This window comes from Phragmites australis, chromosome 8 (assembly GCF_958298935.1).
Source record: "Phragmites australis chromosome 8, lpPhrAust1.1, whole genome shotgun sequence".
Lineage (NCBI taxonomy): Eukaryota > Viridiplantae > Streptophyta > Magnoliopsida > Poales > Poaceae > Phragmites > Phragmites australis.
The window spans coordinates 28,094,113-28,166,000 of NC_084928.1; the positions used below are offsets into that span (position 1 = coordinate 28,094,113).

At 44.0% G+C, this 71,888-nt stretch overlaps 4 protein-coding genes and 1 pseudogene across 4 annotated transcripts; 3 read left to right on the forward strand and 2 right to left on the reverse strand.

The window, feature by feature from the left end:
* The first annotated feature begins 13,547 nt into the window (after positions 1–13,547).
* On the forward strand, positions 13,548–18,659 carry LOC133926906 (ARF guanine-nucleotide exchange factor GNOM-like). The gene is made up of 2 exons (XM_062373076.1): positions 13,548–14,418; positions 14,850–18,659. Exons 1-2 carry the CDS (start codon positions 13,696–13,698, stop codon positions 18,399–18,401), a joined length of 4,275 nt encoding a protein of 1,424 aa, XP_062229060.1. The 5' UTR covers positions 13,548–13,695; the 3' UTR covers positions 18,402–18,659.
* A 9,041-nt stretch (positions 18,660–27,700) lies between these two features.
* Positions 27,701–31,778, forward strand: LOC133926908 (putative pentatricopeptide repeat-containing protein At2g02150). Its single transcript, XM_062373078.1, has 5 exons — positions 27,701–29,340; positions 29,437–29,618; positions 29,699–29,940; positions 30,812–31,349; positions 31,575–31,778. Exon 1 carries the CDS (start codon positions 27,839–27,841, stop codon positions 29,321–29,323), a length of 1,485 nt encoding a protein of 494 aa, XP_062229062.1. The 5' UTR covers positions 27,701–27,838; the 3' UTR covers positions 29,324–29,340; positions 29,437–29,618; positions 29,699–29,940; positions 30,812–31,349; positions 31,575–31,778.
* A 188-nt stretch (positions 31,779–31,966) lies between these two features.
* On the reverse strand, positions 31,967–35,145 carry LOC133926907 (cytochrome P450 711A1-like). The gene is made up of 5 exons (XM_062373077.1): positions 34,714–35,145; positions 34,438–34,590; positions 33,513–34,287; positions 33,306–33,401; positions 31,967–33,197 (listed from the first exon to the last, which is right to left on the reverse strand). Exons 1-5 carry the CDS (start codon positions 34,935–34,937, stop codon positions 32,853–32,855), a joined length of 1,593 nt encoding a protein of 530 aa, XP_062229061.1. The 5' UTR covers positions 34,938–35,145; the 3' UTR covers positions 31,967–32,852.
* Positions 35,146–51,343: 16,198 nt separating this feature from the next.
* Positions 51,344–51,721, forward strand: LOC133927706 (putative heat stress transcription factor A-6a; annotated as a pseudogene).
* Positions 51,722–56,724: 5,003 nt separating this feature from the next.
* On the reverse strand, positions 56,725–58,620 carry LOC133926909 (uncharacterized). The gene is made up of 2 exons (XM_062373080.1): positions 58,036–58,620; positions 56,725–57,360 (listed from the first exon to the last, which is right to left on the reverse strand). Exons 1-2 carry the CDS (start codon positions 58,586–58,588, stop codon positions 56,876–56,878), a joined length of 1,038 nt encoding a protein of 345 aa, XP_062229064.1. The 5' UTR covers positions 58,589–58,620; the 3' UTR covers positions 56,725–56,875.
* Positions 58,621–71,888: the final 13,268 nt, after the last annotated feature.

Sequence of the window (71,888 nt, forward strand, 5' to 3'; positions counted from 1 at the left end):
TCTTGTTGCTTCGCCTTTTGCTGGTCAGAAATTCCAAATCAAAACTAGGTACCAATAAAATTAAGAAGAGATTCAACAAGCAGAGACCATGGAGGGGTAAACGTGGTTTTTGTGCTTGAGGTCCACTCCACTATCGTTAAGTTATCTTCTGGGCAGTTCTCTGTCCTCGATTCCCTAATTTTTCTATATTTATTACACTTGTATTTTCCCTTGACTCCGATACTAACATCAACAGGCCAAATGTAAGCAACACTGGTCTTATTATGTAATTCATGTTGTGATGAAAATGATGGTTTAAATAAATTGCATTCCTAATTAACCTGTCACGACAGAACCCTCTTCTCCAAATATACACCCACTCATACCCTAACTAAAACATTCCAAATTCACTCATCACCCCCTGAACCATCTCCCTGATCCACACTACCTCATTCGCTTCTCCAGCCATCACCTCACTCTGCCGCCCCTTAAGCAACCCAAACACAATTAGACCCAACACCTCCCTCCTCCTTCATCTCCGGCAGCTACGCTGTTGGATTTGCCGCTAATGCACACCACCCCCTGTTATTATACTTCCCTCCTCCACCAGCCAATGCTGCCCTGCTACCTCGCCCCCCTCCCCCCTTTCAACCTTTTAGTTGGGGATTGGTGAACCCCGAAACCATAATCTCCCCCCTCCCCTCCCGTCCGAGCACCAGCTTGACTGCACTCCCGCCCGTCTGCCGCACCAGGCTGCTCCGCCTCCGCGCCGGATCCAACAGTACACAAGGATGTAAAGATTTATGGTTATACAAATTGGTCGAAAGATATGGTTATATCAATTCTGGCAATTTTATTTAGCAAATATCTACTCGTGCAAATTTATGAGCTTTCATTGCACATGATCTATTAGTGATGTATTATCTTTGTTGCATTTCACATTTCAATTTGTTTATATTCTATTTGTGTATGAACTAGATTGGAAAAGGTGGTTGGTGTTGGTGTGATCTCGGCTAACCATCCTTGACTGAGTCCTTAGGGGGTGCCATGACCGAGTCCTTAGTTCAATCTCTGTTACTAAAACAAGTCAATGCATGTGTACAAGAGAAACTTGTTTTCCTGTTTCTTCAGGCTCCTTTCTTTCTTAATATGTAATACAATAGGCTATTCATAAATATTTTGTCCTGATCAAACAAAGAACAGTTTCTACTTGTTTTCATTCTCACGTTTAGAGTCCCAAGTTTAGATATGTCTCTAGACAACCCGAGTGCAGACTACTGAGAGTGGGCGCCAACATTTTGGCTTTGGGCACCAATATTTTTGACTCTGGGCGCCAAAAATTGGGCTCTGGCTTCTCACCCTCCCCAAATCACTCCCTTCACCCCTGGACTTCTCTCTGTCTGCTACCTCTCCCTCCCCACGCCTCCACAATGGTCGTCTCCTCCATCCCCAAAACACATCCTCTCCCTCCCAAAATCGCCCCTCGTTCAGCCAAATCGCCTTCCCCTCTCATCGTCTCCCCCTATCGTCATCTCCTACCTCACCACATTGCCTCCCAAACCTGGCCTAGTCCCAAACCCTAGGCCACCATGTGGCACACAGGCAGTGGCAGGCCGGTGTGCGGCACCGTTGGCCAGCTGCAGGCAAGAGTTGCAGCAGGCGGGCAAGAAGGAGGTGTAGCAGTAGCAGGCGAGCAAGAGATAGGCATAGCAGCGGCAAGCGAACCATCGGTAGTGTCGCATCGCAGATTGGTGAGTGCATCCCCTTTGTTGCTTTGTTATTCCCCTGCTAGTGAAATGAACAAGTAACTTATGCAATTGGGTGCTTCAAGATGGTTCCACAATATACATAAATTGGAATTTTTTTGTTACTTTTTAATGATCCTTGCTGCTGTAATTTTTAATTACAGAACTTTGTAGAAATGCCAATTAATGAATACAAGGAGAACATGCGTAAGCATATCACTGCGATCCAAGCAAAAATGGACTCACTAGGTGTGAGTCATGCATCATCTGAATTCAATCTATTGCCCATCTCAAAGAGCAAGAAAAATGACTACAGAATTGTTCCGAGAAAATAAAAATAACAGTGAAGAATCTGCATCGGACTATGACCCTGATGAGTCAGAAGAAAGTGACTCCAGTATAGGAGACAAAGGTGAATTGTCGGGGATGGTTAATATATCTTCTAGGTCCAAGGTTGAGCCCCTAATTCTTGTAAACTTTTGCATGGATGTTCACTTAATATCTAACTCATTAATATCTAATTCACAAATTCTTGTAGATAGGTGTGCTTCTTTTGCTTTTCCTACTGGAAATTGCTGATTGAAAAATAATATAATGGATCTATTTATTTGTGTTATGTAGGCCTCACATATTTCTCAAATGGCTTCGGGATTAAGGCACCCAAAGGCAACAAGAAAGTCCCCAAGCAATTCCCCACAGGCAACAAGAAAGTCCCCAAGAAAGTCCACACAAGCAACAAGACAGTCCCCAAGAAAGTCCACACTAGCATCTAGACAGTTCCCAAGAAAGTCCCCACAACCAACAAGAAAGTCTCCATATTTTGGATCATGTTCTCCATTAGCCAACACACCTCTTCCTGAAGAAAGCAGTCCAGCTAGAGTAGAAGAGCTCTCATCATCAGCAGCCAACATTGTTGTGCCTAAAGAAAGTAGTGCAAGAAGGGTGCTAGGTTTTCTACCATCAGCCAACACACATGCTACCGAAGAAAGTAGTGGAGCTAGGGTGCAAGGTCTTGAACCAACTTCTACATTTGAACCAACACATGAGGGAACTTATAGCATGGATGTTGACCAAGCTAGTGATAATGCTGGACAATTTCAAGAGGATGAAGGTACAAAATTGCAACTTATTTTGATTCAACTTGCAGACATGCTTTTGACATACTTTTGATACATTTACATATGTGACCTTAGTTGCACCACCAAGACCCAAGAAATCGTGGAACCCGACATGGGGGAGAGGGCTTAACAAACTTACCAAATGTATGGGTAGTAAATTGCATCTATCTAGCATAATGGTGTACGATAATATATCTATCTACCCACATTGGAAGGAGTACAAGAACAGTGATAAAGACCACTGAAAAATCACATGAGCTATCTAGCTGTGAGTCCTTCTATGATTTCACTTCAATAGGTACCCATTGTGGCATTTTAAGTATACTAACTTCGTGCTAAATTTCACTTCAACAAATATGCTTTGACATGGATGTTGATGATACCACAACAAAAAAAGTATGTTCTGACCTGCTAAGGGTGGGGTGCATCAAAAACGCTATAGGATAAAAAGGAAATATTTCAATGGTGTTCCGGAGAATGAAGTGCTCTCAAGGAAACCACCAGGTTTTACTGATGAATATTGGGAAAAGCTTGTGCACAAGTGGACTAATCCGAAACATAAGGTATGAAACAATGAAAGTTGATGAAATCTGTACATAACTATCTAGCTCCAATTTTGTCAGTGTTTGTTTCACAAGCGTCACAATTGGACATGCACATCACCTTTTTCACTTCCACTCTCCCATAAAACTTATAATTGTCCATAAAGAAAAACTAGAAAGTAGCAGGAAACATAACACTCACAATACCTGAGAAATTAGAAAAAAAAAACAGAAATAGCTTTTAAGAGAATACACTGAAATTTTAATTTTAACACAGCTGAAAACCTTTTCAATCTTTCTCAGATTATATGTAACATCCTCACAGTTTCCATAGCGTGGAATTCTCGTTAAGCTTTACAAAGTGTGTTAGGTCATGATCATTTATGGCTTTCTTCCTTCCACAGTATATTTATACAATATTTCTTGATCTTTTATGATTGTTTGATAGTTATCATGCTTCTAATGAATTTAAAAGATTTTCTGGCATCTTTCTTTCTAGTCAATTGTTTAGGCCTATTTAGTGTTCTTCTTTTCCACAGTGATATGAATGCCAGATAGTCACTTATAAATCACATGATAATCTATATCAATTAGCAAAAGCAAAAGGCATAATTCGGTGCTATGTTACATATTTTCATTTCACCTAGGAAAAGGGAAAACTGTTCTGCTCCCTTATTGAAGGATAAATCAATTTCAGCATGCTTGTGGGTTGCTGCATATTTCTCGACAAAGTTCACCTATATTGCCTTCAGACTATGCCTTTTGAACTTGCTTTTCTTGTAAGCAATGACCATGGTTGCCCCATTTGTATGAAAGAATGAAAGTTGATGAAATTTGTACATCATAGTTTGTTACATGGGCTTTCATCCTTTGTAGGAAACATCTGAAAAGAACAAAGAGAATTGAGAAAAAGTCAGGCTTCACCAAACCACAGGTTCTCAGAGTAATGTTGCCCAAAGGTTTTCCTTGGTAAGCTAATTGTGGAACATTGTATTACAATGTATATCTAGGATTAGAATTCTGAAATATTTTTTTATATATTGCAGAAGGAGCAAGAAAATGGGGAAGAAACCGATTCGATTGATCTTTTCAAGGCAACCCACTGTAGTAAGAAAAAGGGTTATAGTGATGCTGCACAGAAAGCAATTGTATCTATGTCCATTTTGTGCCTCGAACGGAAATCAAGTCACAAGCACTTGCTGACTTCATAGTCGAATGGATAGAACCAGAAAAAACCCAGGATGACCATAGAAATCTATTGAATGTATGGACTTTATTCTTCTACGGATCACTCACGCTTCAAGGCTTAGTGGTTGGGATTATACAGGTCTCTCCAATAGGAGAAAGCCTGCAATACACCTTACAGATCAATTTTTTGGCTACAAATAATGTAGCAGAATATGAGGTTCTGCTCGCCAGACTCCGAGTAGCTTCTGCTCTTGGCATCTGCCGCCTACTTATGAAAGAGGATTCACAGTTGGTGGTAAAGAAAGTTAGCAAGGAATATCAAACCTCGAATAGGACCATGACAAACTACCTCGCTGAGGTGAGGAAGCTGGAAAAGAAATTTGTCAAACTCGAGGTCAAGTATATCCCAAGAAAGGATAATTATCATGCCGATAGTCTTGCCCGCACGACATCCTCATGGCCTTCAGGATAACCTAGGATTTTCATAGAGAGACTCTAAACCATATGAGAAATCATCAGAGAATGCAACCGATGGAGTGGTGGTCTATGAGACCTATAACCAGATTGGGAGTTCACCAGGGATTGATGCCCCAAAAGGAGTCACGGGAGGGGGGGGGGACTTGTGGCTCAGCTCGAAAGTGAAGTTTTGTGGATGACCGCAATCTGCAAGTACCTTCAAGATCGAGTTGTGCCTGAGGATGATGCACTAACCGAGCAAATTTCCTGTCAATCCAAGATATATATCTTGGTGGATGACGTTCTTTATCGAAAAGGCGCTCACGGAGTACTCATAAAATATATCTCTCATAAGCAGGGTAGAGAACTACTCAAAGAAATCCATGAAGGTTGTGTGGAGCTCACACTTCTTTCCAAGCCCTGGTCGAAAAGGCTTTCAGACAAAGTTTATATTGGCCTGCGACTCTCCATGATGTGAGCTAATTGGTAAAAAGTGTACAAGTTGTTAATTTCACAGCAAAAGGGTACATTAATCCACGCAAGCCTTAAAGACAATCCCTTTGTTGTGGTCATTCGCGACTTAGGGGCTGTATATTCTGGGGCCCTTCCCGATAGCGCCCGGGAGCTTCATGTTCATATTCATTGCAATTAATAACTTTACTAAGTGGATTGAAGCTGAACTAGCCAGAAAAATCACGTCGGTGTCTGCTAAGAAATTCATCATGAAAAGCATCATGACAAAATTCAGTGTCCCAAGTAGGATCATCACCGATAACGGTGCTTAATTCTCTAGTGCAGCGTTTATCGATTACTGCGATGAACTAGGCACTAAAGTTTGCTTTGCGTCCATGGCACATCCACAAAGCAACGAATAGATCAAACGGGCAAAAGGCCTAGTACTTCAGGGAATTAAAACCCATGTCTTCAACCGCTTATCCGCCTACGCTAAAGCATGGGTTTTCAAATTGCCTAATGTACTCTGTGTACTTCAAACAACGTCCAGTAGGGCGATGGGCGAAATGTCTTTCTTCCTAGTCTATAGGGCTGAAACAATGTTGCATTGTGAACTAAAGATCAAATCTCCCCGAGTCAAGTTATATGCCGATAAGGGCAAAATCCTGAGAAGACAAGATGACCTCAATGCTCTCAAAGAAAAGATGACACAACTGTTGATAACATCAGCATAGTACCAACAAGCTCTCCGATGCTACCACAACCAGAGCATCCATAAAAGATCTTTCTAACCCGGAGATCTGGTTCTATGTCTCATACAAAGCCAGAAAAAGAGCAACAAGCTATCTCCAAAGTGGGAAAGACCCTATATGGTGGTCGAATCTAATCGACTAGGGGCGTATAGGATAGCTATGAAGAATGGTCAAGTCCTTAAAACTCTTAGAATATCGACCAACTTCGTAATTTTTATATGTAAGTACTTAGAATATATTTTGTAATATTAATAATCATATGGTTAATATACATCTTTTTGTTTATCTTCAAATGAATACAATTAAAAACTGAGATAAGTCATAATTCGGGAAGTTATACCCATTTGCGCACTCAGGTTTTTTTACTGCCCATCCAAAAATCCTTCCCTTGTAGCCAGTCGAGAATTCATACATATTAGAAGTACAAAACTTGTTGTGCGTATCTTTTTTCTATTGAGAAGGGAAGAATTTTTTTCTTTTAGGGATTGTAGAGGACCTTATCGAATCTCAGAGTGCTGAAAACTCAGACATTTTCCACTTGGAGTCAAGCTTAAGGTTGTTACGGCAAACATCTCGATAAGAAATTCCATAAATCTCAAAACTATCCGAAAGAGATGCCAGACACTTGCTAAAACTTCCTTGTATTCAAAAGAAGGATTACAATCATACACATGTATTCTAGTAGAAGTAGGAATCTTCCAATTAACAAGATTTTTTTGAGTTCTTTTACAAATAAGATAATGGAGAGATGATTACAAAAAGTCCTAAAAGAGCCACTCATTGAAGATGAAGGAGAGACTGCTTTAACCTGCCCAATGAGAGGTTAAGGTTAGTGGCGCCTTAAATCTTGGCTGAACTCATCGGTGTCGCAGCCTGAGATCATCGACATCTCTAACGATGATGATTTGGACTCCCACCGTGGGTTGCTGCTCTACAACCATGGTTTAGGTGAGGGATTGGCTCCTAACCACCATCGCTGGAGTCACCGCCTTGGCTACTCCTTCTGTTCATCCTCGTTGGAATAACATGAGAAAGAAGAGGATGAAGTGGCGGGCATCTTACCATCTTTAACGGAGACGCCATCGGATGCCTCCTTCTCTGCCTCAGCCATTGCTTCTTCCTCCTTTATTTTCACCTCCAAAAGATCCCAGTCAACCTCATCTTGGACCTAAGGCGCTGGGGGCTTACCGTCTTTAACAAGGACACTATGAGTCACAACCCTTTCTTAAACCTCCTCATCGGAGGAAACGTCGATGACCTCCACCACCGAACCAAACTTTGTGGGAGACGATTGAGGAGTGAGGGGTGTGTGCTCGGGGGGAATGAGGTGGGTAGTCGGGGGGAGGGTGTGTACTCAGGAGAAGGAGGAGAATCCATGATCGAACTTGAGTGTGGTGTAGCTGAGATCTGGCGCACAAAGGTTTATATAGACCAACGGGTCAGGAGGCGAGACGCCTCACCTACCAAGCTTTAACTCCAGGTGCGGATGCGTTATGAGTCATGAGCGCCCATGAAACACTTGGTCATCAAAGCTACATCTTTTCAGCTAACCAACACAGACAAAGAGGCAAACTCCGGTGCAGTTGTTTACTCTTTGGGTTTTTCCAAGGCATGGGAGGAGCCAATTGGATGGAGCAATGATTCCTTCGCATTGATGATGGAATCTTTTTCACCACCACACAAACTTTCCTCTGCCATGGTTTAACTTTTAAGCCTAGCCAGTGAGGAACTCTCTTGAGAACTTGGAGGCGTTCGAAATCCCGAGTAAGTGACCTTAAAGACCCAGGAAAACTAGTTAGATGTTTTATCCTAATCAGAAGATCGAGTTTACTTGATGATATAGTTGGATAAAAAGTTTATCTTTGCTGGCTATATATTTGAATCGTTGAAGCCTCATTTCACATACTGATGGAGGGTTTGACAATGAATAATGACTAATTACTATATTCGGGTATCTCAGGGTTTCCTGTAATTTTAAGGGCATATCTTTCTCTCTGGGAAGGTAATCCCTGAAAAAAGGAAACTATTCGCAGGTGCCCAAGGCATCCCGTATCCGGGATGGTCTATATCTAAGAATAGGAAAGAACCTGATGACATACGACACCCCATATATATACGGAACCAAGGGGCCCTGCGAAGGACAAGCCAGAACAAAGTCGTCACAAGCGATACAAGTTCCACAAGCCTATAGAAGCCAATAGAAGTTGAGGAAGAACTAACCAATTAGGTTTAGATCTATCTAGACTAGCTGCATCCCCTTATAACATGCTCAGGTCAATACAAGATAAACAAGATGTATGGTTATTATCCTTAGGGAGCCTCAGGCCTATTTAAAAATCCTATGTGTTTCCATTGTGATTCATCTATTCAAAGCATACCTTTGTTCTTCAACAAGTTTATTAGATCGGTGATTTACCAATCGTCCACATAGGCTTTTCAGAAGTAGGTTTTTTAAAAATAGTCTTTTCAGTTGATAGGACCACACCTTACTGCAGAAGATTCAATTGATTTCCCAAGGCTAATTTCCATGGACTTAGTCCAAGCACCAGCACGAATCTGCTGTATAAATAGATGATCTCCTGACGAAAATGGGATATGATTCTTTTCCCAATAAATACTTGTCGGATACTACGTTTGATGGGTTCGAAGTGCCCATGTACTTGTATGGAGACTTTTTGTCGGGTCATGAAATCCTCTAAGTTCTCCTACACCAATAAAAGGAGGTCCTTCATATGCCGCAACTACGAGTACGATCCACTATAGGAAAGCACTCATGTTGGCTCCCGCCGTCAGGTAATAACTTCTAGCTAAACTACTCTAAAAACAACTACCGCTTAATATTTTAGTCTTCATTTGCAATCACTGCCACCACTACATGACTTCTTACAGTGGTTGTATACTGAGCAGTCGGAAAAAGAAGATGTGTTCCTTCTTCACACTTAACACTGCGCCGCTTGGAGACTCTTTTATGAGATGGAAGCCGACCAGAGGAGGGATGCTATGCACAAGCGCATTCAAGAGGAGCAGCAGAAGATGATGGAGGATCATAACTGCATGATGACGGAGGCCTGTGAGGCGGAGAGGGAGAGGAAGCACGAGAGGGTACGCCGAGCGCGTCAGGAATATATTTAGAAGGAATTTTTTTTTTCAACGTGTGTGCAGCTGAGAGTGGGCCGTGCGGGATGATGTGGCCCGTTCGTGAGTTGAAGCCCAGGCGACGACAGATGGAGTTTTTTTTTTAATTTTTATATTTTCTAACTTAAAATATTAAATAAATAAACTCCTGGTAGAAAAATTTGTAAAAATAAACGCCTACCGCCTCTCATAGGACGGCTAGGCTCTTACCAACCCCTGAGAGGGTAGCAAGCAGTCCGACTCTGCCACCGTGGTAGCGTATGCCCTTACCACTCTCTGAAAGGGCGGTTAGCCCGTTGGATTAACAATAGTTATCAAAAATTACTGTTCATAACTCTAATTTCGTCTCCCATATGCTCTATTCAAAATAGTAGTCTTTTGTTACTCTAAAACTCTTATAACTTTTTTATATGTTTCATAATCTATATGCAAACTATTTTAATTAGATTCATCCAAAAAGACTTCGTAGAATTTAAACTAAAATTCTTCAAAAAAAAGACTACTATAAATTCTAACCATTGTTATGGTCTCAAATAAATTTTCAAAAATCTGAAAAAATCACTAATATTCTTTTTATATGATGAACTAATTTGTAAAATTATTTCTAGCCATAGTTTATATGGTGAAAAGTGAGTTCCTTTATTATACTCTATTTATATTTATCTTTATCATTTCATGTGATATTCATCTTTTAATTCAATTTGAATTCAAACAAAATTCAAATATATACAAAATTTAGCCGTTGGAAATATATCCATTGTAAATATTTTTTATGTATAGGATAGAAATATTTTTTATTTGTAGGATGGAAATAATTTTACAAAATTTCATGTGATATTTTTTCACCATATAAACTATGGGTGGAAATACTTTTAGAAATTAGTACATCGTATAAAAAGAATATTAGTGAATTTTTTTTCAGATTTTTGAAAAATTATTTGAGACACTAACAATTGTTAGAATTTATAAAAGTAGTCTTTTTTGGAGAATTTTAGTTTAAATTTTACACAGTCTTTTTGGATGAATCCAATTAAAATGAGTTGCACATAGATTATGAAACACATACAAAAATTTATAAAATTTTTAGAGCAACAGAAGACTACTATTTTAAATAAAGCATATGGGAGACAAAATGAGAGTCATAAATATTAATTTTGACGACTAATGTTCATTCAACGGGCTAATCGTCCTAACCATCTTTTCAGGGGCGGTAAGGACCCACCACGTTGCTTGCCACTCTCTGAGTACGGTAAGAGTCTAGCCCTCTGTAAGAGAGTGGTAGACGTCTATTTTTATAAATCTTTCTAACATGAGTCTATTTTTTTAATATTTTAACTTAGAAAATATTAAAAAAAAACTCCGACAGATGTTAGAGTTGGACTTGGCTACGGACCAATTGGTCGATTGGTGTTTTAGTCGGTCTACTTTGTCGATCCGTCAAATAAAAAGGGGAACAGTAGCGACAACATAATAGACCAGAGACAATAGCGGCTGAGATTGATTTGAGAGAGAGAAAAAAAAAAGGGTTTCAAGGAGAAACTTTTAATGATGCTTTGAGAGGCATAGTGTGAACTCATTCATACAATGATGATCAAATTTATAAGTTGTTGAGTGGATTCTGTTTCTTCTAAGTGCTTTTCATATTTCATTGTTCGGATTGATTTTTAGTGGAATTTTTAATTATTCCAATTTATCTTGTTTGATCTATCTAAAATTACCCTAGAGCATCAAGGTATAATTCTAAAAAATTTGGTTGATAGAATTTTCATAATCCTTGCACAATTTTAGTTTTCAATCTATTTTTGTCACCATCTATCACAACCTACTTACGAAATTCATAACTCTTCATTCAAATATTCGATTGACTTGTTTCTTATTGGAATAGTTTTTATCATTGTCTTATTTCTAAAATTAAAATTTAAGGGCAATTGGACCGTCGGATCTTTCTATATATCATTTTAGTAATGTGGTATCAGTCTATCTCGAATTAATTTTGAGATTGAATTGAATATTTGGATAGGGTCAATTAAAATTTAAATTTAGTTTTTGAAATCATTGACCCCTCTCTGATTGCATATTTTGCGTGTAATCGATCTTAAAAAATGGATACCTGATTTAATTGATCTTCGAAAGCAAACCACAACACAGATAAACAAACTCACTGTGCGTCCAGACTAACTGATAGATGATCATAAAATTAACCCAGTTGGATCACTCTGGTTCAAACCAGTGATGAATCCATGACCAAAATCCAGAGGTGAATGCTCAAACCAAACAAAAGTGCTAGGGACCTGTGTGACTGACTCTTTTCCTAAGCCTTGATTTCTTTCTCTCTCTCTTTTTTTTTTTTTTGAAAGATGACTTGGCTTCAAAGCCACTTCCACCTAAACCTGACCAAGTGGGCCTAACGGGTTGTCCCGTCACGGTAGGCACAAACCAGTTATGGCATGTCCATCACACTCAGCCCATGGCACGGCCTATGAAGCACAATGTAAGACCGGGCCGCTCGGCTGTGGACCTAGCCAAGTGAGCCTGACAGGCCGTCCTGGCATGGGAACGCATAGGCACGACCCGGTTAGGGCATGACCCATCAGACTCGGCCCATGGCACGTCCTGTTAAGCATAGTGCAAGGCTATGCTGGCTCAGCCCGGACACGGCCAAGCGGGACAGCTAGGGCAGCGGGAAGGGTAGGTGGATACAAGGCTAGGTGAGGCAGTGGGATGGGGCGATGGCGGCGGGGCGAGGTGACAACGGGACGAGGCAGATAGCTAGGCGGGGTGACGACGACGAGTGGGGCGGCGACCAAGGCCAGCCCTGAGATTTTAGTGGCCTAGGGCGCAACTAAAAACGAGGCCCCATTAAATATAAATATTGGAATATTTATATATTAATTACAAAAATAATATTCTAGGTAGAGTCTACGAGCATTTACGATAAGCTTGAACAACTTGGAATGCATCCGTTATGGTAAACTGAAACAAAATTATTGTAAATGCTGAACAAAATTGTGAGGGATCAGAGTACATGCACCTATGCTTGTGTTAATGCAAGCTAGCTAGGTAGAGATACTCATATGTCTATGTACAACTTGCTGCATGCAGTTCTAGTTACTAATCGGTACATGCAGCAGTTAGCTTGCAACCATAGTAGCTTTGGAGCTATCTGCTCGCAGGTGCTAGCACCGCAGTACAAACACTGTACCCATTGATCGCCGGAGCAAGTAGGGACCTTTCCATATTTCAAACGTGCGATCTCAACAAGGGCCGGATCCATTTGAGGTGAAGTAGAAACTATAGAACAGAAAAACCAGCGATGAAAACTCATATGGTAGTGGCTGATGTATATCCTCAATCGAAGCTGCGGGCATGCGGGACGCCTTGGAGTCGTGGTCCCACGGAACGCAAGAAACTAGACTGTCTGTACGGAAGAAAACATGAAATAGGCAAACAGACAAATAGACTAGGCAGACATGTCACTTGAATTTTTATGGATCGGAGGAACCAGGCTACTTGCATCCTACTATACAGGCTACTTGCATCCTACTATACAGACTATTAAGCCTAGTTGCTACTTTAGACTTAGTTCTATTTGTTATCGTACGAACTATTAGATATTTATATTATACGTAGATACATGAAGAGGGGCCCCTCGGTTTTGGGGGCCCGAGGCGGCCGCCCTGCTCGACCCCCCTCAGGGCCGGCCCTGACGGCGACAAGCAAGAGGTGCAGTTGACTAAGCGGGACGGGGCGGTGTAGCCGGGCCGAGATGTGCCTACATGTGTGCTGCAACATCGCCCTAAGCATGACCCGATGAGACATGCCATGCCATGCCATGCCTACAGTAGCAAGCCTCGTGCCGAACCTCTAGGCACGACCTAATTGACTCGCTTTACTTCCATCTAACCAAGTTTCAAGTTAAAATAACCTATTAGAAACACTAGCCCTGGTTATAAAATGTTCAAAGCCCAGAAGAAACCAAACAAAATAAAGTGTTCAAAGTCCATTTGTATTTTAAAAAGCAAACGACCCCATTTGCATTTGAAGTCCAGAAGAAACCAAACAAAATAAAATGTTCAGCCAAACGACCCCCCATTTATATTTTAATTGTAAAAGGAAATAAAATACAAATCATCAAAATCAAACAAACACATGCCACTGACTCCGAGTTACAGAGATCCAGGCCTTGCCGTGTCCTGCATTGCGTTGCATTGCATTGCAGCACACCAAACCAGACCAGATCTCAACGTTGCCCTCTCTCAGATCCCAATTCCCAGATGCCCTCGCAGTCGTAGCTGCCCACGCCGCGCGCGCTCGCTCGCTCGCATCCATGGGCGGGCTCAGAGCAGCGTCGCCGCCGGGCGCAGGATCGGACCCTGGGGCGCCGCGCGTGGCGATGGCGTGCGTGGTGGCGTCCGAGGTCGCCACGGTGCTCGCCGTCATGCGCCGCAACGTCCGCTGGGCGGGCGTCCGCTACGGCGGCGGAGGCAACGGCGGCGCCGACGACGAGCACGTCGACCACCCGCTCGTCGCGGGGCTCAAGGACCTCCGCCGCCGCGCCGCCTCGTGGGGCCCCCGGCGCCAGGACCGGTGGACGGACATTGAGCCGCTCCTCTACCTCCGCCCCTTCCTCAATGTCGTCCGCTCCGACGAGACCGGAGCGCCCATCACTGGCGCCGCGCTCTCGTCCCTGCACAAAATCCTGACCCTCGACCTCGTGGCCCCCGGCGCGCCCGGCGCCGCCGAGGCCATGGGCGCCGTCGTGGACGCCGTCACGGGATGCCGCTTCGAGGTCACCGACCCGGCGTCTGAGGAGGCCGTCCTGGTCCGGGTCCTGCAGGTGCTGCTCGCCTGCGTGCGCGGCCGCGCGGCGACCGCGCTCGCCAACCGCCACGTCTGCGCGATCGTCAGCACCTGCTTCCGCGTCGTGCAGCAGGCCGGGACCAAGGGGGAGCTGCTGCAGCGTGTCTCTCGGCAGACCATGCAGGAGGTGATCCGCTGTATCTTCGCCCGCCTGCCGGACGTTGATGTCAATGTGGTTGCCGACGAGCAGGTGCGACTGATTACCCTACCTCTATTTATTTATTTATTTTGGAAATGTACCCTACCTCTTTTGGCTCTAGTATTGTTGTACTCACTACCTGTGCTGTGCATGACATGGAAAATGTTGCCTTTCTATACCCCCTCTTAACAATTCAACTTGCTATGCTGATGTACGCCGATCTGAAGTCTAAACAAATGATTCGTATGTGTGATTTAGATTCCAGGATTATTTTGGCTTCTTAGTTTGAAGCAAGTGTTGCCATTCTAGCAATATTACCATCTTGTGCAAACTGACACTAAGTTGAACTCTACTGACCTTCACCAAGCACCTGCAAGATATGCATCGTGTTAGTTTGGAAACAAGCTTTTGTTAGTAGGAAGGTTCATATATTCCTATACTAAGTGAAGTTTATTAATGTGCTTATAGCATTTGATTTTCAGGTTGCCGGTTGCAAGAACCAAAGTTTGGGTGCTGAGGAGATTGGGAATGGCAACGGTGACTATATGTGTTTGAACAGCTCTGGCAATGAAGTGAGGGATGGATCTAGTGTTGTGCAAGACAAAGCAATGATGGAGCTGTTTGGGGTTCCTTGCATGGTAGAGATATTGCAATTCTTGTGCTCCCTCTTGAACATAGCAGAAGATATTGAGGTGAACCCAAGGATGAATCCAATTGACTTCGATGAGGATGTGCCACTCTTTGCTCTGGGGTTGGTTAATTCAGCTATTGAGTTATCGGCTTCATCGATATACAGACACCCAAAACTGTTGGCTTTTGCACAGGATGAACTGTTCCACAACCTAATGAATTTTGGTTTGTCAATGAGCCCCTTGATCCTGTCGACAGTGTGCAGCATTGTTTTTACTCTCTTCTACCATTTGCGCCATGAACTTAAGCTGCAACTAGAGGCTTTCTTCTCATGTGTGATCCTAAGATTAGCCCAGAGTAGATATGGAGCTAGTTATCAGCAGCAAGAAGTTGCCCTGGAGGCTCTAGTGGATTTCTGCAGGCAGAAAGAGTTTATGGCTGAGATGTATGCGAACATGGACTGCGATTTACAGTGCTCAAATATTTTTGAAGAGGTAGCTAACCTTCTGTCTAAAAGTGCATTCCCTGTGAATAGTCCTTTGTCAGCCTTAAATGTTCTTGCTTTGGATGGTTTGGTTGCTGTAATTCAGGCAATGGCAGAGCGTACTGATAGTGCACCTCAGCATCATGAGCAAACAGTGCCAGAAATAAGTGAATATTTCCCTTTCTGGCAGTTGAAGAGTGAGAGCAATAATGATCCTGATCAATGGGTTAAATTTGTTCGCCAGCAAAAAAGCATCAAGAGAAAACTGATGGTTGGTGTTGAACATTTCAACAGGGACAAAAAGAAGGGCTTTGAGTATTTGCAAGGTGCTCATCTCTTGCCTGAAAAACTTGATCCACACAATGTTGCTCTGTTCTTCCGGTACACACCTGGCTTGGACAAGAATCTTCTTGGGGACTACCTGGGTAACCATGATGAGTTCTCTATTCAGGTCCTTCATGAATTTGCTAGAACCTTTGACTTCAAGGAGATGAATTTAGATGCTTCCCTAAGGCTCTTGTTGGAAACTTTCCGGCTGCCTGGTGAGTCACAGAAGATACAGAGAATTCTTGAGGCCTTTTCTGAGCGGTACTATGAACAATCACCCCAAATGTTTGTTAATAGGGATGCTGCTCTGGTGTTATCATATTCAGTAATCTTGCTCAATACTGATCAACACAATGTACGGGTTAAGAAGAAGATGACTGAAGAAGACTTTATTAGGAACAATCGCCGTATAAATGGAGGGAATGATCTTCCAAGGGAGTTCTTGTCAGAGCTTTATTATTCTATTTGCCGGAATGAAATCAGAACCATTCCTGAGCAAGGAGCTGGGTGTTCTGAGATGTCTTTCAGCCATTGGGTTGATCTGATATGGAAGTCAAAGAGAACATCTATGTACATTGTTTGTGACTCCTGCCCTTTTCTTGATCATGACATGTTTTCTGTCATGGCTGGACCAACCGTTGCTGCTATCTCTGTGGTTTTTGACAATGTTGAGCATGAAGAGGTTCTTACAGGATGCATTGATGGTTTTTTGTCAGTGGCGAAACTGGCTGCATTCTATCATCTTGATGATGTGCTGAATGATCTTGTTGTGGCACTATGCAAGTTTACCACTTTGTTGAGCACTTCATACATTGATGATCCTGTAACAGATTTCGGGGAGGATACCAAGGCTAGAATGGCAACTGAGGCTGTTTTCACTATAGCAACTACTTATGGTGACCACATACGCAGCGCATGGAGGAACGTAGTAGATTGCATCTTAAGATTGCATAAAATGGGCCTTCTACCTGGTCGCCTCACTGGCGATGCAGCTGACGATCAGGAGTCCTCTTCAGATTCGTTGCCCAGCAAGCTTGCCTCCTCATTTGTCATTGCTCCTCAAGTTTTACCAATTAGCACTCCTAAAAAAAGTTATGGACTGATGGGGAGGTTCAGCCAACTACTGTACTTAGATGTTGAGGAACCAAGGTCTCAGCCAACTGAGGAGCAACTTGCTGCTCAGAGGAATGCTTCAGAAACTGTAAAGAAGTGCCAAATAGGTACCATCTTCACTGAGAGCAAATTCCTACAAGCTGATTCACTCTCCAATCTTGCAAGAGCCCTCATTCAAGCAGCAGGCCGACCTCAGAAGATCACCAGATCACTTGATGATGAAGGCACAGGTGTCTTCTGCTTAGAGCTTCTAATTACTGTTACATTGAACAACAGAGACAGGATTGTTCTTTTGTGGCAGGGTGTTTATGAGCACATAACCCATATTGTTCAGTCCACAGTGATGCCCTGCAATCTTGTGGAGCAGGCTGTTTTTGGGCTCCTGCTCATTTGTCAGAGGTTGCTTCCTTATAAGGAGAACCTGGTGGATGATTTACTGAGGTCACTGCAGCTGATATTGAAACTTGATGCCCGTGTAGCTGATGCTTACTGCGAGAACATCACCTTGGAGGTCACACGGCTTGTCAAGGCCAATGCAATCCATATCAAATCCCAGATGGGTTGGCGGACTATAATTTCCTTGATCTGCATCACCGCGCGCCATCCCGATGCTTCTGATGCCGGGTTTGAAGCCCTGGTTTTTATCATGTCAGAGGGAGCACACCTCTCACCTGCCAACTTTATCCTATCAGTGGAGGCCTCAAGGCAGTTTGCAGAATCTCGTCTTGGGTCTGCAGAAAGATCTATCCATGCTTTGAACCTAATGGCAGATTCAGTTAATTGCCTTACGCGGTGGTCGCTTGAGGTTAAACAAGCTGGTGGAGAGGCAGACAGGATATTGGAAGGAATTGCTGAGATGTGGCTACGGCTAGTGCAGGCTCTACGAAAGGTGTGCACAGATCAAAGGGAAGAAGTGAGGAACCATGCGCTGTTATTGTTGCACAGATGCTTAGTAGTTGATGGAATATCAGTTTCATCTTCAGCATGGTTGATGTCATTCGATATTATTTTCCAGTTGCTTGATGAACTGTTGGAGATTGCTCAGAGTTACTCCCCAAAGGATTTCAGAAACATGGAGGTGTCTCTATTACATGCTGTAAAACTGTTATGCAAGGTGTTCTTGCAGTCACTTAAAGACCTCTCAGCACAGGGCAGTTTTGGTAAGCTGTGGTTGGAAGCCCTTGACATGATAGAGAAGTTCATGATAGTCAAAGTGAGAGGGAGGAGAACTGAGAAGCTACAAGAGGCTATCCCAGAGCTAGTCAAGAACATACTGATGGTGATGAAAGCTAGTGGGATCCTTTCAAAGACAAGCACCAGCGAAAACAGTTTGTGGGAAGCAACATGGCTTCAAGTTAACAAGATTGCACCCTCACTGCAGTCAGAAATTTTCCCTGACAACGAGGATAACAGCACAGCACAAGGTGAACAAAACAAATTGGATACTCCATCACAATGTGACCCAAATGTTGAGCAATAGGACATGATACATTCTGCCATCCGATCAAGTTAGTTGAGCTGAAACTGGATCCTTCTAGGCAGGATGACCTTTCAACATTTTTGTCCAGAGCCATACACAAATGCTTGATAATGCTGTCAGTAGACATTAGGGAGAGTAAGCTGGTATATTGTAATTTTCTTGGTTCATATTTTTTTATATATATTGACAAGGTTGTTGCTTTTGGGCTTTATTGTTGCAACCCAAAGTTGTACGAAAGGTATATCGTTGCACTGATGATCTGTGCTAGCCTTGGGGAATCACAGGCTTTATGGTTGTTTATTGTTATGATCTCTGCACCTGTGCACTGTGAAAGCTTTTGGTTGTAGCAGTGTATGTGAGGATTTTAACCTTCCTGTTATCTGGTGATTAAAATCTTCATCCTGGTGTGCTTTTCAGCTATTTCCCATGAGTAGTTGTGCTGGTCTATACGAATTGATTAACCTGTGAATGTGATAGAAACAAAAGCTTGATAGAGATGTCCTGTTATCCTGTAGAGTCTTTGTTTCACATGTTAGTCATTTATCTTGCAATCCTTATGCGTAACTTAACCAACCTCATGTAGTGTACTTCTGGCTGTAAAAACTGCCAAGAGCAAATCTAGCCATTGCTTTAGCAAGCTAGGAAATGAGACCTTCTATTGTTCTAAAGGTCATTATTTTCATATCAGTGGTCATTGGAAGTTTATGTGCTATTATATGCTCTGATGCTTCTCTACATTTTTGCAGGGAGATTCACCCTGCAGTTTGTGAAATTAGATTTGGGAGATCAAAAGTTACTCAGGTTTTATTCTTTATTCCAACTATTGCAGCTACAGAAATTGACTGGTTTAAAAGAAAATCTCCTGTGAGGTATATTGTTTGAGCTCATTCAAAAGTGATGATTGATGCATACACGCATGCCCTCTTTAGTTTTGGAATTGCTCTCTGATATCACAGTCTGTTTCCAGCTAACCATCCACTTCTATGTGATAACAGCCTACAAATATTACTCCCTCTGATTGCAAATGTAAGTCGTTTTAGACTTGTGCATAAGGATTAAGAAAATATATCAAATGACCTTGTTGCTATTCATTTATATTGCATTGGGAAAGATTACTCATTCATTTGTGGAAGTGGTAGTATTTATTAAGCAGGGGCAAGAAAGCAAGAAAAAAGGAAAATGTGCATAGAAGTTCTAGAATGGCTTACATTTAGAGAGGAGTTAAGAAGGCTAAAACGACCTATATTTGCAATCAGAGGGAGTATCAACAAGGTTTTTATTTTACCTTACGGCAAGTTTGTAACTGCACAGTTCTCTTACAACAAGCTAGATAAATGGATTTGTTTACTTTATGTTTCTTTTCTTAGTTTGCAGCCACATACTCCTGGTCTCCTTGAATACCCGGAGTATTTGCCTTATATGTTTGCTCCACTAGCATGCCTTGTAGGCATCAAATATATGCAGAATAACATTTTGTCTGTGAAACCATACATATGAAGTGCATTACAGCATTTATCATTATTTGTGGTGACACAGGAAAAGAAAGCTCAAAAAGATGGTTTGTTTGTCTGCACTATGAGAAGGTATTACTAGAATTGGTGCTAGACTGCTAATTGTCATTTGCTTTATGGTTAAGTTGGCTCATGTTTGTTCAGAAACAAAGTTGTTTTCTACTGCCTGTTACCTCATTATGGGAGGAAAGAACAATACTATAGCAACAAGCATTTTGCTTGGCATCATAACTTTGCCCTTTCAATGTGTATCAGAGGCTGCCATTTTAATTGTTTATCAACTATATTACCTCAATGTGAATTGATTAACCTGTTAATGCGATAGAAATAAAAGGGCAGTTATTTAGTCATATTGACTCGTGATTGTTGTTGTGTGGTCTAAAGGTCTCATTCCTTCGGCTAAGGTGAAAAAAATTATAATGTAAAAAACCAAGCGGGGAGGAATGATAAGAACTTGCAGGTGTAGCGGCAGTGTTAATTTGGGAATACACAGACCAGAATTCTTTCCTCCTCAGGTTATCTTGGTCAGTATCTGAAGGTGGCATTTCCTTGTCACGTTCATCTGTTAATTCTTGCAAAAATCATTCTTGGTGCTATCAAGGGCAACTAATAGAAATAGGCTAGGCAGGAAAGATTATACCGTAGGATGCACTTGTTGGTTGATGGTTGTCAGGTTGTTTCCGTTTTGTAGCCGTCATGTATTTGTCGGACCCGTCATGTATTTGTCGGACCAGCCGCCGTACCGTTCGGTCCCCTCATTTGCCATTGCCTGGTTTTAGGATGTATTTTACCTCTCGTCTTTAATGAAATAATGGACAAACCATATGTTTGGTCTTGAAAAAAAAAGGATGCACTTTTAAAGGAGATAAAGAAATCAAAGGATGAACATCTCTAGCCAAGGATCCATGGAAAGCAAGGTATGCATCATGCCATGAACCAGCTTGATCCTGAATTCCTGATTGTATGTCACTTGCGGTATGCACATTCATGTGCCAATATTCTTGCAAATTTATGTGCCAATTTTCTGGGAGAAAAACTGAGTGGTGTCTTAGTGTGTTGTTATGGCTGCAAAGGATTCATTCAACTTGTCTCAGTGTTATCTCTCATATCAGAGTGTTTATCAATTTGTTTTAGTTTCATTCAGCGGTCCACAGGTGAATAATTTGTTCTGTTTCATTATCTCTTCACAAGTGCAACCAATGTGTTCAGTTCCAACAGTTTGTTTCATTAAAGTTCAGCTCAGCACACCAGTTGATTACAGCACTAGATACATGTAGAGATTGCTCAACTCCACTCGCAAGAACTTGCATACAGCAATTGCCAAAACATTGCCCATCCAGATAACTGAAGCAGCATCCCAGAGCATTGTCCATCCAGAGCACTGAATCAGCAGTACAATTTCATCTCACTAAATTCTCAGTGAAACTCATCTCGATAAATTCTCGGTACACTTTAATCAGAGCATCATATGGCATCATAAAACATCATTCCACATGAGTAGCCCAATCCAATCACACAGTCAATTAATTAATTACTCAATTATCAGTTGATTACTGCTCCCTCCATTCATAGGATAAAGTGATGATATATACACGATTAACAAAGTTTCTGATGTTTTTTTAATTCCACTATAGGAATTTAGTGTCCGCTATACCGTCCACTATCCGCTATGCTGATGCTAATCTACTAAGACTTTGCTATCTGCTACAGAAGCAGTTGCTACAAAGGTGTTAGCCTCGCTAGGTCTCCCAACGCAGCAGGCGGTAGAGGCTAACCATGTCAATGATTAAAAGTTGACAAGGTGGTAATAAACTGAGGATTCGTATATTTGAATTTAGGGTTTTATGACAAGTCAATATATTGTTTTTTTACAACTATAACCATTAAAATTAGAAATAGCTACCTCGTGAAACAACCAATTCTTCCTTTGTCTCTAAACTTTGTCATATCAACCTTCATTCCCCATAGAAGTTGATCCCAACTTCTTTCGCTTTGTCATATCACCCCCACCTCTGCATTGTCCTATCACCTTCACCTCCCCTTTGCGTCGGTTGTTCTTGCGCTCCTCTCCACTCTAGCTCCTTTGCTACACAAGCGAATAACATCTTGTCCTTGGATCCTTGCTGTCGGAGGATTAACTCCTGTCGCAGGGATCCCGAGAGACCCATTTTTAGAGATTCAGCCGAGGGGATGATCCTGAATAAGTTCGTCGAGGAAATAAATGGGAATGAATGCAACGGCCGGTGGTGGGGGAGTTGACCTAGTGCAGAAATGAGTAAATGCACCGGAGTTTAGACAGGTTCGGACCGCACGGGGGCGTAATACCCTACTCCTGTATGGATGCTATAACTGTCCTGAGGAAGTCCCTCAAGGATGTTGCTGGTTACAAGAATAATGGCCTATCTAAGAGCTTGGAGATCCTTGTTCTTCGGTGGACCTGGGCTCAGGCTTCCTCACAGTGCTTCTTTCGTGCTATGTTCTTCGTATCGGCTCTCGGTCTCTGTTTCTCTTGTCGTCGATCGGTTGATCTTCGAGCTTTGGATCTTGGATGTTGGATGTCGGGTGTTAGGTTTCTCGATGTTCCGATGTTGGGTGTTGGGTTTCTCTCTTCTCTATCCTCTATCTCCTTGCTTCTGTGCTGCTGACGGCTTTAAGTACCCGCCGGTCGAGACATGCCCCGAACGGAAAGGAGGGGGCGCGAGTTCCAAGACGTCATGAATGGAAAGGGCGTCATCATTTCTTCTGGACGAAATGACCGGGGGTGAAAAATGCGTCGCATGCCCGGTCGCCCGTCACCATAAATGCCTTGGCAACGGGCGTCGTGGAGAGGGTCCACCGGGCAGTCGCAGAGCAACCCGGCGTGCCCGTCCTGTCTTGTTCCCCTGTCACAGCAGCGCGGCAGACGGAACGCTTTGATCCTCACAACGTTATCCCGAGAAGAGCCGGATGGCGCGGGACGGGACCTGTCGGTGTATCAAGAACCGGGGGTCCCTGAGTCCCGAGGTCAGGCCAGCCATCCGCCACATGGCGCCATCCCGCGAGGTCCCTCCCGCGGGGTGAGGAAAGTTCAAGTCCCGGGAGAAGGTGCTCGGGGCCACAGTCATTGGTCCCCGAGCACCCCAGTTCCCCGATGATCCGCGGAGTCTAAGTACCGGGAAGAAAAGTGCTCGGGCCGGTGCCTGGTCACCCCCGAGCACCCTAGTCCCCCGATGACCAGAAGAGCTAAAGATCCGGGAGAGAGTGCTCGGGGCTGCGAGCAGTAGCCCCCGAACGCTCGGTTCACTGAGGTTCCACACAAAGAGTGCTCGGGAGAGAGTGCTCGGGGCTGCACGTGGCGGCCCCCGAGCATTCAGTTCCCCGAAGGATCGTGCAAGAGTGCTCGGGAGAGAGTGCTCGGTGAGGTGAACAGTACCCCCGAGCGTCCGGTACCCCGAAGACAAAGATAGGCATTCCCGGGAGAGAGTGCTCGGGGAGGTGAACAGTACCCCCGAGCACTCGGTTCTCCGACGACCCAGAAAGGCCCCCGAGGGGCCCACCGATGAGGTGCCCGCCAGTCAGAGGTCCGAGGCCGCATTTAATGAGCGTGCGTGGCCTGACACATCCAACTGCTCCCACCGCAGCGTTAGTTCCTGCCATGCTTTGGCAGAGGGGCGTGGGGCTATTAATTGCACAGGTCCCGTCCCGTATCATCGCAAGGATCGCGTTCCGTCTGCCGCCCTGCTGTGGCAGAGGAACAAGACAGGGCGGGCACGCCGGGTTGCTCTGCGGCTGCCCGGTGGGCCCTCTCCATGGCGCCCGTTGCCAGGGCGTTCATAGTGATAGGTGACCGGGCGTGCGGCGTTTTTCCACCATCCGATCACTTCACCCAGAAGAAATGATGACGCATTTCCCAGTGATGGCGTCTTAGGACTTGTGCCTCCCTCCTTCCCGTTCGGGACATGTCGCAGCCGGCGAGTGCTTAAAAGAGCCGGTGGCACAGAGGAATAGGAAGGCCGAGACGAAACCAGAAACCAAACGAGACCCGACCCGACCCGACCAGAGAGAGAGCAGGCTGAATCAGTAGAAAGGACGGAGAACCCGAACAAGAGCGACAAGCATACAAGCATCTAAGCGTCAAGAACTGAACCATAGACGAACACAAAGCACAAGACCTGAGCGTAGTTCCAGCAAGAGAAGAGGGAGCCTCAAGCTCTTAGTTAGATCATATTCCTTGTAACCAGCAACATCCTTGAGGGACTTCCTCAGGACAGTTATTGCATCCATACAGGAGTAGGGTATTACGCACCCGTGCGGCCCGAACCTGTCTAAACTCTGGTGCATTTACTTCTTTTTGCACTAGGTCATCATCCCCCACCACCGACCGTTGCATTTACTCTCATTCATTTCTCCGACGAACTTATTCAGGATCATCCCCCCGACCGAATCTCTAAAAAGGGGTCTCTCGGGATTCCTGCGACACGAGTTAATCCTCCGACAGGACCCGTGCAATTAATGACCCCACGCCTCTCTGCCAGAACATGGCAGGAACTGACGCGGCGGGAGCAGTTGGAGATGTCAGACCACGCATGCTCATTAAATGCAGCTTCGGGCCTTTGACCGGTTGACACCTCGACGGTGGGTCCCTCGGGGGCCTTCCTGGGTCGTCGGGGTACCGAGTGCTCGGGGGTACTGTTTACATCCCCGAGCACTCTCTCCCGAGCACTCTTGCACAGACCTTCGGGGAACCGAGTGCTCGGGGGCTGCCACGTGCAGCCCCGAGCACTCTCTCCCGAGCACTCTTGCACGGACCCTCGGGGAACCGAGTGCTCGGGGGCTGCCGCACGCAGCCCCAAGCACTCTCTCCCGGAACTTAGCTCTTCTGAACGTCGGGGGACTAGGGTGCTCGGGGGTGACCGTACACCTCCCCGAACACTTTCTTCCCGGTACTTAGACTCCGTGGATCATCGGGGAACTGAGGGACTCGGGGGCCACCGACCGTGGCCCCGAGCACCTTCTCCCGGGACTTGGTCTTTTCTCATCCTACAGGAAAGCCCTCGCAGGATGGCGCCATGTGGCGGGTGGCTGGCCTGACCTCGGGATTCGGGGACCCCTGGTTCCTGATACACCGACACTTGCCATCTCCGATTCTAAGGGTTTGTTTGGTTGTATGCCCAAATTTGCCAAGTTTTCTTGGAATGTTTTGTCAAGTGTTATCTAGCTAAAGTTTAGTCAAGTCAAAGTTTTCCCCATGGGTCCCATGTGTCTTAGAGGAGCTATGAGAAGATTCTCTTAGGCAAGCCTAAGTTCTAGCGCTATTTTTCTCACCACAAGTTAGACGAATTAGACTCGATTGTGTGGCAAAACTTGACAACATTATGTTGTAGATCAAACAGGAGCTGCTCCTCCATTGCGCTCATGCCCCCACAAAACCCTACATGCATCACCCTAGACTTGTTGCGCACGTCAACCACTGTCGTTGCTGCACTGGCACTACACCCTAGATATTATGGCCAGTCATTGTCGCAGCTTGTCCTTGCCATGACCCGTCAAGCTCTTCAGTTTTGTAAAAGTTTGAGTCTTTTGAATCTTTTTCAATCCTAATTAGATGTTTTGAAACTAATTTTGAAACCTGTTGAATCTCAATTCAAAAGCATTTGAACATCAATCGAAACTGTTGAATCAAGTCCTGTTGTACAGCTTGTTTGTGCAACTTTGCATCAGGAGATCAAATGGCTCAAATCACTTGGGCAGTGCTTCACTTATAAATCCAAGGGCACAAAACACTAGTTGTAATTGAGTTGTACAAACGAGTTATATGTGAATTATTTCCCTTTACGAATCTCATTTGAAAGTAAAAAAATGTTAGTTAAAATTGAATCTGATTTTTTTTTTTGGAAGCTAAGTTGCCCGCTAGCTTTTTCTTTTCAGTGGGCACCCGCCATAATTTTTTTGTAGTTTATCCGCAAAATGCATATACATTCAGCTTGTATGACATAAGTGAATGTGTTAGTCACCAGGTTACACCAACTTCTAATCTCAGAATAAACCATATATACAATCAGGGCACATAAAGGGGTGATATCAGCTATTTGTAAGAGTTGTCATATAATCCTTTCGATCCAAAATAAGTATTGTTTTATGATATGTTCAATCAATATTTTAAATTTAGTTATAAATTATTTTTATATATTGAGTTTGGATATTAAAAAAATAATATAGTTAGATTTATCTCGAAAATTACTTTAACAATAATAATATATTTTACTATATTTTATCAATATATTATAAAAAAGTAGTAGTCAAAGTTGTATTTTAGAAACGGTGTTAATGTGCAAAATAACACTTTTTTTTGACAGGAGTGAGTACTCCCTCAAGTTCAAAATAAATATCGTTTTGGGTTACATGTAATTAACTATTTCAAACTTTGACTACAAATTATTTTTTATGTGTTCAATTTGGATACTTGCAAATGGTATAGATAGATTTCTCTCGAAAAGTATTTTTATAATAATATATTTTTATTTTGTTATTAGTATATTCAACAAAAGTAGTAATTAAAGTTGTATTTTGATAATGATGTCAATATCCAAAATGATACTTATTTTAGATCGAAAAGAGTAAGATTTTTTAGATGTGGTGGGGTGTTAAGAGAGAGAAGAATGTCATCTTTTGAGCGGGAAATAATATGTAGCACATGAAACTAAAGTAATTATATATTGTATTATATTTACTATGGACTAGTTACTAATGAACTATAAGTGGTGGAACTTGTTTTTTAAGCTGTCTCCAAACGACGTGAATCACGTTATAGACCTCAGTTGTCTCTTAATTTTAGAAACACTCACATCATCACACACGTACACTCACATATAATCTATTAAAAATTAGAGATATGACATTTAAAGATTAACGAAGTTATCATAGTCGTCTCGCAGTAGATAAATATGTTGTCTATCACTAAAAGAAAATTTCATCTTGATGAGACACACGATGAGGGTTTAATCTCTGGTGAGTTGTCTTCATGGTTGTACATGCCCTTAATACCACTTAGCTTTCGAAATTACAATAAAACACATACTATTTTGTTAATAAATAACTGAACAAAATCATCAACAGCTGAATTGAAAAACTACAGGAATTTCTAATAATTCTGCCAACCAACCAGAATACGCATTCTGGCTTCTAGGATTTTACCGGTACATACAACTCGTATTTGTATTCGAGTAAATTTGTTTCGAATTATAGGGAATCAAAATCACATCTAAAACGTCACAAAACATAAAACTGCCGGAAACAAAACCCCTCAAAAGTCAAAACCCTACACCACCAGCTTCCCTCCATGGCCTGATTCCCTCGCCATCGCCGCCGCCGGAGGCGGTCATACGATGCTATCCCTCCCCCCGCACCGCCACCTCCTCCTCCGCCTCTACCCTTGCCGGAGCCCTACCCTCCTCCGCCTCTCCCTCGCCTCCACCGCCGCCGCTCCCGTCTCCGACCGCCTCCGCCTCCTCCGCTCCCTCCACGCCGTCGCCCCTGACCACCTCCTCTCCCACCCTCTCCCTTCCTCCGCCCACGTCTGCCTTGCTGCCAACCTTGCCGCCCGCGCCCGCCTCTTCGCGCATTCCCGCCGCCTCCTCTCCCGCCTGCTTGGCGCCAGCCACCGACCCCACCTCAACGCCTCGCTCGTCGACCTCCTCCACCGCGCGGCACTCGCGCTCGGGCCCCACCGCAGCGCTCTCCCCTCCGTCCTCGACACACTCCTCGCCCTGCTCGCCGACCGCGGCCTCCTCGACGACGCCGTCCGCGCCCTTGCGCCAGCTGCGCGTGCCACCCAAAACCCGCACCTGCAACCACATTCTCCACCGCCTTGCCCGCGAACGCCGCGGCGGGCTGATCAGGCGGCTCTTTGAGCAGCTGCCCGCGCCCAACGTGTTCACGTTCAACATCATGATCGATTTCCTGTGCAAGGAGGGGGAGCTGACGGAGGCAAGGGCAATGTTCGCGAGGATGAAGGCAACAGGCTGCTCACCGGACGTCGTCACCTTCAATTCTTTGATTGACGGGTATGGCAAATGCGGGGAGCTGGAGGAGGTGGAGAAGCTGGTGGAGGAGATGAGGAGGTCTGGGTGTGCACCTGATGTTGTGACGTACAATGCATTGGTCAATTGCTTTTGCAAGTTTGGGAGGATGGAGAAGGCGTACAGCTACTTTGGGGAGATGAAGAGGGAGAGATTGATGGCAAATGTGGTGACTTTTAGCACCTTTGTCGATGCATTCTGCAAAGAGGGGATGGTCAGGGAGGCAATGAAGCTGTTTGCACAGATGAGGGTGAGGGGGATGATGCCAAATGAGTTCACTTATACTTCGTTAGTTGATGGCACCTGCAAGGCAGGGAGGCTTGATGATGCCATTGTATTGCTCGATGAAATGGTACAGCAAGGGGTGCCGTTGAATGTGGTCACGTACACCGTGTTGGTTGATGGCCTTTGCAAAGAGGGTAAGGTTGCAGAAGCGGATGATGTTTTGAGGTTTATGGAGAGAGCTGGCATTAAAGCCAACGAATTGCTGTACACTACACTAATTCACGGGCACTTCATGAATAAGAACAGTGAGAGAGCACTGGATTTGTTGAGTGAGATGAAGCATAAAGGAATGGAACTTGATGTTTCACTCTATGGCACCCTCATTTGGGGTCTCTGTAATGTTCAGAAGGTGGATAAAGCTAAGAGTCTGTTACATAAAATGGATGGCTGCGGTTTGAAACCTAATAATGTCATCTATACGACAATAATGGATGCTTGCTTTAAAGCAGGAAAAGAGTCAGAGGCCATTGCCCTGCTCCACAAAATACTGGATTCTGGGTTCCAGCCTAATGTTGTAACTTATTGTGCATTAATTGATGGGTTGTGCAAAGAAGGATCAATCGATGAAGCAGTCTCCCACTTCAACAAAATGAGAGACTTAGGTCTAGATTCGAATGTACAGGCTTACACCGCTCTAATCGATGGTTTTTGCAAGAATGGTTCCTTGAATAAGGCTGTGCAGTTGTTGAATGAAATGGTTGATGAGGGTATGTCTCTTGACAAAGTTGTGTACACATCTCTTATTGATGGGTATCTGAAGCAGGGAAGTCTCCAGGATGCCTTTGCACTCAAGGCCAAGATGATCGACAGTGGTTTGCAACTTGATCTCTATTGCTACACTTGTTTTATCTGGGGCTTCTGTAATATGAATATGATGCAAGAAGCTAGAGAAGTTCTTTCAGAAATGATTGGAAACGGTATTACTCCTGATAAGACTGTTTACAACTGTCTGAGAAGCAAATACCAGAAATTGGGGAACATGGAGGAAGCAGCAAGTGTTCAGAATGAAATGGAAAGTGTTTTACTCTGTTGTACAAAAGATGATACTGCTTCTAGTGGTGAAACTTGAGCTTACGCTTGTACAAGGTATAAAGGGATACCTTTTTTTTTTCTTTTGATATAGTGTCAACATTTCTACAATTGAACTATATAGACATCACTAAACTGAAACTATTCTTGCAGCATGGCAGCACAACGCTTCTGATATTTTCATCTCACTTAAGTTGCTCAACAATCTTCATTAAGATGCCAAATTTGAAAAGGCGGGGCAAATTTCCCATTAGCTTCAATACAGAACCGAGCAAACACAAGAGGGTATTTTGTTGGAGTCTAAGGAGGAACTCAAGTTTTGAAGTGCTTCAATGGTAAGATTAATTTGATAGCTACAAACAAGTCACTATTACCTGACCATTCTACACTAATCTCACTAAGTTGCTTTAGTCAGGTATATCTTGCACAAACAAACATAATGACTCAGTTGGATGTATTTTAACTTAATCTCATATATCTAGATAAAACTGTGATCTGTTTACTAGCAATATTTGTCATCTTTAATTTGATAAGACTTCTAAATCATTCTCCATTGATAATTAAACAATGCTATTTGTATTTGATGCACGTCAATACCGTTTATCATATGTCCACTGATACTGATGCCAATAACAGATCACAGTGTGCGTGAAGCATGTAAGTCTATGCACACTTGTCTCTTAATTCAGTTTTTATTTACAATTATTGATCAGTAACTGCTTCTTTAGTGTTAGCAGTTTGGTATGTTCACTGTTTAAAGCCTTTTGCCATTATTCGCATTAAACATGTAAGGAATGTTTGTTTTGAGAAACAAGATTGTGAATGCACTGATCTTAACTCCAAAACTAACCTACTTGTTTGTTAAGTAATAAGATGGGTTGAAAATAATTGCCTCAGCCTTCATAAGCGAAGTCTAGTAAAAATGAGAATGGGGATTAGGGGCATCCCACCAAACTTATCAGTTATCACATTATCCTATAATGAACCAACCAATTGTAAGATGAGGTGGTTCCTCAAACCAAATACCCTAGTAATTGTCTTTATTTTGGATAATCCTCATTATACTGCCAGACATGGAGAAACAAGCAAATAACATTTGTCCGGTATTCTTTGTTCAATGTTCATAATTTCTTTTTCTTCCTTACTCATTAATGTTCATGTTTTACTGTCTCAGGTAGAGTGGATTTTACAGTATGTGGTATAAATGTATTAGCGTCCCTGATTCCATTATTTTTCAATGGCCCTTCTTACTGGAAAACTTGAGTGGCTTTGCAGTTATTGGAAAATCACTGAAATAATTTTTAATGAAGCAGTCTATGACCTAGGTAATTGGTTGTTGATTCAGGTTTCCCATGCCCCCATGAGGAATTCACTGTCATTTGGTCCAATCAATAGATGTCAGTGGATTAATGGGCTATCTACAGAAGAACAAACCTAATGAAGAAGATTTTGCATCTCCTTATTTATGTGACTTGTCCATCCTTCCATGAATGAGTTCCGTTATTCCTAATTGAACTGATGGATGCAGCATCAGAAACAGCAGAGAGCTAGAAGATAACATTGTATTTTTCTACAATAAGCTATTCGTCAACTGCAGAGTATTGTCAAGAGTGCACACAAATCTGAGATGGCAAGGTGTTTATCTTCCTGAGATGATTAGGGTTTCATGGTAATCTATACATTTGATTCATAAATCTGTTGACTCAATCAGATCCACGCAAGCAGTGACTGAATATAATTATTTATGAACCAAGGAAGGATGCTTTGCAAGTTTGCATACACTTGTTTCTGGTGTTAGTACAGCACATGCGAACATGGGGATCCTAACTCTGTTAGCGACAACAATGGATTACCATATGTCGTTCCTACCAAGATTCTTCAATCAAAGTGCTATAAATGGTACTGGTACAGGGATCAAATTGGCGAAGGGTGAATATTATGTTAACAACAGAAACCTATTGGGTAGAATATCAGAGGCCTCAACCGGCTGGTTTCATCTTTGATGTTGGTGACAAATAGCCTGCCAATTTGACCAGGAACAACCTTTCATTTATGCCAACCATCAGGTGAGAAATCCACAGAGACAAGCTGGATGCATTCTCTTTTTTGTGTGTATGATGCATTCAAATAATCAAATGTTACTTTCTCCAGCAGCTCCTTTTTTAAAAAAAATCTGGAAGGCAGTGCTCCTGAACTTTGGTTCTGTTGTTTTTTATATTATATTGAACCAAAATGCTGCTTTGATAATTCTACAATCTACACCTTACTGATGCAATCTCGTGTTTGGTCAGGGTTTCTTGCTCAACTAATGCAAGAGGTGGTACTTCCAGTGAATAAGACTATAGGAGAGGAACATATTGGTGATAGTGATGTGAGAAACTGGGGATGACACTATTGTAAGGAAGAATAGCAAGGTAGTCATGCTTCAATATTTTTGGTGGGGACTGGTATATTGCAGTCCTGCAGGCTGCAGAACATGGTGGAGCCGTTTTTTTCTAGGCTACCATCTCATGTCAGATAGCTGACATTTTGAATAGCTAGTGGAAAACATTACGTCGATATCGCACATGGTGCAGATTATTTAGAGGTGTAAATTTGTGAACCTAAGGGTACCTACCGATCCTCTTAGTTCAATCAATTATACTAGTTTTTTGAAAATTTGCATAATTTGAAAAAAATAGTGTTATTAGTTGAATTAAAGAGGGTCGATGGGTACTTAGGTTCACCAATTTGTGCCGTAAGGTTATTACATGGATATTCTTGTACACCGAGGCATAATTGTACATTGGACTCTTAAAATGGATAGGTCTAGGCACTTTCAAATATTTGTGTTTGCACATAGATAAGTGCGTACTTCCTAGTGTTCTTGTTTCCTAACTATTGATCCCATTTTCCCTAACAAGTGATGTAGCAATTTGAATACCTCGACAGCGTGATAAACCTTTTTTTTTTTTTGAGCGAGGAAGCACGGTAAACCATTTTATCAGGTAATTCATGCTGTTTGTACGATTCAACACAGTAATGTTCTGTCTTTGAAGCCGTGAAAAACTGAAAATGCAGCTCTAGAGAAGAAACCGACGGTTGCGATGGAATGCCGAGTTCCGCCTTCGCATCTGAGTTGTCGATCACGACGGATCCAATGGCTCTGATCTAGCTCCGAGGATGCCTCTTCCCCCTCGGATTCCTATCTGCCAGTGCAGCAGGCGAGTCCCACACCCACAAAGGAAATAATTGAGATCCTCCGACTTGGAATTGAAGTCAATGTGGTTTGAAAATAGATAATATTTGATACTACAGTAACTGACTGTAAGTTACTATATCTCCACTTACAAGTTGTTCCCTCTAACTTCACAAGGGCGTGAAGCCATGGACGATCCGAATGCTAAAAGATGTGAAGTCAAGCGATCCGAATCCGGACAGGAAAAGCATTCCTGTAATTTCAAGCACGGAAGCGCCAAGTTTCCCGTGAATCTAATCTAATCTTGCCGAGGTTCCCGTCGTAACAAATGATCGACTACACCTTCGAACAGTGGGGCTTGCCGTCAACCAACAACCATCCACGCACGAGCCTAGGCGGCGGCGGCGGCGCGCCGCTCGATAGCGACGAGCTTGACTCCGCGCCTGAAGCTGAGCACGATCCCGAACTGGAGCTCGGGCGGCGACTCCATCCGCGGCGACCGCCGGAAGACGAAGCGCTGGTAGAGGTGCACCATGGACAGCTTCACCTCCTGCAGCGCGAACCGCTGCCCCACGCACGCTCTGGGCCCGACGCCGAACGGGATGTGCGCGAACGGGTGCCGCCGCCGCCGCTCCTCGCACGCCGGGTCGAACCGCTCCGGCCGGAACGCGCCGGGGTCCCGGAAGCTGGCCGCGTCGTGGGCTAGAGCCCCCGGCGCCATCCACAGCCACGTGCCCTGGGCGCAGTGAACCAAGAACAGATGACCTTTTTTTTGGCGAGGTCAAGAACAGATGACTTGACGATGCCAATGCCAATGCGTGGAGTTCTTTTTAATCTTTTTTACCTTTGGGAGCGTGTAGCCTCCAACCTCTACTTGTTGAGACGTCACCCTTGCGATCAGTGGCGAGACCGTGTAAAATCTCATCGCCTCCTTCATGACCTGCAAAGTTGCAAGCTGGATCATTGCTACTTGCACTGCCTAATTGTTACAAAGATTGAGAAGTTACATGATGAATGCAGCAGATGTGTTGGTTGCCGGCGTAAGGCTTGCCTGATCAAGGTAGAGGAACCTGTGCTGCAGGTCGTCGGCGGTCGGAACGGCGCCGCGCGGGCCGAACCGGTCGACCTCCGCCAGCAGCCTCGCCTCGACCTCCGGGTGGCCGGCGACGAGGTACAAGGCGGAGGACAGCGTGAACGCCGTGGTGGCCGACCCGGCGAGGAGGTGCTCGTAGGTGAGCGCGCTCACGTGGTCTGGCGTGAGCAGGTCACGCAGCGCCGCGCTGCGGTCCCGGGCTTCGAGCACCGCGGACAGGAAGTCCTTCCTGCTCTGCCTCCCTTCGCCGTCGCGGTGGCGTGCCCGCGCCGCCACGATCTCGTCCACCCTCGCGCGCAGCCACTTGTTGGTCCGCGCGACCCTCCAGTCCGCCGTCCTCGGGACCCGGCTCAGCAGCCGCCGTGCCGGCCCCTGCAGCGCCGGCGCGACGAGGCCGAGCACGACGGAGAGGGGCGCGGAAAGGTCCATCCTGAGGGAGGTGGTGGAGTGGACGTGCTCCCTGATGAACTCCGCGGCCTCGCCGCCGGCGCCGTGTGCGCCCGTCACCGTGAGGCCGAAGTCGACGCCGAACGCCGCCTGCCCGATGATGTCCGTGGCCAGCTTGAGGGAGAGGTCGGATAAGTCGACGTCGCCGTGCTCCCGATCGGCTGACTCCGGTATGGCATCCGCGGCGCGCTCGACGCAGCGCTGCATGGTGGGGATGAGGCCGGCGAGGTGCGACGGCTGGTACAGCGAGATGATCGTGTTCCTCATCGCCGACCACCTCGCATCCCTGCAATGCAAAATGACAAGTGTTGTTGTAGTAGGCACAGAAGTCGCACGAGAAAACAACAATTGTTGGAAACTTGATATGCAAAATATTTGCAAATTATATACGACATGCAACGAATAAGTGTTCTTGACATTTTTTTAGTGCTACTACCTAGTGAAGAAGAGCCCCTTCTGGTGGAGAGGTGAGCCGGCGATGGGCGCCGGCAAGCTCCTGTTGGGGATGCTCTTGAACTGCCGGACGCCAACCTCCCTGCAGAGCTCCGGGTCAGCGACGATCACCAGAGGCTGCCTCCCCAAGTGGAACCTGCCATTGCAGAACCTCACTCACACAAATCCTACTTCCAAACAGATCAAAACAAACTGAAAAAAAAGCAGTGAAATTTGCAAAATTAAACATCGCACAGGACAATCATTGTGGCTTTGTCACCTGAAGATCGGGCCGTATTTCTTGGCGAGGAGGCAGAAGACGTCGGGCCCGTGCCGGGCGAGAAGCAGCAGGTGCCCCACGACGGGCAAGGCGGGCGGCCCCGGCACTCCCCTGAATCCCCAATAGGGCGCGTAGAAGTAGAGAAGGAAGAAGACGCCGGCGACGCAGGACGCCACCGTGGTCACGCACGGCAGCCACCATGCTTCCCTCGCCGCAGCCTCCATTGAACTCAACCAAGCTTGCTGCTCACTTGCTTCAGCAAGATCACGGCTTGGTCTCTGGGAATTTATGGTTTCTCTCTTCCTGGGAACTTAGCTGAAGCTGCACTTGCAGAGGCTGGCTCGTTTGTGGCCCTTGGTAGTGCTCGTGACGTTTCGAGTCAAAGAAATGGGGGGAACCTGGTGTTGGTGGCGACTGACAGCCAATGTCTCCCACATTCCTCCAAGTGGGGAAAAGGGGAAGGCACAAGAAGAGAGCTCTTTTTGTTAAACAATTTTGGGGAATAAATCATCAAAGCTAGTCAAGACAATAATTATGGGCTTATGGCATCTACAAGACTATTATTGATAACAGAAAATGACACGGCTAAGTTTTTTTTTAACGCCGGATGTTCCGATGTTTAGGTCGGGTCATCACTGGATCATCAGATGTTCAATCTCTGAGCTAGAAGTTTTAACGGATCGGAGCATACGATGTTTGGATCGGAATATCCGGTTAGATGTTTCAGTGTTCAGAGTTTTGTTCTCGTCGGACCATCCTGTGTTCAGTCTCAGAGCTGGAAGTTTTAATGGATCGGAACATCTGATGTTTGGATCAGAATATCCGGTTAATATTTTTGGCCAAACTGAGAGCACTGTACTTTGAAAATCGAACCTTTTGATCACATCGGAACATCCGATGTTATCATCGGAACACCCGATTAAATATTTTTACCCAAACCGAGAGGTCCACACTTTGAAAAATTGGACCTTCCTACTGGATCGGAACATCCGATCAGAGGGTCGGAACTTCTGATTAAATATTTTTAATCCAAACCGAGAACCCATGTTTGGGAAAATCGAATATTCTGATATGATCATTTCCGATCCGAATCAGATCGGGATATTTGGAAAGAGATAGAGTCGGATTTGAAGATGTTTTTTGATGGATTCCGACTCAAAACGAGACAAGACCAAGCTTCCCTATAATATAAAGGGTTATGGCCGATTCAGATCATCCAACATATAATCGAACAAATACAATTTACTTTTCTCTTGTTTTCATCCTCTTTTTACCCTAGTTATCTTTTCTAATCTCCATTGCTCTCCGTTCTTGATCTCGACGACCAAGGACAAGCCGCTGGCCATCTAAGCTTTGACGAGGTCCCTCCCAAGTGTAGGTGACGATGAAGACCCAACGATGCAGCGCCATGTCTGGGATTTCCCATGTGCTACTCATTGGGTACTGTTGATTGGAACTTCCAATCATCCTGATCGAAACATCCGGTCTGGGCTGGAAGTTTCGGTTAGTTTTGCACATGCGGTGCTCAGTGTTTGGCGTTGTGCTTTTTCGCGTCAACAAATACAACAGTACAACAACATCTACATCGAAGCTTAGTCATGCTTGCCTGAGGCAGGCAGCCAAAATCTTAGAGCGTGTTTGATTGGGTGGCTCAGCCCTTAGCTTGGTGCAAACGGTGCAGACTCGTTGTGTTTGGTTGGCTAAGTTGCCCCCACAACCAAACTCCGCGCATGCAAGATTTTTCTTGGGGCCAAGCCCGACAGGAATACAAGATTTGGGCTTCACTCCCGAGGCAGACCGCGTCGATGCAACTAGCGCTCCCACAAGTGGACGTTCAGATGCAGTCAACACCGCTTGGCTACACCCAGATGCCTTGTTAGGGTTATCGCCCCCTCCCCAATCATTTGTGTCACACACTCTTGCTCTCGCAACTCTCCTCCCTCTCCAGTCCTCTCTTGACGGTGAGCTGGTGCTTGCTTGTCGGACGTAGGCCTTGACTCTATTGTTGACTTCACCTGCGTTGGTAAATCTAGGGCACCCCCTTTCTTCTTGCCCTCTCACCTCTCCCCCAAATATTTTTTGGTGCTATACTTTGTGTGGTTTTCTCCTCCATGTGGACCTATTTTGTAGTTGCAATTTTGGTACATGTGGTTCAGTTATGTGCTATTTTTCTGCTCTAGGTCTTGCTTTTTGGTGTTGTTGCAATGTACTCATGCAGATCTATGCACCTATTGGCATGTTTTATTTTCTGAGCATTGTACCATAGTCAATGATGCCATCAAGCTAGGAGAATCCTAAGATTTGGTAGTCGTGGATTGTTTAGGTTGATGCAAAAAACGTGAACTTGTCAGTACAACAACCATCAATTAACTTGAACTAACTTATGTGAATATAGATATGGTTGATGCAAGGCATCTCCGATTCAAAATGAGGGTTGCAGTACTCGTAGATGCAATCGTTTGTTGGGTGTTTGCCAGGTTTAGACATCGGCTTCTTGCTCTCTCTGCAGTTACTTATGGTCGTATGCTTTAGAGAGACATTGATAGGCATGCTAATCTCTGATTCATCTATGGATAGTATTACTCAAGTGAGAGTATACTCCAAGTTGATAGGACAGCATCACACTAAACTGAAGAGAGGGTGTGTATTAGGTGTATGTGAGACACCAATATGTCTTGTATAGAATAGGACATAACAGAGCTGCATACTAAAACCCAAGTAAAATGTGTGGGTATGAGCATACTGGTAAGTGTGTTGTGGGCATGAACATGCTGTCATGATGCATGCTAAATATTTGTGGTCAATTAATTTCCCTTCTTACAACTGTTGACAATGATTTGTTGTGTTTTGCCTGCTGCATCATTTGTTCTGCTAATTTGTGCTGCCTTTGGTGACGATTCTGGCCAGTTCCTCAAAGTTGGTACGTTGAAAAGTAACACTTGTTTTTAGTTGTTCTATTTTGTGACAAGTTTTTTTAATGTCTAAATCAGTTTACTTCTTGTTTTGTGAAAGGGGCAATGACTTGGTATGTTCTTTATTGCGGGCGAGTTCCAGGGGTGTATGCTAGATGGTCGAGCTGCCATGAACAAGTCTTAGGTTTCAAGAATTTCTACTACAACAGCTCTCCAACACAGCAGGAGGCTGATGCTACATACATTGCCTACTGTATGGCAAACGATGATAATGACTTGTTTGCTAGTAAGAGTGTTGTGAAGGCCAACAAAGTTAGTAGCATTGTTAAAGTATTTCCATGGAAAGATGCATTGATTGTTGTTCAATTCATAATTATTCTTATCCTGTTATAGAAAGCTGATGTGAACTTTTTTTTTTTTGAAACAAAACCGGCAGGAGAGTTGCTGATTATATATTAAAAAGAAGAAAATCCTGACAGGCAAGGGTATATTGGTAACCAGAAGGGCCCCCCGCAAAAAGCAACCGGCGAAGAGCAAGAGAGATGAATAGTGGTTATTCTCGCGGCATGAAGCGACCTAGATGGCGCGCCCGGGTAAAAACCTAGAGATCAGCCTCCTCAAGGATGATGCTCAAGACCCTAGCAGCAGATTTCTCTGTGCTCCCAAAGGTGTGTCTATTTCTCTCCTTCCAAATCTCCCAAGATACAAGTATTGTGAGCATTATCATTGCCTTTCCCGAGGAATGGACACACTTCACCATTGAGGACCACCAAGCGAGGATCGAGGTAGAGAGGCACCAAGACTCAAGGAGGATGGCCGACTGCCTCAACTTTCGAGCCAACCTTCGCCAAACCTTTATAGCAAAGGGGCACTCCACAAACAATTGAAGGCAAGTCTCTTAGGAATGCTTGCATAAGGTGCAGACGGGGTTGCAAGTCCAATCCCTACGAGTAAGGCTATCCACGGTCCAAAGTCTATCCTGCACCACCAACCATGCAAAGAATTTACATTTCGGCGATGCCCAGGTCTTCCAGATGAGCTTCGTGAAGCTTGTGCAAATCGATCCCATAAACATCAAGGAGTAAGCAAACTGAGAAATGTAGATGCCTCAATCAAAGAGCTTCCAGGTTATGGAATCGGTAGTGGCAGGCTGAAGACTGATCCCCTTCGTGACCTTCCATAGCCAAATGAATTGGGAGATGTGGTCATGCGATACATGATGGAACAAGGCCATGTTAGAAACCCAATGTCTTTGAGTCAACCCCTCTATGAGGGAACATCTCTTAGAAGCGGAGATTTGAAAAAGAAGTGAGGCGCAATCTTTAGGTTTGAGCCCTCTAGCCCAAGGAGAGTGCCAAAATGATACCTTGGCACCATTTCCAATGGAAATGGAAGTGGCAGCCATGAAGGGAAGTCTATCAGTGTTGTCACACGGCACCTCAGTGCCAACCCACGCCTTCTACGTTGAGTTCCATTCATGCTAAAGCCACCGTTGCATAAGTGCCCTTCCAAAGAACTCAAGGTCAAGAACCTCCAGGCCTCCAAGCGCTTTTGTCCTATAGACTTTCTTCCAACTGATCTTGCATTTTCCGCTCGTGATAGGCAGACAGTCTGCCCAAAGGAATTATCTCCTTGCTTCATCGATTTGCCGCAGAATTGAAGCCAGAGCTTTGATTGCCGCTAAGAAATGAACAAGCTGGGATGTCATTATAGCTTTGACAAGCGTAAGAGGTCCATAAGGCGACATGTTCCTTCCTTTCTAGGAAGATATCTTCCCAATCACCTTATCAGCCAAAAGAAGGTATGTGATTGGGAAAGCAAAAATAATCACCAGAAGTCCAGAGAGGATTGTGTCCAGGTCAATAGCCTCGCATCTGATTGGTGAAACCAGAGTCTTTACGAAGTTGGTCTCAGACCGAAGGCCTTCCTAAAGGAGCACAAGATGTGTGCGAGTGTGGACACATCGTGAGTCATTGGGGCAATGAATACCACTGTATCATCAGTATATGTAGACACTCGCATCTTCTCAAAGTTGAAGTGCCCACCTAGCCCATCGAGAAGACACCACCAAGAAGCCAAGGAGAGCATGTGCTGGAGAGGGTCGATGACCAATGTGAACAGCATGGGGATAGGGGGTCCCCCTGCCAAAGGCCCCTCCCATGCGCAATGGGAGCCCCCGGAATTCCATTTGAGATGATTCTCAAAGTGGAGGTGGCGAGTAGGATAAAAAGAAGATATCGCCACCTCTGCGGGAACCCAAGCTTTGATAGGAGATCAAGGAGATAATCCCAACGAACTGAATTGAAGGCTTTTGAGATTTCCAGCTTGAAGAGGAGGGTGGGGGTGCGGCTTCGATGAAGGAGCCCGGTCACACCCCTCACCATCATGTAGTTGTCGTGAATACAACATTGCTTAATGAAAGCACTTTGGTAGTCCGAAACCAAGGACTCAAGGAGAGTGCAAGCTAGAGAGCTATAATTTTGGAGACTAACTTAGCAACAGAGTGGATCAGACTGATTGGCCTCTTCTCCTGATTTTTTGAGAAGGAGCACAATGTTAGCCGAGTTAAGAAGGTGGAGTCCAGATGACCTGAGGTAAAAAAAAAACATTGACGCTAGCCAGCACATCTTGCTTGATGACGGGTTAGGAGGCCACAAAAAATGCCTGGTGAAGCCATCGGGGCCCGACGCCTTTTCCTAGGGCAAGAGCTTGATGGCAGAGAAGATTTCCCCCACCTGGGGAAGTTTAAGAAGGTCCCTGTTAATGTTGGTATCCCTCATGCATGGCTTGGCCATGAACTACTGGAAGTGCTGCTGTATTACGGCAGCCATGTCGTCATGCGAGGTTGCCCATTGGTGACCCAAATGGAGCCTCAGAGTCCGATTGTGCCTTCTGTGGCCAATCATCATGTTGTGGAAAAACCTGGTGTTGGCATCACCTTCTCTGAGGTAGGCAATTATGGAAGCTTGCCTCTTTCTAGCGCGCTCGATGGCGGCCAAGTAAAGCACCCTCCTCTTTAATTGAGCCCTGAAAGCTGCCTCAAGAGGTGAGAGCATGTGAAGTGCCTACGCAGAGTCAAGACGAAGGATGACCTCCAAGTCCATGATTAATTGAATCTTGACACCAGAGAGTTTTGCTCCAGGACCGCAAGTGGGTGGTGGTCTTTCTAAGCTTCTGGTTGATCACAAGGTATGGGTCGCAATGGCCAGTCTCCTGATACCAAGCCAAGGTCATGGCATCCAGGAAGCCCATCATATGAGTCCAAAAATTCTCAAATTTGAAGGACCTCGTCCAACGAGGCCCCTTCTGGTTGGAGACCAGTAGGGGATAGTGATTTGAGTGGGAGGAGGAGAGCACCTGAAGACCATGCGAGCTGAAGGTCGCATCCCACTCTGCATTGCTCAAGAAGCGAATAAATTTTCAATATTATGAAACATTGGACAGTTGATCCACATGTTGTTCTTTAATGAGATTGTGATCTTTGGCTGAAGAAGTAAATTTTGTGCATTATTATTCTTTCTTAATCCACGCAAGTCTCGAGACTTAGCCATTTTCATGGCAGTAGCACGGGGTGAGGGTGCGCTCATCATTCTGCCCGCTAAAACATTAAGGGTGTGTTTGGTTGGAGGCATGAGGATGGATGGGATATGGTGATCCATCCTTTTGAGGTGTTTGGTTAAAGGATAGATGGGATATGATCATTCATTTTGAGGAATACTCCTCATATATGCTAGATAGTGTGAGCCGGTTCTTTTGGCTGGATGAGACATCCACCTTGTCTAATCTTGATCATTAGTAAAATGAGTTATGATAATTAGTGTTAACGATTGGTGAACCGTCAATCTAACGAACTTGTTGAAGAAATAGGGAATGCTTGAAGTAGACGAATCACAAGGGAACACACAGAGATTTTTAGACAGGTTCGGGCCTCCCAGAGGATAATAACCCTATGTCTTGTTCGTCTTGTACTGATCTGAGCCTGTTATAAGAGGGTGTGTAGCTAGCCTAGATGAATCTAAACCTAGTCTGTGACTTCCCTCTCAGCTTCTGTTGGCTTGTATAGCTTCTAATAACTTCGTACCACTTTTAATGACTTTGTATTGCTTCTAATGACTTCGTATTGCTTGTCCTCCACAGGGCTCCTTGTCTCCATATATATATGGGGGTGTCGTACATCCTCTGGACTCCTCCTTCCTATTCTTGGAAATAAACCTTCCCGGTTATGGGATGCCTTGGATATCTACGGGTGGTTTCCTTTCTTCCAGAGATCCCCTTCCCAGTGATAAAGATATGCCCAGATAATTACGAGAAACCATGGGGTGTGCGGATATGGTAACTATCCATTATTCATCGTTAAGTCCCCCATCAGTACGTGAAATGAGGTTTCGACAGATCAAATATATGACCAGCAAAGATCAGCTTTTTATCTAACCATGTCATCGAGTAGGACTCTGGTCCACGATTAGGGCAAAGCATCTAACTGGGTTTTCTGATTTTCTACACAGGATTCCGAACGCCTCCGAGTTCCCAAGAGATTTCTCGAGAAGGTATTCCATCCGGGTAGATTGTCTAGTCGATCTGTGAAGAATCATCCCATCCTTGCAAAGGTACAAGGGAGATAAGACTTATCGCTAGCCAGGCTCAAAACTTGAACTGTTGTAGCTGAAATTTTGTTTGGTGGTGAAAAAGATTCACTGTCACGAGCGCAGAAAAGTTGTTGTTCATCTTTTTTACTATACCCTGAGCACTGAAAAATCCAGCGGATAAATAGGTGCACCGGCAACCACCTCTTTGCCTATGCGAGCTAGCTAAAAAGGCAGAGCCTCGATGACTGCACGTCTCTTGTCGTCCATGGCTCATAATGCGGCTGCGCCCGGAATTAATGTTTTGGATATGAAGCATTATGTCTCTCGACCATTGCTCTATATAAACCCCCAGGCGCCAAAGTCTTGGCTGTATCGAACCTTAACTCAACCATGGAACCTTCTCCTTCTCCTGAATACACTCATTCATCTCCTGACTATTCCCCATCCTCCCCCGAGTACTCTCCCCTCACCCTGTCGTCATCTCCAACCGGATCTGGTTCGGTGGTGGAGGTTATTGATGTCTCCTCCGACGAGGAGGGTGAAGAGAGGGTAGCGACTCGTGGTGTTCCTATTAAAGATGGCAAGCCCCCAGCGTCTCCAGTCCAAGATGAGGTGGATTAGGACCTTCTGGAGGTAGAAATAGAGGAGGAGGAAGCGGCGGCTGAGGCAGAGAAGAGGGAGGAATTCAGTAGCATCTCCGTTAAAGACGGCAAGATGTCGGCCACTTCATCCTCTCTGTCCTTGTGTTATTCCAGCGAGGGCGGCCGGAGGGAGTAGCCGGAGCAGCGACACCGACAATGAGGGTGAAGAGCCAATGACTCTTCCAAACTTTATGTCATCGGAGATGTCGATGATCGGGTGACAACACCGGCGAGTTCAGCATGGGGTCGGATCGTCGATGACCTGGTCTCCTCCGTTGGCACATGTGGTTGGGGAGAGACAAGGGAGTCTCTCCTTCCTCTTGCTAAGTCAGTGAAGCTTCATTGGTCGAAGACTCTTCTTCCTCTTCGTCGAGTAGATTTTTTAGGATGTGCAATCCTCTTCCCTAAGTTTATCTGTAAAAGAGCTCAAAATCTTGTTAAATAAAAGTTCCTATTTCTATTGCAATATCTTGTGTATGCTTACGAATCTTCTCGAGAATACAAGGAAATTTTTAAACAAGTGTTCGACCTTGATTTCTTACGAGTAGGTTAGGGATCTTATCAGAATATTCATCGTGATCACCTTAGGTCAGACTCCGAGTGCAAAACGTCTTAACTTTCAGGCTCCTCAGGGACACGATAAGGTTTTCTGTGGTTCCTAAATACATTCTTTCCCTTCTTGTCAGAAATATGGCGCGCACAACAAGATGTGTAATCCTAGTGTTGTGAAGCCCTCGACTAGTTATCGGGGAAGGATTCCCGGATTTGCAGTCTTAGAAATCTGAGTGTGCGTATGAACGTAAGTGCCCAAATAGAGGCTTATCTCAGATCTTTCCTTTTTTTTCAAGGCATTATCTTGAAATAGGTAAAAGAAATATATTTATAATATGGCAACTAATATTTACAAAATATATCCTAAATACTTACGTATAAAACTTGCAAAGCTGATCGATATTCCAAGAATTTTTAAGGATTTGATCATCCTCCATAGCTAACCTATACGACCCTGATCGATTTGATTCGACCACCCTATAGGGACCTTCCCACTTCATAGATAGCTTGTTGCTATTTCTCTAGCTTTGTACGATTCATAGAACTAGATCTCTGGGTCGAAAGATCTTTTGCGGACGTTCTGGTCATGGTTGTGTTGGAGAGCTTGCTGGTACCGCGTTGATCTTATCTACATTTGTGTCTTTTTTTCCTTGAGAATATTGAGGTCATCATGTCTTCTCAGGATTTCATCCTTGTCGAGGTAAAGTTCAATTCGGGGAGATTTGATCTTTATTTGATGGGGTAGCATAGCTTCGACCCCATAGACTAGGAAGAAAAGTGTTTCACCCATTGCCCTACTAGACGTCGTTCGAAGTGCCTAGAGTACGTTAGGTAACTCGGAAGCCCAGGCTTTAGCGTAGGCTGATAAGCGGTTGAAGACACAAGTTTTGATTCTCTAAAGTACTAGGTCGTTTGCCCACTCAATTTGTGCATTGCTTTGTGGATGTGCCACAGACGCAAAACATATTGTAGTGCCGAGTTCCTCACAGTAATCGATGAACGCCGTGCTAGAGAACTGAGTGCCATTGTTGTTGATGATCCTACTTGGGACGCCAAATCTTGTCATGATGCTTTTCATGATGAATTTCTTGGCGACCACCGACATAATTTTTTTTACTAGCTCAGCTTCAATCCACTTGGTGAAAGTATCAATTGCAACAAATAGGAACTTGAAGCCCCCCGGGTGCTACCCGGAAGGGCCCCAAAATATATAGCCCCAAGTCACGAATGTCCATGACAAAGGGATCGTATGTAGGGATTGAGCGGGTTGATGTACTCTTCTGCTTTGAAATTGATAGGTCATACATTTTTTTACTAACTCGCTCGCATCATGGAGAGCCGTAGGCCAATAGAAATCTTATCTAAATACCTTTCTGGTCAAGATTCGGAAGGAAGTGTGAGCTCCGCACACCCCTTTATGGATTTCTTCAAGTAGTTTTGTACCCTACTTCTGAGAGATGCATTTTATGAGTACTCTGTGGGTGCCTTTTCGATAAAGAACATTATCAACCAAGGTAACATATTGGATCGATGTGAAATTTGCTCGGTTAGTGCATCACAATCCGCAAGCACCTTCAAGATCTTGAAGGTGCTTGCGGATTGCGGTCATCCAAGAAACTTCGCTTTCGAGCCTAGCCATGACTTCCATCGCAACTCCTTTTGTGGTGTCAATTCCTGGAGAACCCCCAAGCTGGTTATAGGTCTGGTACACTACCACTCCTTCGGCTACGTCCTCTGATGATTTCACAGACGGCTTAGAGAGTTTCTCTATGAAAATCTCGGGTTGTCCTGGAGACTGTGAGGATGCCATGCAGGCAAGACTATCGGCGAGGTCGTTGTCCTTCCTTGGGATATACCTGACGTCGAGTCCAACAAATTTCTTTGCCATCTTCCTCACCTTTGTGAGGTAGTCTATCATGGTTTTATCCAAGGTTTGCTACTCCTTACTAACATGCTTCATCACCAAATGTGAATCCCCTTTCATGAGCAGACGTCGGATGCCAAGAGCAGAAGCTACTCGAAGTCCAGTGAGCAGACCCTCATATTTGGCTACATAGTTTGTGGCTAGAAAATCAATCTGTAGAGCGTACTGCATGATTTCTTAGGGATGAAAATGGACAGGATAAATCCCACCCTGATCCGATCCGTTTTCTATATTTTTCCCGGTCATTTTTGGATTTTTGAGACTTACATGGAAATAGGATGAAAACGGGAAAATTAATTCGAAAATAGGGTTGAAAATAGTTTTGCTATTTTCCTGACCGTATTGTTGGTATCTCATTTTTAATCGGGATCCTATTTTTTTTCATTATCGGCCAATTAAAACCCCACCCAGGCGTGCCAACCATCCACGCCAATTAAAAAACTCAAAAGTAAGATCAATGGCTGCTTACATTTTGCTAGTTGCACTCTGATGATGACCTGCCCATCTGCGAGAGTGATATATTTGGTATTTTTTATCACCTCATTGAACATAACCAGCATATGTTCCTTCAAAAATTCAGGCAAAAAGCTACTATTGTTATGAAGATTATATTCTATAGAAGTACAAACTTCCAGTAAGGTACTATTGTCATGAAGAGTATATTTTAATATTTCAAGTCATGGACTCATGGTTTTGAGGTTTGATCTTCTTGATTTTAATCACTGGTTTCCGTCCGATACCAACATATTTCCGTTCGGATTCATTTGTTTTCGTATAACCGGCAATCTCGTGTTCGTTTTTGTTTCTAGCTTTCCCCTTTTTGTTTTCGTCCGGTTGAGAAAATGTGAAAGTGAAAATGGTTAAGGGGTTTTCCTGACCATTCATGTTCGTTTTCATCCCTAGGCTTTCTCCTATTGGAGAGATCAGTATAATCCCAGCCCCGCGCCTTGAACCGTGAGTGATCCGTCGAAGAATAAAATCCATGCATCTGATAAATTGTTGTGATCCTCCTAGGGTTGATCCGGTTCTATCCATTCGACCACGAAGTTTGTGAGTGCTTGCTACTTGATTGTTGTTCGAGGTACAAAATGGATGTCAAATTCTCTGAGTTCCACAGACCACTTGGTAATTCAGTTGATTGCATCTATGTTGTGTAGGATCTTGCACAGTAGAAATATTGATGGTATGGTAATCTTGTGAACCTAAAAGTAATATTGTAACTTATAAGAGAACATCAGTACAGCATATAATAGCTTCTATACTTGTGGATAGCATTCTTTAGAATCGTGGAGCAATTCACTGATGTAGTACACCGGTCGCTGGCTTTCCTCTCTTTTGTCTTGTGCTTCTCTTTCCTCTACCAATACCCCACTTACAGCACGTGGTCCGGGTGCGATGTATAAGAGCAAATCTTCACTAGGGTTAGCAGTGATTAGCACAGGGGGAAGAAAGATACCTCTTTAAATTATTGAATGCCTTATCTGCTTCTTTTGACAATTCAAACTTGTCATGTTGTTTTAATAACTTGAAGAAGGGGAGTCCTTGATCTCTGAGTTAGGAAATGAGCCGATTAAGGGTTGTCATGCATTCGATTAGTCTCTGAACTTCTCGCACTGACTTAGGGGGTTGTATCTCTTCAATAGCTTTGATCTTCTTGAGATTAACTTCTATTCCCCGGTAAGACACCTGGTATCCGAGCAATTTTCTCGCGTTAACTCCAAACGTGCACTTCTTCGGGTTCAGCATGACTCAATTCTTGCGCAGGTTATTGAACATTTCTTGTAGGTTGGAGATGAGATCTTCCTTCTTTTTAGTTTTGATAATGAGATCATCGATATAGGCCTCGACATTCCAGCCGATCTGGTGATAGAGTGTTATCTGCATTCCTTGTTACTATGTGGCACCAGCATTCTTCAATCCAAAAGACATTTTGACATAGCAATAAACTCCAATAGAGTAATAAAGGAGGTTTTCTCCTCATCCTCTGGAGACATGCTAATCTGGTAGTAACCGGATTAGGCATCGAGAAGGCTTAGATAATCGCAGTCAGAGGTGGAGTTGACTATCTGATCTATTCATGGTAGAGAAAAAAACATCCTTAGGGAAGGTCTTTTGAGATCAGTGAGGTCGACACACATTCACCATTTGTCATTTGACTTTCTGACCATGATGATATTTGCTAGCCACTCGGGGTGATCCACCTCCCGAATAAAACCTGTCTTAGTGAGCCTTTCAATTTCCTCTTTAATGGCTTCTTTTTATGCAAACCATCAGAGTTTCTATTTGACTGGCTTTGCGTCGGACCAGATAGCTAGTTTATGCTTAATAACCTCCCTAGGGATCCCGAGATTATCTGACGGTTGCTAGACAAACACGTTGGCGTTTGCCCAGAGGAAGGTGATGAGCATGAATTCCTATTTGGGATCCAGTTGGAGACAATCCGAACAGTCTTAGATGGCTCTGTTAGGTCTAGAGGAACTATTTTGACTTCGTCGTGGGACTTCGCAATAGCCTTAAGCCATGAATTTTTTGTCTCCCTGTCGGGTTAATACTGCATAGCCATATCCAAACTCCGTTTGTCACATCACAAGCCTATTTTCATGCAACCCCAGACTATAATAACTCTCTCGGGTCTCGAGATCTTCACGCACTGATAAGCGTAATGTGTGGCTGCCATTAGTTTGGTGAGAGTAGGTCTTTCTAAGATGGCATTGTATGCCGTCTCGAAGTCGACCACATCAAACGGAATTTTTTCTGTCCGGAAGTTTTCATGCTTTCCAAAGGTAACGGGTAGCAATATTTGGCCGATGGGAGTGGCCAAAGATCTCGATACTATACTGTGAAAGGCTTAAGTAACCAGCTTAATATAGACCGAGAGATCTGCATCCTTTCGAGTGCATTAGCGAAGATGATGTTCAAGGAACTCCCTCCATCGATAAGGACTCGGGTAACCCTGCAATTATTTATCATAGGCTCGGCCACTATTGGGAAGTAGCCTAGCCGTACAAAATTATCAGTGCTGTCTTCTTAGCCAAAGCAGATTGTTGTGTTCGACCACTTAACAGCTTGTCGACCCTTAGGGATGGCTGCTAGGACTCCTCGGGCCACCGTTTTGTAGTGTCGTTTGGACTCGTAGGATTCAAAACCATTGAACATGTGGTCAATCATCCTCTCGTATAGCTGGAAAAACATTGGGTCCGTATTGACCTCCCTACCATCCGAGTCGAAGTTGTTGCTTTAGGCTGCGACCTGGATCTTCTTTCCCTTGGCCGCTTTCTCGACCTCCACTTTGACCATCTTCCAGAGGTGACACTCGTGGATTGTGGTTATCGGTCAGGTAGAAGTCACACCAGGGCTTACTGTCGTGTTTGCCCAAGCCTGGTGTAAAGCTCTTGCCCCGGGAGAAACCAGGACGCTTGTCGAGACAAGTGTCAGGTAGATCTGCAAAAACTTCCTTAGAATTATTTTTCTTTCCCTTACCTCCCTCAATGTTCTTCTTGTGCTAGGCCTTCGTCTTGTCGCCTTCGAGCCCAGGTTGAGGGCATTTGATGTCTTGAGTCTTCTCCTTGGCGAAGAGAAGTGTGTCTTCATCCTTAGCGGACTCATCAACGATGTTCATGAGCTCCTTAACCGTCTCGAGCTCTTGGATGACTATATCTTCCACAAATCTCCGGCTCCTGACGCCACGGGTGAATGCTTGTATGACGTCGTAGTCACTAACCTTAGGGATGTTATTCCAGATATTGCTGAAATGGCATACGAACTCGCACAAGGTTTCACTCCCCGTCAGCTCGCAACGATAGAGATCGTTTTTCGTGTCAGGGTGAATGTATGTACCCTGAAAGTTGGCTCAGAATACATTGCAAAGCTACTCCCACGAGTAGATGGTTCCCGGCGATAAATTGGTCAACCATGTCCTAGCTACCCCTTGAAGAACGGTAGGGAGGTAATTAGCCATTACCTTCTTATCCCCACAAGCTGCTTGGATGACAGTGGTATAGATCTGGACAAATTCAACGGCATTTGTATTTCCATTGTATTTCTCGATCATCTCAGGCCGGAACCTTGCTTGTCAACTTACGTTCTGCAGTTCTGGAGAGAAGGTCAGGCATCTGTTTATGACACCTTGTCTGGTTCTAGTGTCCCTGAGGGTCTTTCCCACAGAAATCAGAGATCGGAGATCGGTCCCGATTAAATCGATGTCGGGACGTTCCCCAATTAGATCGATGTGGGGTAGATAAAGCCTCTTTAGAAGCCCCCAGACGCCTTCGTCAGCCGTTGATGACCTCGCGCAAGTCATTGATCAGATGATCTTTAACTGGCGAGGTCCAACAGTGATTGTTTACCTGGTTGTCCGATAGGTAACGTGATGGGGGTTTGCCTGGTTTGCCCCAATTAGCACTTTTTTCCGGCTAGGGCCTGATTAGAGTTCTTGGCCTGGATGATGATCTCTTTTGTTAAGTCGACTGCTAAGCTCATCCAATCCTTACCGGCTAGGGTAGCTAGATCTGTGGTTAGAGAGCACATAAGGGCCTCTTGTAGAAGGAGATCCTCTTAGCAGTTGTGGATTTAAAGCAATCATCCCCCTGTTGATGTTTAAGAAGCAGTAAGACCAGGGCTCCGTTAAGGATCGAGAGTGGTGTGCCTGCCTAGGGCTGACCATTGCCTATCGCTGGAGCCGGAGGACCCTGGCCATTTGTAGGATCATCATCATGATGACCCAGATCATCACCTCTATCTCTGATAGCAAAAACTTCTCGGGGTAATCTCCACTATAAAGCCATCATGGATGCCTCATCAGATTGTTTTGGGTTGGTATCTTGACAATCCATGTTGTCAGAAGATGTAGGGATTGATCATGACTTGTTGTGAATTGGATATTTACAGTTGTCTTTGCAGCCAAGTGGTTTGAACTTGATGCCATAATCTTTGACGCATTAATCCATAAATCGACTTATCTCGTCGCTTGAATCGTCGCAGAAAAGTTTACCCAATCGATCACCGGCTCGCCGAGAGATGGATAAAATTATCGTGGAACCCCTCATCTGAAAAACTGGTTCTCGACAAAGCTCTGGGTGATGTCGACGGCATCTTGTGTGTAGTTTCTTCAACACATTTTTTCATGATCCCCACGGACAGCGCCAACTGTCAACGATTAGTTAATCGCTGATCTAACAAACTTGTTGAAGAAATATGAATTCTTGAAGTAGACGAATCATAAGGGACACACAGGGGTTTTAGACAAGTTCAGGTCTCCCTGAGGATAATAACTTTATATCTTATTTGTTTTGTATTGATCTGAGCCTATTACAAAGGGTATGTAGGTAGCATAGATGGATCTAAACATAGTCAAAGTTTCTATTGTATTATTAATTAGTATTTAATACAATAAAACTATGGTTGATATGCGTTAATTAGTGCTAATTATCACTAATTAGTGTGTTGAGTAGTGTATGTACTAAATCAATTATAGTATAAATAGTGACAATTAACATGCTTTATTATTAATTAGTAATTAGTATGGCAAGATTAATATTGATAAGTGATAAAGCATACTAATTTGTTTATAATAAACTATTATTATTTAAAAGATATAATTTAATCAATTATTCTCATCACATTCGTCCTCAACTTAACACAAAATTAGCTGCCTAGGCTATAGTCACTTAGGCTACCAATCACACCTTAGGTCCGACACCAGCAAAGTTAGGCTGGGCCGCCCACGAACAGGTCTGGTCCCTCAGCACTCGTTCCAAACGAAATTGAGTTACTGGACTAGACTTCCAACCAAGTAGCCCCCGAGCCCGGTTTCCAGTTAAGTTGGACTGGTTTCCAACCGGGCCCGGTCCAAGATTCGGACGATTCTGGCAGTCCCCATCCATCACCCATCAAGCAGCACTTGCCAAGACACCAACTCACCCATGTCTCCTACCAAGACACCAATTCACCGACCAAGCCCACCTACTGGACCCAGCGAACTCATCGCGGCACTTGCCAGCTCTTGCCCTCTACCTCATGGAGAAGCCCGCCGTAACGATCAAGCATGAAGAGGAGGATGACGAGGTGGTGCTGCTGCTGCTGGACGCCGAGGGCGATGAGCGCTGTCCTGGAGGCGCCGGCGCCCGCGTTATCCTGGAGGCGCTGTGCCAGCGCCGGCGCCGTTGCAGATAGTGGTGGCGCCGTTCTTGGCAAAGACATTCGAGCTAGTGGAGGACCCCAGGATGAACGGTGTGGTGTCGTGGGGCACGACACGGAGCAGCTTCATGTTGTGGGACCCGCATGCCTTCGCCGCGCCGCTTCAAGCACACCAACTTCTCCACCTTCCTCCGGCAGCTCAATATACGTTCATTATCCAATGCCAATCACATTAACATTGCAACTGTAATTGATTAACTCTCCAATGCAATGTTAGTGTGGTAACGCGGATGTGTGTTATGGTTTTAGTGGAAGCATCATCAGGATCATCAAGCCAAGCACAATATCAACACACAAGACACGATGTTTTTAACGAGATTCGGCCAAGTTGCCTACATCCTCAGGGTATGACTACGGGCGCTCCTTCCCAACTATTTATGTCTTACCCTTTGGTTACAACGGTGGTGCCCTCTATTTAAAGGTCCGGAATTAGAAGTTCGACTACAACTATAATCCTAGTTCCACCAAATTACAACTCAAATCTATTTGTAACCTATCATGTACACATATTCCAACAAAATCCACCTTTGCGAATATGCACGTCAACTTGAGTCTGCCATGTGTGAACCTCCGTGTACCTAGACTTGAGTCGTCTATCTCTGCTGCTCATCCTGAACAGTTCGACGAGGATGCCTCGCCGCCAGGAACGTATTCCGCAAAATTTGCAGCTCCCACCTCCATGACTTCACCTTTCAGCTTGTACTGATGAGCTCCTGTCTTCTCACCTATCATCACAGTCTTGCCATCCTGCATCACATTCAAGGTCTTCTTAACATACATCGCCTGATAACGCCAACCTTCTCCATGCAGAAATCCAAGCGATATTAGATTCTTCCTAAGTCCCGGCACATGCCGCACACCCTCAAGTAGCACTTCTTGTCCATCATACATCTTCAGTTTGATATTGCCGACTCTCATAACATGGTAACCCGTGTCATCTCCCAAGCGAGAAAGACCAAAATCACCTTTAGAGTATGAAGAGAACCACTCCTTGTTTGATGTTGCATGATATGAACTTGCCGAATCTAACAGCCATGCTTCACCACAAGACTTTTCTCCTGATAGCACGAGAAGATCACCATCACTATCCGAGTCATCTTTCTTGGAAACCACAATATTTGTCATGCCCTTCTTCAGTTCTGGATAATCTTTCCTTACATATCCTCAATCCTTGCATTTATAGCATTGTGGCCCCTTCTTCTTCTTTTTCTTGTCAGTCTCCCTGCCTCGATCACCTTTGACGAAAAAAAATATCTCCAGATGAACTCTCACCAACATTGTTCTTCCTCCTTTGTTCATGAGCAAACAACGCCGCAAGAATATCATCCACTTTGACTGCCTCTTTACCATACGTCAGTGTTGTGACCAAGTGCTCATAAGACCTTGGCAAGAAACACAGAAGAATAATCGCCTTGTCTTCATCATCAATTGTCACCTCCACCTTCACAAGATCAGCGATAACTTGATTAAAGATATTTACGTGCTCAGCAAGATCTGACCCCTCCTGCATCTTCAGCCTATACAGTTTTTGCTTCAGATACAGCTTCCGAGTCAATGTCTTGGACATGAATTGATCATCCAATTTATCCCAAATATTCTTAGGTGATGTTTCATCCATGACATGGTACATGATCTGATCAGAGAGACACAACCTTATTGTCGCCGTCGCTTGTGCTTGCATCTCCTCCCACTTATCATAATCTACCTTGGCAGGCTTCTTGTAGCTGAGAGCTTTCAAGATCCACTGTTGCGCCAGCAAGTCCTTGACTCTCGTCTGTCAAAGCCCGAAGTTGCCAATCCCGTCAAATCTCGTCACCTCGAATTTGGACACCATCGACGCCATCTGCTTGTTGCTGCAGACCGCCGAATCCTGCTCACATGTACCTCATGTGTGCCGAATGTGCCTCTGCACGCTCGTCCCCGTGCCCCGCCTAGATGCACCGCCACGCACACATCGAACTACACGCACGCCGCCTCATACACTGCCTGTGCACGATCTGCCGCTCTCGAGCCTCGTCGACAACAACGCCGCTTGCACACGACGAAGTCGACCCGCTCGATTGCCGCCCGCTATTCCCCGTCAACCGCCACAAGCAACGATTCACGAATAGCTCGATTGCAATTCTCTCGCAATCCCGTGAACTTCTGTTTCTTTGGTCTTTTTTTTTCTCTACGCTCTATTGCACCCACGGCTTCTCGCTCACACGCTTGTATTTATTTCCCAGGCCACAACACAATACTGATCCGAGCAAAAAGTCAGACCGACTCCTATACACACACGAATCAGTCTCCTATGCTTGTACGTCGGCAGTAGTCGGACTCAGCCTTTGAACCAATCTGCTTGACGCGCCGAACACCCCACGGGTCCACCGAACGCTGCACGGGACCCACGCCTCCACGTGAGCCACAGACGCTTGTCCGAGCCGGCTGCCAGCATTCTCCACGCGCCTGCTTCTCGCACGCTCCCCCAGCTTGGGCCTCATCCGTGAGCATCTCCCTACGTGTCTCGTTCAGTCTCCACGCAAGCGCGTCCACACACATCTCCTCTGGTGCCCATAGAGCCATGACCGACCAGGACTCCAATGTCCGACTGACCGACCCCCGCCCGGCAACTGGCGCTTCGCACAAACGCACAGTTGTTCATGGCTCCAGCTGAGTCTTCTTACCAAACGCGCACGTCTCCAGCCGAGTCCAATTCACCAAACATGCAGTTGATTTTTTAATCCAAGTAGTCACATGCATGCACGTCACGTCAATAGCCATGCGACATACATACTTGATTTCCAAGTAGTCACATGCATGCATGTCACGTCAATAGCCATGCAACATACATACTTAATTTCCAAGTAGTCCTATGCATGTATGACCGCTGCATATGACTGCATGCATCTTTTTTTTCACCAATGCATGAGATCGCCGCATGCAGATCCCGACCCCACCAGCCGCTCCACGCGCGTGTTCAGGCCACAAGGAAGCATCCACTCGGCCACGCTCCCTTCGTAACTCCCAAACGCCTTCACAATTTTCGAAGTCCATCATGATTTTCGTCACCGCTGTCGCTGTTCCACCTTGAGCAAACAACAGCCGCTTCGATCTGGATTGATCGCCCGTCAATCAGACCACGAGTCGAAGCCGCCACCTTGTCCGCGACGTCTTCTAGCTGCACCGTCAAACCTGGTCGTCACATCTGGACGGCCCCTATCGAACAACAGCCGCCAACCGCCATCATCCCGATCTCCACGTCTGGGCGGATCTCCGTTGATGCAGCCCATCGGACGGTTCGAACCGCCACGCTCGAAGTGTCCGAATCCACTGATCGAGTCGTCGATCGCCGCCATACTCCACCTTGCGCCGTCCTTCCCCGGACCCGTGCAAGCCTAACGTGGTGTGGAACATATCCTCGTGTCTTCCCTTGATCTTTCTTCATGGCTTGGGTACCACTTGTTATGGTTTTAACGAAAACATCACTAGGATCATCAAGCCAAGCACAATATCAACACACAAGACACGATGTATTTAACAAGGTTCGATTAAGTTGTCTATATCCTCGCGGTATGACTGCGGACGCTCCTCCCAACTATTTCTATCTTACCCTTTGGTTACAACGGTGGTACCTTCTAATTAAAGGCTCGAAATTAGAAGTTCGACTACAACTCTAATCCTACTCCCACCAAATTATAACTCAAATCTATCTTATAACGTACCATATACATATATTTCAATAATGTGCTTGAAGCACGATGGCAAAGCCGCAGGGTGCGGCCGAGCCCGCCGGGATTCGATCCCGCCGTGTCGTATTCCCCTGTATTAGCCTCCAATGGAAGCTCTGGGTAAAGAGGCAGGTGTTAAAAAAAATGTTAGTGTGGTAGTAGTGTCAATTTATTGTTGATTAGTTGCTAATTTTCTTTCACGGATGCATCGCTGATGTGCCTGTTCGTGTGCAGGATTCCGCAAGGTGAACCCGGATAGGTGGGAGTTCGGGCACGCCGACTTCCTCGCCGGGAAGAGCCACCTCCTCGCCAACATCCGCTGCAGGCGAGGTGCCGCGGGATCCACGACGTCCCCGTCTTTGGGTGCGCAGACTGGTGCGGCCCGCAGCGACCATGAAAGGGAGCTCGAGAGCCTGCGGTGGGACCGGGAGGCGCCGGCCGTGATGACCAGGCGGTAATGCCCAGAGCGCGGGCGCCTCCACCTCAGACATGATATGGTACGAGCTGCTGGGGGAGGAGCAGGCGGAGATCGACGTGGAGGAGCTCATCGCAGCCACTACCGCCATCGCCGAGCCGGCGGAGCCGTGGGAGGAGATGGGCGAGGAGGAGGTGCAGGAGCTGGTGCAGCAGATGGTGTGCCTGGGATCGCCCACCTCTTCTTGATTACCACGAGGTGTTCAATCGACGTGCAGCGGCAAATGCAATGGTGCTCACTGCTCAGCAGCTTCCTACAATGAATGCAGCCCATTAGCCCAAGGTGTGGCCGTGTTGATGGATGCAGCAGCCTGCTCCCGGTGGTTGATGCACTAGTGTATAAGGTTATGTTCAAACGGTATGACTGTAAGAACTCATAATATTCATATGCTCTTGGATTTTGATTTCATTGTTCAGCGTCCATACCTTTTTTGTGATAAGAAATAAGTATTTCAATTTCGTTTTACAATCTTTTTGGTTCACCAACGAAATTCCGGTCATTTTTCATCATCTATTATGTAGGTCACACGTATCAGCGAAAAAAAATTACGAAATTAGATATTTACTCCTTTTCGAAATTTGTGAAATTTCACCGAAATTTTAACCTCCAAGGAATTTTTTTTGGTCTCTGTAGGGATTCCATGATGGTTGATGGATCTGTTGAGTAACAGAAGTCAAAAATGAAGGGGGGAAACTCCTGGTGAAAACGAACCCATGGGGCTGACTATCTCCCGATGTCCAGCGACCAGGACGGGACGTTGCTCTCCCATGAACTTGAACAACTGTCGAACATCACTATCCCATATAAGCTCAGTCTCCAATATTCTGACGTCTACATGGAAAAATATCATACCTTGATAAAGACAGATGTAGTTAACCGTGCAAACCTTGCCTTGTCTCAAATGGAAATTGCTTCATCCGCACGTCGTAGCACAGGTGAACAAAAATCCATTCATTGCAGAGATGGGCTGTGCAGATTTCACAACAAAGGGAACAAAGGAAGATAGACACATCAGCTGAGCGAACAGCACTTCAATTCTTTCAGAAAAGAAAAACATCACTTCAACAGTTGTCGGACAATATTTACACAAGTTCGAAGGAGAACAAAATACAACTACTTATCAGCGCTTTACATCATCACAGAGAAGGTTGATTTTTTATGTTGTTATCAATCATTGTCATCCTCATCATCAAATTCTTCCTCTTCCTCGCTCAGCTCTTCCATAGGCTCATCATCCTCTTCGTTAACTATAAAACCTCCCAGTGTTTCATCTTCCTCGTCCTCATCATCCTCGACCCCTTCATCCCTGTCGCTATTATTGCCACTTTTAACCTTTGAGTTTTCCTTACGAGGCTTTTTCGGATCCTTTGATCTCGTTACATATTTTGGTCTCTTCACACTAGGACCTCTTGCCAGAGACTCCTTTTCATCCTCACTCTCATCAGTCCAATCGTCATCTTCACCTTCTCCGTCTTTCTTCTTCTTGTTCCCACCCCTACCTGCGGATCTAGCTCTCCTGTTGCTAACTTCATCATCTTCATCACCAGAGTTCCTCTTTATTTCCTCTAAAAACCAATTCCAATCCTTTGGAGGACGAATCCTTCCCTTCGGGTAACTGTCAAATTCATGGCCCATTGACAAGAACCCAAATTCTGCAGACAAAACCATACTTTATGACTCAATGAAATAGAAAAGTGTTTGACAGTAACGAAATGGCTTATTCTGACAGCCAAAGACGCATTTGATACCCATTTCAACAGTAATACTTTTTCTTGGCATCAGGAGAATAAATGCCAAAAAAAATACTAGTGCTCAAATATGATCTGAGCGAAATACATTGGTCGGTAGCCCATTGCTCCAACTGTACATTTTTCAACATATGACTAGTTTTGGTTTCTCCTATTTCCATGCAGATCGTATGACTTTAAGCGGTTACAAATTCAAAAGGAATTGAAACTATCTCAATTCACACATGCATATCGCATATCAAAATATACAGTTGCACAGGTTTCCAATAAATATAGAAGAAAAAAAGTCTTAAGCTACACCAAACTGTTCCTTTTGAATCACACACGACTATTGTTCAGAACTCGACAGGGTAGCCAACAAGTATTTTGAATCTATAATCAACCAACACAAGCATAGGACACAGGGCAAGATCAAAAGCCAGTTAAATGCAATGCAGTCACTCCAGCCTAACCCACATCAAAAGTTAGTATCAATTCATTGGTAGAACGATATATCCAACAGAATTCAAATTTGTACTGAAATTTGGAAATCCCCGCCCCCCTTCCCTACAATGCAAGGAAGATGAACAACAAGCTCACCTCGAACCGGATCGACGCTTGCTAAATCGATTTCCAAACCCTCCACATCAGAGCCCGCGGCCCCCTCCTCCTCTTCGGTGACCTCCATGGCCTCTTTCTCCGCAACTCGCATCTCCCTCTCCTTCCGCTCCCGCGTCCGCCTCTCCCGCCTCGCCACCGCATCCAGCACGGCGGGCTCCACCTCCACCTCCCCCTCCCCGTTCCCCTCCCTCCTCCGCACCGCCCAGAAGGAAGGCGCCTTCAGCGACAGCGACAGCCCGTCCCCGGGCCTGAGCTCGCCCTTCTCGCCGCGGCGGAACACCCTGCTGCTGCTGCTTCCGCTTCTGCCGTTCGACGAGCGGCGGACGACCACGGGGTTCTTACCCACAACCGCGAACGCGACCCCGCCGCCAGCATCGAGGAGGCGGAGGCACACGTGGCGGCGCGAGACGGTGCCGTCCCGGGAGGAGCCGCCGTGGCCTAGGTCGCCACGGCCGAGGTCGGCCGTTGGGGAGTCAACGGAGAGGGATACCGCCCTGGTTCCGCCGCCGCCGGCTTCGAGCTCCAGCTCCATGGTGCGGAGAGGCCAGAGGCACTGTGGTCATGGGCTCCTGGAGTGAGACGGAGAGAGCCTTGGTGATGGCTTGGATTTTAGTTAGATAGGCTGGGCCTCCACCTCCAGTTGCTGGGCTTTGAGCTGAAAAGGCAGCCTGGCTCTGCTCATTAATCATACCGGCCTGTCTGCAGCTCAAGTTTTGTATTTTTTTTGAAATGGTTAGATGTTTGTTGATAGATTTGGATGGGTCAAATATATCAAATTTTGGGCCGTCAGATAGGACTCAAACGGCCTACGTGACCTCCTTCGCCCCGTCCACTCCGTCCGAGCCTCATTCACTCGCACGCTACCTCCCCACCCCCCACCCCCGCCCTGCGTTGCCTCCCCGCCACCTCATCAACGTTGTGCCCAGCTCTGGCGTGGCCCGCCCACCCACCTCCATCGTCACTCTCTCCTCCTCCGCCCGTCCTCTCTTCACCTCCTCTCTCCCTCCCCACGCTCCCTCTCCGCCACTGCCGCCCTAGACCGCCACCACCACTACCCACTCAAATTTCAACGCCCTCGCCTACCTCGCCGTCCCACCCGCCGCTTGCCACCACCGCCAGACCGGCAAGCTCCCCAGCCATCTTCTAGAGCCGGAGTCCTAAAAATCCCCCAAAAACCCTGAACCCTAACCCTAAATCTAAACCTCGCTAGAGATGTCGAGCTCACCGGAGAAGACAATGGCCTTGCCGGAGAAGATGAGAGCTCACCGGAGAAGAATGATACACGAATCTCCAAGCGGATCCTAAGGTAAGAAATTTGACATATTTCTTACCAAGAAAAATGTCGATAGACAAATAGCATTTTCATTTTTTTTATTGGGTCGACCCAAAAATAAAAAAACTAAAGATTCACTCACACCTAATTAAATTAAAGAAAAAATAGACTAAGTAGTGACTCAGAACTATCCATTAGATACTCATTTACATCGTAGCTCTTGAGGCTCGAGATTTTGGATAGCAATATCCATGTAGGGTACATAAGAGTGACGTCAGCTGTCTGCAAGAGTTACGATGACTTTTGAAGATGCAAAGGAGGAAGAAGGACGAGAGAGAGAAAAATACCGTCTCTTTGCCACACCAAATATGGTCAATTGTCTCTTATGTTGCATTTATTACAACCAGTACTGACAATCTTTGTATCAATGATAGCCTCCTAGATGCCAGTGATAGAGGAGATGAAGGGGTGATGATGGATGGACGAAACCCTGCCAAAACGCAATGGCAGCAGGGTGGCTTTGAGCCAAGGTGGCTCTGCGCGACGGCAACAGTCTTCCTTAATGAGGATGGGCTCCAAACCGACAGATCTGGACCACACCCTACCAGATCTGGCAGCGACAGAGGTGACGGGCCGGATGGAGTTGTGGCGGCGCGACTGGGTCGCTGGAGGCGAGTTCGCCTCACAACCCGCAGATGGTGCTCCAAGTCGTGACCCCTGCTGAAGGGTTTTGTTTTGCGGATGGTGTTGCCCAACCAATCACTAAGGGATGTGTGCAACTATTCGAAGTTTACCTTCCGGAGATCCTGAACTGCTATTTGGATCCCCTCGTTGTGCCTGAACACCCACTCTGCGCGAAGGCCGAAGATCCCCAGTACACTACTATGGACTCCTCCATCGAGGACTCTTCTTCCAAGGAACCCCCTTGCACTACGCTATAGCCTCAACTACTGGTACCACCTGAGCATTCATCCTCCGCTGGGTTTGAGTACCCCCCCCCCCTTGGACTCCACTACAACCTCCTTCATTGGCGGTTGTGCCAACAAGGAAAAAGCGAAGGTCCTATGATCAGTCGTCGGTTCGCCGAAGTGCTTGCCTTGCCGAGCGCAACATTCTAAGAGGCTTAGATGTCATTAGAGCCAATGGGGAGCTGGATGACGATGCCATACAGGGGGTTCGCCGACTCCCTCAAGGAGCTGGTTCCATCGGATCTTGTTGATGCTCTTCTGCGCTTGAAGGGTCATACCTTCTGGGATCTTGTGGCGGGGATATCGCTACCAATTCGTTAGGTCCTTCTCCTTGTAGATGTGTCTTGGTTTAGGGGTTGCCGCTTTCGGTTGTCGGTTGTTGCTCTTCTTCTATTGTAGTAGTTGTTGTTGTATTGTGGTCTTTGTCGGTGTCCTGTCCAGTCTGAACTCAACAACAGTGGTGTGCTAGGAAATCCTGTCTTCTAGAACGTGCCGTGAATGAGAATACTTGCTGACAAAATGGTCTAGAAAAATAGAGTAGTATCAATCAGACTTGGATGATGGTCATGTTAAAAAAGCAAATGAAGTTTCCATAGCAACTCTATCAATGCTTTGGATGACATGAGGCCCCCACGAACATCACATCCGCATAAAAGAAAGGAGCTGCGGGTAATGTGACGAGCCCAGCGTTCCAAAATTCGTCGATATTCGGTCAAAATTCACGATATTTGGTCAATTCGGCCCACACCGAATTCTGAAATTGACCGATTTTTAAATTTCAATAAAAATATATAAATATAAAAAAATCACAAAAAATCCTAAAAATACTAGAGACAATTATAAGATCTTCTGTGAAAAAAAAATCAAAAATAATACCGTTTGCATCATATTTTATAGGGAGAACGTTTGAAAAGAAAAAGAAAAAAGTTGAACCGTGCATCTCATTTATTAACTCATGTTAAGGAAAAGCTTAACATGTAAAAAAAAAATTCTTGGGTAAGGTGTACCTTAAGAGGAACTATAAAATTGGTTTCACTTAATTTAGAGTTATATTAATTTCTCCATGATTTTGACAATGTTCACAAGCATAAAGTGAACATGTTAAGAAACAACACTTTAATTAACTGTTCATCGGGTCGCGATACTGTCCATCTGGTCATCTGCAATATCCGGCGAGGGGCACCTAGGGCACCCTGATCGTGGCGCTACATCTTCGGACTTTCATCATCATCCACACTCGGGAGGGATCCCATCGGAGTGTGGGTGACTGACAGCTTGTCCTTGGTTATCAAGATCAAGAACATGAAGCAATATATATGGAAAAAGATAACAGGACTATAAGAGCTAGACAAAAGACGAAAGATAATATAAATTGTGTTTGATCGATTGGCTGATATCTTCAATTGGCCATTACCATCTCATATTTAAAGGGAAGCATGTCTTAGCCGTAAGAGAACAAGACTCCTAATTCAAACCGAACAAGACTTATAGATATGATTCGGCTATACTTACCTGACCTTCAAACTTTCTATAACTAACAAATATTTCCTATTTGACCACGTGAAACTCTCATATATCTACCCGAATATGCTTTAATGTAGTTCGACCTTCTTGGATACAGCCAACTCTTCCATCTGTCCGAAGACCAACTGTGGGAACAAACTATGGTCATTGATTGCGACCATTGATCGTGGTCACGTAGGTACTGTTCACTGGTCCAAAGTTAGTATTCACTGGTCGGAAGTATTGTTCATCGGGTCATGGTACTGTTCATCTGGTTGTGATACTGTTCTTCCGGTCATTGTACTGTTCATCTGTCGCCTATTAAGCCAATTGTTACTGCAATGGCTACTATAAATACCAAATCTTATCATCAACATATGTCCCTCTGTTTTTTTTAAGCTTGCTCACTAAAAACATATAATCCCCCTTATACCTTTCTTAGGACGATGATCAAGACATCAGCCATAAATACCCCTTAGGACGATAGTAACCAATACATCAGACATATTTCTCCTAAGCATCTTGCCATACACTATAATAAAATTTCTTCAAGTATCATCCATTAATAGCTTTACACAGTTTCTCTTATTACAAATTTTCTAGCAAATAAGAATTTTCAAGGACAACACTTACAATTCTATGTGGACCTTCCTAACTCGAAGACCATTTGCCAAACTTGTTGTCCTTCGATCCTACAGGCAAAATAGTCTTTAATACAAGATCACTAATCTAAAATGACTTTGCTTTTATCTTCTTGTTGTAGGCTTTGGCCACCCTCAACTTGTCTTTATCAATCTCTCTTAAAACCTTCAACCTTTCATTCGTCACTTCATTAATCCCATGCATCATTAGATCATAATAATCCACAGCTGACAGGTTATTCTGCTCGACCAATCCCAAAGCATTAAGATTCACTTCAATAGGTAAAATAACTTCTTAACCATAAACAAGTTCATACAACGCACCATATCTAGATATAAGATGTGCCCACAAAACCTCCGATAGAACCCCATGCCATCTGCTAAGGTGTTACTCTATCTTCTTCTTAATAAGCTTAATCAAAATTTTATTAGTAGACCTGACCTGACCATTGTCCTGAGCATAATATGAAAATAAATTAAGAAGCTTAATATTTAATGACTCGATAAATTCACGTACCTAATGTGACATGAATTAAGCACCTTGATCTGTAGTTAAAGTTTGCGAAATGCCGAATCTATGAACAATATGCTCCAAAATAAAATCAATTACCTCCTTATATGTTATGTTCTTGAGAGGAACAGCTTTAGCCTATTTAGTAAAGTAATTTGTAGCAAACAAGATGAAGCGATGATCTTTTGATGATGGAGGATGTATTTGGCCGATAAAATCTAAGCCCCAACCCTAGAACGGCTATGGTTTGATAATAGGATACATCATAGTAGCAGGAACTAATTGAATATTACCAAACTTTTGACATGCCTCACATCCTTTATAATACCTGAAACAATTAAGCAAGTAGGCCAATAAAAGCTAGCCCTTTTCAATAACCATTTTATCTTACACGCTGATTGATGTGTGCCACATATGCCTTTATGTATTTCACCTATAGCAACTTTTGCTTGATTCGATTGCAAATACTTAGAGAAGCACACCATCCACGGTCCGATGATATAGATCATCATCCAACAATGTATATTTGAAGGCTTATCGCCGAATATTTCTATCAACATTTTTACTCGGATCCTTCAAGTAATCAATGAGAGGTCTTCTCCAATCTTTGAATTCAGCAACTTCAACATTTTCTCCCACTAGAGAAGATATAACTGAACCCAAAAATTCATATTCGACTATACAATATTCGACACTTTCAAGCATTGGTCTTCCAATCACAAAGATTTTGCCTCTATTAACTTAATAACCGGATATTTGATGTGCTAAATCATTAGCTCTAAAATTATCATCTATAAACACATACTTAATAATAAAATCATCTAAAACAGCAATTATGTCTAGATATTTATCAAGATAGCTATTTAGCGATCCATCGAAACATTAATAATTATCAGAAACTTGCTACACAACCAGCAACAAATCACCAAAAGCCTCTATATTCCTTATACCCATGGAACTTAAAATTTCTAATCCTAGCAAGAGAGCTTTCTATTCAGCTTGATTGTTGGTACAAAAATAATCTAGACGACAAGATGTCTCAAAAACAGCACCACTAGGTGTAATAAAAACAAGATCAACATCTTGCCCAACCCCACAAACCGAACCATCAAAATAAAGCTTTCATGGTTTCATAGACACATAACTGACGTCTAAATCATGCTTATCATCAATCTGATGGTCAACAATAAAATTAGCTACGAGTTGGCCTTTCATGAATTTCAAATATTTATAAGCCAAATCATATTCTATAAGTACATAAGCCCATCTACCAATCCTATGACTTAAAATTTGCTTTTGCAACATGTTCTTAACCACATCGGCTTGACATGCTACTACACAAGTACTAGATAGCAAATAATACCTCAACTTTGTGCAAGCATAATATAGTGATAAACATAATTTCTCAATAAAGACATATCTTGTCTACGCCTCAAAAAGACGTTGGCTCAAGTAAGCAATTGTGTGCTCTTTACCATCAACTTTTTATACCAAAACAGCACCAATCACATTATCTTCCGCAGTAATATATAGCCAAAAAGGCAATCCAGCTTTAGGTGCCCGAAGCACCGGAGGAGTAGTAAAATACTTCTTGATGTCATAAAATGCACGGTGCTATTCTGCCCCTAAGTGAATTTGGTCTCATTTTTCAACTGAAGTATAGGTGTAAAAGCACTAACTTTTCCAGATAAGTTTGATATAAATCTTCTCAAATAATTTACCTTATCCAAAAAATTTGCATATCTCTCTTGCATATGGATGCTTGAACATTTTGTATACCTTCTACTTTACTAGAATCTATCTCTATCCCTTTTTCATGTATAACAAAACCTAAAAACCTCCTAACTGACACACCAAAAGCATATTTAAGTGGATTCATTTTCAGACCATACCGACGCATCCTTTCAAAGGCTAACCGTAAATTGGCTAAATGAGAATTATTACCATCCAATTTAACAACTATGTCATCAATATATACTTCTAATACGACACCAACAAAATCATGAAAAATTAAATTCATAGCCCTTTGATAAGTAGCACCAGAATTTTTCAACCGAAATATCATAACCACACACTCAAATAAACCAACAAAACCAGGACAACAAAAAATTGTTTTAGATGTATCTTCCTCGGCCATGAAAATTTGATTATAACCAGCATTACCATTAAGAAAATTAATTATTCTATGTTTTGAAGTATCATTAATTAACATATCAGCTATAGGCATAGGATATTCATCTTTAGGACTAGCTTTATTTAAATCTCTAAAATCAAAGCAAACTTGTACTTACCGCTACTCTTCTTCTCAACCGAGACGATGTTAGAAATCCAATCAGCATATCTCCATGGCCTAATAAATCCTGCTTTCAACAATTGATCTATTTCTGCTTTGATCTGATCATACATATTAGGATTAAACCTTCTAGACAGTTGTTTATAGGGTCTAAACCCTGTTTTTAATAGGCAATCGATGTTCTACTAACTCTTGGTCAAGTCCCGGTATCTCATGATATTCCCAAGCAAAACAGTCAACATATTCTCTAAGCAACTCGATTACTCTAGCCTTGTAATTAGCTTTCATATTCTTGTTTACAAACGTCAACCTTGGAATACTACCATCACCTATATCAACTTCTTCTAATGGATCGGCCGATGAAAATCCTTGACCTAACTTATCTAACTCATCTAAATCTTCAATGATCTCACAAATATCGTTCTTATCTAACCGCTATTGCTCCATACGCTTGTGCAGTCATTCTAAATTTCTACCTCTACTCGTTGATACATCATGACATTGACCCGATTATCATAAGTCGGTTTTACAACCATGGATACAAATCCATCCTTGAAGACACTAAGAAAATCATAATCTGGAAAATCAAGACCCGACAAGCACTCAACATTGTCGTATCTCCAATCGGCTAAATCATCAGACAAAGCAACATAGGTCGAAGTATCCGTATGAATTATCTCTACCTTATCATCCACCCATTGAATTAAAATTGATGCAAGGTGACAAGCACACAACCATTTGCATGAACCCAATCACGCCCAAGAATAACACTATAGTTACCTTGCACCTTAACAACGAAGAAGGCGGTGGATAATGTATTGCTTCCAATAGTCAGCTCCATAGAGATAACCCCTTTAGCCTCATTAGAATCACCCACAAATTCATTGAGCACCAAATTAGTTTTCATTAAATCATTGTCATCTCTACCAAGCTTCTTGAAAATTGAGTATGACATCAAATTTATAGCAACTCTACAATCAACAAGCATCCTAGAAATCGGCTTTCCATTAATATGACTATTTACATATAATGGCTTCAAATACCGATCTGTCTCCTTTGCCTTCTCAAAAATAGCCTCCTTTGGCCCTAAGACCAATTGAGCCACTTCACCTTCATCCATAGCACAAAATTTTGAAGGTAATATAAAAACCATATTTGTATCCATACCTTCCATCGGTGAAGCATCATTAGTATGCATCGGCGAATCATCACAATCAATCAAATCCTCATCTTCCTTGTCTTCTTGCATAAGCATCGATGTTGTTACTGACAAAGGGGTTGTTGTAGGAGCTGTCATTGCATTTACCTTCGGTCTCCGCACTTGCTTCACAGGTTGCATTGGCTTAACTTCATTGAAAATATCATCCGCAACTTTTCAGCTTGCTGCTCCATTAATTCTTGCTTGTGTAGCCACTGCAATCTTCTATTTTTCATGTGAGATAAGCCAGAGGGTCACCACCTCGGCTATAGATACTTAGAAGGTGGCTTGCTGCTACTTGCCTCATGATTACCATCCTTTGGAACAACATAAACAACAGTAGATATATTTTCAGATTTGACTGTTTACTGGTAATAACAATCGGTCCCTTGCCAAGCTCTTCGGCAGCCACTTTCATTGAACCAATTTCAATAACATCAGCAGCAGTGGTCCTTGTTTCAGCGATATTAGAATATGAAATTTGAGTAAAAACTCCACTTTCCTTGGCCCAGTATATACTTTTTATACTCTTAGCTTGTCTAACATCACTAAACCGATTTGCATGCCCCAATCGATCATGGACATGATGTGATATTATATCAAAAATTGGCTTATGTGGTGCTATCCAACCCAGATAAAAATAATTTAATTGCACAAGAGGAGGAGACATGAACATACCATTGTAACCCCACGTTGGGCAATGAGGAAAAGGCATCGGAAGAGGCATCCATGGCCATGGCGCCAGCCCAAGTGGTGAGTGAGTAGTAGCAGCACAATCCTCCTTTGGTTGATGATGACCATGCACTTCTTCCTTCAAAGCTAATCTTGGTCGCTTGAGATTATTTGGCCGATTTATATGAGTTTGGATGGTCTTATCCTTTTCACATTTGAGCAAAAGGTTCTTGAAAGTGGGTTTAAATTTGACAACCTTGTCACGTCCCTTTGCTTTATTAATCTTCCACCTGCCAACCTCTGGATTTTTTGGTTTGATCATCCTACCATTGCCATGCCCCCCGGGGGTCGAAGTGTTTAACACAATTTTGATCAATTCCTTGCCTTCGGGAGTCTTCTCAAGTAGTACTTCTCTTATCAAATTCTTGTTCTTTCCTAAAGGTTTTGGCCTATATTCAACAACGATTACATTTTCTCCTTTAACTGTTTTGGCTTAAGATGGCCGAATTAGAACACTCTTGTCTTGAAGATCAATAACATTAACCTGGAACGGTTGCTTATTAACTTGCATCTCTGAGAATTTCAATCGTCCTTCATTAATGACCAATTGAATCTGTCGACAAAAAATATTACAATCATTAGTTGCATGAGAATAAGAGTTATGCTATTTACAATAAGCTCGCTTCCTCAATTTTTCTAATGGTGGAATTACATGACCATGAGAAAGCTTAATTTATTTTTTCTTGTAGCAAATAATCAAAAATCCTATCACACTTGGCTACTCAAAAGTAAATTTAATTTCTTCTTACTAATTTTTGGGATGAATCGACTTGAGAGAAGAGCAAATGAATGATTTAGCCTTATAAGACCAAGCTAATTCGGCTACACACACATCAGTATCATCATCGTCTGAATTCTCAGACTCATACTCAAGCATATAAACATTAGGACGATCAACTTTAAATTTATCATTTGATTTCTGAAAATCCCTAGGCTCTTTAGCACGACTGTCTAGTGCCAGAGCTTTTTGCAAAACTTGGTTAACATCCTGAAATTTGTAACCTTCTAGTTTTTCCTTAAGATGAGATAACAAACCCGAATAAGCTAATTCGGCTAAGTCTTTTCCAGAAAGTGTCAAGTTAAAGCATTTTTTTATCTCTGAACCTTCTAATAAAATCAGCAACAGGTTCATTGTATTTTTGTTTAACCGATATCAAATGTGAAAGCCTTCATTCAGTATCAGCATTATAAAAATAATCATAAAATTTCTCTTCTAATTGAGACCGCACATGAACGGAATTAGGAGCAAGAGATGTAAACCAAGTGAAAGCGGTTCTAGATAATGATAAAGGAAATAATCTAATTTTCATCATATCATTGGAACTAGCTTCACCTAATTATGCAAGAAATTGACCTACATGCTCCCTAGTACTTCTATTATCCTCCCCAGTAAATTTCACAAAATCAAGAATCTTAAAACCACGGGGATATGAGATTGTGTCATAATGCTCGAGGTATAGTTTTTGGTATGCACGAGCTTTCCTTCTAACCTACAAGTCAAATTGCTCTCTAAGCACAATAGCTACTTGTTCTTGCATGATTTCAGTATAATCGGCTACAAGCCGATTAGGGTTAGCTATTGGCCCGAGCGGTGGTGTGGACACATTCGGCACATGAGAAGTAATAGGAGGTAGCGTAGCAAAATTTTGTTCAGGAAACGGCCCATAAGGGATTCCCAATCCTTACGGCGGTATAGGTGGAACGCTATATGCTACAGTTTGGTAATATGGTGTTTGCACGTTGGGATAATTTTTGGCTCTATAAGATTGAGCCGAAATTGAAGCATTGTACGTGGCATGTGGTGTTTGATATGGATTTTGTGTTACATCAGTGTTAATAGCATGAGAAGTGACATAATTAGGTGCAACACTGCCCATAATATTTTGGTCATCATGAGGATTATACGCATAAGAAATACTAGGCAATGTATTAACAACAATAGGTAAAATTGGAGCATTAACATTACTAGTGGCAGGTTTTTTCAGATCTTGCTCCTCATGAATTTGTAGAACTAAAGGCCGAAGCTTATCAACCAATATATCCTCAACCAATTTTTGAACACTATTAGCCATGATTGCACCAACAAATTGGTCGATCATAACAACAACCCCTTGATGAGAAGGAAAGGGTTGAGTACTCACATTGGTTGTTACCTTTGGGCTTTGGTCGGCGGGTGGTGGAGAGTCTTCTTTCTTGAACATACCTTGCCAAGTCTTCACATAGCATGAGAGCAACTGTTGCCGATGTTGCTCCTAGTCGGCTTTGATTGCCAAACACACCTCTTCCAATAACTCATCGTACGACACTATAATGATGTTGTCTTTGTCAATCTCCGAAGTAGACATGACTAGGATTTTAGAATTCGGCTAAGAGAAAATCAAAAAATTCTTCCCTAGCGGAGTCACCAAAAAGTGTATTGCCACGAAAAGTTATCATGCCAAACATTGAGCACCTCGTGTGCAATATCCGGTGAGCGGCACCCAAGGCACCTTGGTCGTGGTGCTACGTCGTTGAACTTTCGTCGTCACCCACACGAGACCAACAGCTTGTCCTTGGTTTGTCCTTGGTTATCGAGATAAAAAACAAGAAGCGGTATAGATGGAAAAAGAGAACAGGACTACGAGAGCTAGGCAAAAAATGAAAGATAATGTAAATTGTGTTTAATCGATTAGTTGATGTCTTCAATCAGTTATGACCCTCTTATATTTAAAGGGTAGCAGGTCTTAGCCGTAAGAGATCTGGACTACTAATTCAAACCGGACAAGACTTACAGATATGATGCGGCTATACCTACCTGATCTCCGAACTTTCTATAACTAACAAATATTTCCTATTTGACCACGTAAAACTCTCATATATCTACTCGAATATACTTTAATGTACTTTGGCCTTCTTAAATTTGAACAACTCTTCTATCTGTCCGGAGACTAACCGCAAGAACAAACTATGGTCACTGATTACGACCATTGATCGTGGTCACGTAGGTACTGTTCACTGGTCGAAAGTACTGCTCATCTGGTTAGATCACTGTTTATCTGATCACGGTACTGTTTACCTTGTCATGGTACTATTTATCTGATCATTCATTAAATTAATCGTTGCTGCAATAACCACTGTAAATACCAACTATCATCAACCATGAGAAAATGAAGAATCCTGCCGTTTCTTATGTAGTGTTAGCTGGGTACAAGAGCGAAGGCAAAAGAGATAGCTATAAGTTGCACTGGACTCCAAAAAGTGTTGTACAGTGTAAGTGGTTGTGGTTAAAAAGAATGTACAGATAAGAATACGATATAGACATATCTCATGCAGTACGATGGATGTTTCCTTACATGCAACTGTAAAGTTTGTTAATCCTGAAAGTGCCATCGACTGTATCAACAATATTGGTACAGACGATGGCATTTTTAAAATCAAGATATTCTTTACGGCATGAGAAGAATTATCTCTAGTATATTTATCTTTAGAGAAAAACCCGTTACAGATGAGGCCCTTATTTGACGGCAATATCTAATTCTCGATTGAACCAATCCAAACCATGGTTACTAATGGAAGTAACCATCATTTCATCGAACAGGTATGGTACCTAGTGACAAAAATACTCGATGAAGCTGAGTCTGTCAGGACTCGAACCTTAGTCATCACATCCCTAAAATAGCCTCTATGAACGCTCCAAGAGGGGACCCGGTTCAAAAAAACATCATTTCATTTCGCATTGATACAGGGAGCATTTTCGAATCAAGACGCGTTCAGTTAAAACTTTTAATTAGTTTCCAGGGAATAACGATTAGTGGAGGGTTTAGTGAGTGTAACTATCTATCCTGCTCACTGCAGCCATAAGCACTAAGCAGCACGCCAACTAACCCCGATTAGTGGAGGGAAAAGTAAAGGGTGATGGTGACGCAGCAGAGTGACCGTGTGCTTTCGGGTACACGGGATCGGTCTCACGATACGGTCGACTCCAGAAACGAAACGAAAAAGAACAGTAAATTTTACAAACCCACTAATATATTATTTTAATAGTCACAAATCTATAATATTTAATGTCTATTTCATAAACATATCGATAATTAAGGATAGATAGTTACACTCATATTATGTCGCGCAAGTGCAGAGTTAAATAAACCTATCATATCACGTTGCACAAGTAGACATGACGCAAAGAAATGGTGGGCCGTAGATGTGGACTCATGTTAGTTGTAGTTGGGAGGAGCGGGACGGGACAGTAGGATTGTGACGACCGTAATGGGATGAGTCTTGAAGGAATCATCAATAACATGTGAGCTCAGAGATGTCAGTAATATTGGTTTAGACGGAATGGTGGTTTTGTAAAAAACAATCATAAGTAGGTTTGTAAAATGGATATAAAAAGTTGTAGTTCCTTAACTATTAGGATAAAAAGATGGTGGGTCCCTGAAATTTGTTCAAAAGAAAAGACAGTTATGCTTCTTGCTTAAGCTGCCTGCCTTCCCTTACAGGGCTTGGATTTCGTCGGATACCGTAAATTCCATCTCTTTTTTTCTTTCCTGCTGGCATCAAAAGGAAGTATATATGAATCTGCTCATCAACTGAACCCTATATAAACAGGTAACTGGAAATTACTGTACTGTCATTATGTAATAATGTTACTATTAGAATAGATTAGATAGAAACAGCAAGGACATATTTGCAGACAAAAAAAAAATGATCCTACTGAAATGTCGTTAGTGCAGG

Excerpts from the sequence above, each read along its gene's own strand:
- LOC133926908 (XM_062373078.1), top strand. The coding sequence starts at position 27,839 with ATGATCGATTTCCTGTGCAAGGAGGGGGAGCTGACGGAGGCAAGGGCA.
- LOC133926907 (XM_062373077.1), bottom strand. The coding sequence starts at position 34,937 with ATGGAGGCTGCGGCGAGGGAAGCATGGTGGCTGCCGTGCGTGACCACG. Across the intron at positions 34,288-34,437 it reads AAGGGGCTCTTCTTCACTAG|GGATGCGAGGTGGTCGGCGA; the intron begins GTAGTAGCACTA and ends TTTGCATTGCAG. Across the intron at positions 33,402-33,512 it reads GGTTCCTCTACCTTGATCAG|GTCATGAAGGAGGCGATGAG; the intron begins GCAAGCCTTACG and ends GCAACTTTGCAG.
- LOC133926906 (XM_062373076.1), top strand. The coding sequence starts at position 13,696 with ATGGGCGGGCTCAGAGCAGCGTCGCCGCCGGGCGCAGGATCGGACCCT. Across the intron at positions 14,419-14,849 it reads ATGTGGTTGCCGACGAGCAG|GTTGCCGGTTGCAAGAACCA; the intron begins GTGCGACTGATT and ends TTTGATTTTCAG.
- LOC133926909 (XM_062373080.1), bottom strand. The coding sequence starts at position 58,588 with ATGGAGCTGGAGCTCGAAGCCGGCGGCGGCGGAACCAGGGCGGTATCC. Across the intron at positions 57,361-58,035 it reads AAGCGTCGATCCGGTTCGAG|AATTTGGGTTCTTGTCAATG; the intron begins GTGAGCTTGTTG and ends TTTTGTCTGCAG.